The following is a 72089-nucleotide window of genomic DNA, read 5'->3' on the forward strand; positions in this document are numbered from 1 at the left end:
ATCTGACCTCTCTATGGTTTGGTGTTTGGCACTGAGTCAAGGATGGCTATACTATTCCTACTTCCTCAACTAAACTGACTAAGATTAGGTTGTATGAGAATAATGCCAAGGCCAAGAATGTTATTTTGAGTGGGCTTGTTGATTTTGAACTTCTGAAAGTACTGAACTATGGATCTGCCATGGATGTCTAGGAAAAGATTAGCAACATTTAAAAAGGAGATAATAAAGTGAAGCTAATCAAGATTCAAAACTTCAAGAGAAAATTTGAGACCCTAAGGATGACAGAGGATGAAGATATTGCTAGTTATATTCTCTTAATGGATGAAGTGGTTAATGGCATCATAGGTCTTGGATGAGAAGTTAAAGATGATGAGATAGTGAGAAAGGTACTAAGTTCTCTCCCTAAATTCTATAGTCATAAGGTATCTAGTATCGAGGAATCTAAAGACTTAAACTATCCTCTAGATCAATTATGTAGTTCTATCATCGCTTTTGAAATGAGAGAATTTGACAAAGATGCCCAAAGAAAGAAGTTGATTTTAAATTCAATAAGAAGGTGTAGGATGAAGAATCTGGTTAGATTGATGGATTTGATGAGGAATAAAACTTTGTGAAAAGATTGAATAAGGGCATTGATAGACACAAAGGTAAGTTACCCTTCTAACTCTTCTATTGTGGAAGAATTGGTCATTTTGCTTCTAAATGTACTTTTAGAGAATCATAAGATAGCGAAAAGAGAAAAGTTCAAGAGAAGTCTTTATTCCAAGGAGATAAACTACTCCTCAAAAGATGAGAACCATGATGATTAAACTGATGAAACCCTCTTCATGGCCTTGAAAGTTAGTAATAATGATGTTGATGTTGAAAAAAAAGTAAGAAGTCTGGAACCTTGCAGACTAACAATGGTAGTGAAAAATCAATGGCAGTGTTGACTACTTTTCATGCAAAAGAAAAAGAAAATGCTTGGGTGATTGATAGTGGCGGTTCCAATAACATGATTGGTGACAGGAAGAACTTCATCAACCTCAAGATGTGGAATGGTGGATCAATAAAATTTGGGGATGAAGGCCATACACATATTTGGGGAAAAAGAAACAATAACTATTGATGGAAAGAATAAGACAAAGGATGTTTTCTAGTCAAATGGTTGGAGCACAATTTACTCAGTGTTAGTCAAATGTGTAGAAAATGATACAATTTAACATTTTATGGCAAATGATGTGAAATCTAAAAGGCAAAATTTGGAAGATTAGTTACAGAAGGATCTAGGTCTCAAGATAATGTTTATCAACTAAAAGAGGCCAATGGGAAAATGCGTCAATTGTCTCAAACCAGTGATGGTTGTGGCACAAGAGGATGGGGCATGACAAATTTGACAACCTTGTGAAGTTAAGCTCTACACATGTGGTAAGAGACATGTCAAAGATTACCAAGCCTGCTAACATCTTGTGTAAGGAATGCCAAATGAGAAAGAAGACAAAGACAAGTTTCAAGAACAAGGAGTATTCTTATACAATACCTTTGGAGTTGATACATACTGAATTGTGTAGACCTACCAAGACATAGAGTCTCCAAGGTGAAAGGTGTTTTACATTTCCTATTGATGATTACTCTATAATGCCATGGGTTACAATTTTTACACAATTCAAAAGATTTTATCAAGTTTAAGATTTTCAAATCTATGATTGAGAATGAAGTGAACGATAAAATTAAATGTTTAAGATGTGATAGAGGAGGTCAATTTAATTCAAATGAGTTTTATAATTTTGGTGAAGATCATGGAATCATGAGACATCTATCTACTCCTAGAACCCCTCAACAAAATGGGATAGTAGAAAGGATGAATAGAACTGTCTGGAATTAATGGATAGGACAATGTTGAAGGATGTCGATCTACTTGATGTGTATTGGAAAGAGGTAGTCCATACTATAGTCTATATTCTTAAAAGGGACAATTAAGGGTCAACAAGACTAAGAACCCTTATGAGTTATGGAATGGAAGACATACTATTGTCAAGTACTTCATTATATTTTTGGTTGCCGATGTTACATCAAGAGAAATGAAAAAGATGGGTAAGTTTGATTCAAGATCCAATGAAGGGATCTTCCTAGGTTACTAAAATAGAATAAAGGCTTATAGATGCTAAAATCTGTACAGTTCCCAGTCAGCAAATCCGTACGGTACGGACTACACAGTCACCTGCACAGTCATCTGCCATGTCATCAGTCCGTACAGTACGGACGACCAGTCAGTAGGGGGCGCAGTTTTTGCGACGGTCATATGGTCGTCAAATTTAACCCAGTGACTTGTTGACGTCAGTGCCACGTCAACATTTTAAAAAAATTTGGCAGGCCCCTCTCATTTGCATTTTTGATTTTGCAGTTCAACTTCAAATGGCCATAACTTGCTCATTTTTGCTCCTTTTTTCGAGCAATTTTTTTTGAAATGGGCTAGAATTTTGTTCTCTCCATAGTGGTGAATTTTTTTTTTGATTTTGATGCATGGATTTTTCAGAAAATGCAGTTTTTGGTGACTGTACCTGAGTAATCCCAATTTTTGCAACTTCAGAGGCTTCGTTTGGGGTCATACGAACTCCTTTTCAGGTGCCGTTTTTTTTGAAAGTGCATATTTTTTTGTCTACTTTCACATGATGCTATCAGATTGATGCCATTATAAGTAGAAATTGTACTTTCAGATTTTGGCCATTCTTGGCTCTCTTGGTACTTGTATATTTGCTTGAATCTCAGTTAGATTCATTGCACTATTGATTGAAGTCTCTTGTATCTCATTTGAGAAGTTGTAAAATTTGCATCATAAGTCCACTTTGCCTTGTTTTGCAAGTGGCTCATTGTAATCGCACTAAGTATAAAGTGCCAAAATCATCACTTTGGGGGGGGTACTTTGATTGAGTGAATTTGGGGGGGTGTCTCTTGTGTTTTTGTGCTCTTGTGTTCCTTCCTTTTTGCTGCTATGGGTTCTTCTAAGTTTCCTCTCTTAACTCCACATAATTATGCTACTTGGAAAATTGATGCATGGAGTAAACTTATGGAAAAAGGACTCACTCATTACATTGATGGAACTATTGTTGCTCCCGCTGATCCTAAGGTTGATCCAGTTGGTCACTTGGATTGGCTCACTAAAAATATCATGGCAATTGGTACCTTAAGAAAGTATGTATCAAAGGATCTCATTTTTCATATTGAGAAGTGTACTCTAATCAAGGATGCTTGGCAAAAGTTTCAAGACTTGTATGGTCAAGTTGATGAGATTAGGGGATATCAAATTGATAGTGATCTCACCATGTTAGATCCCAAGAACTTTGATACTATACAAGATTATGTCACTAAGGCAAATGAGTTGAGGGCACAACTCAAAGATTGTGGCATTGATAAGAAGGATACTCAATTGATATTCAACTTGATAGGCAAGCTTCCACAAGAATATGCAACATTTGTTTCTAGTTTCCAAACCCATAGGATGACAATGGGTTCAAGCTACAAAATGCCTACATTTGATGCTTTCAATGAAATGTTGATGATGGAACAAACTAAGTTGATAAGCATGGGCATTCTTAAGGCTTCTAAGTCTCAAGCATTAGTGGCAAATCAAGGGAACAAAGGAAATCAAGGAAAGGACAACTCAAACAAGAAGAAATGGCAATCAAAGCCTAAAGAAAAAGCACCATCTTCTCCACAACAAGGAGATTCATCCTCTTCCAAGAGAGATAATTCACCAAAGAGGGAGAGACCTACTTGTGCTTATTGTAAAAAGATTGGTCATGAGGAGCATCGTTGCCATTCTAAGAAGATTGATGAGCTCACACATATCATCAAAAAGCATAACATTGATTTGCCTAAAGTCTACAAGAAGGATGATTCATCAACTTCCACTTCCTCACATTCAAAAGGAAAAGGGCAAGCATTCATGGCTTCTACAAGTGGAAAGTCTCACTCTTTTGGAACAAGAAAAGGAAAAGCTCTATGTGCTACTATCACTCATGATTCAGAGAGATGGCTTCTAGATTCAGGGGCTTCTCATCATATGGCATCTTCGCAATCTATGTTCTCTACATTTGAGCCTTGCACCATGCCACAGATTTTGATGGGCAATCATACATACATGGATGTGATTGGGAAAGGATCTATTGACATTGGGGATAACTCCTTCAATGATGTGTTGTGTGTACCCCACTTGACAAACAATCTCCTTTCTATCTATCAAATCACATATGGCGCAACTAAGAGAGTTGTGGAGTTCACACCTGACTCAGTTTTCATTAGAGACATGGAGACTAGAGCTATCATTGCGACTGGGGTGGTTGATCATGTATCTCGGTTATACTCCTTCTCAGATTTTGTTGATGATGATGATTTCACATTTGATGATTCTACACATGATGATCACACTTATTGTGATGGTTCAGATTTTGAGGAGAACTTTGGACACTTGAACATGGGGATTCTCACATGTGACCCCACTCTTGAGTCTTGTATTTCATCTCCTCATATTGATATCACATCACCTATTGCACCTGATGATGCAGATAGTGCGACAGTTTTGCCTTCATGTGATTTAGTGCAATAGGATATTCATTGTCTTCCAGCTTCAGACTCATGGGATGATTACTTGACAGATATTGCAGGTTTGTTTATGGAATCCTACATTGCAGATTTGGGAGACATCATTGATGACATTCATCTTCTCTTTGATGAAGGTGATCCTTCTTCGATTGTTGCGAGGGCACACTCTGACCCTCTTGTTCATTCTCTACATGATCATTCTTTCGAGGTTGACATGATTGTGGATACTTATGTACAACAGTTGGAGGAGGTCTCTTTATTTTTTGAGGAGACATGTGAGTCTTTGGGACATGTTCTACATCCATCTCCACTAGATCTTGGAGTGCCTTTTTCAGCAGTGTGGCACAGTTTACCACCTTTGGAGGGGGTATCTTTCAGCATCGACATGGGGACACTCGAGCAGTTTTCAGAGATTCCTTTCATCATGAGTTTTCTTCATACATCTTCCCTTCATGATTGGGGAGACTTCATGGATACACCTTTGGTTTTGTTTCTTCCTAAGGGGAGGAATGTTGTTCAACGTTCGTGGAGCAGTTTCTTCATACATCGAGCTTCTATCATTGGTGCAGATTCCACATTGAAGGGGGGCTTCCTAGCTTCTCTTCTTCTCTCATATGGGGGGGGGACTTTTTCCTCACATGGGGTATTGTTCTTCACACTCTTTTATGAGAGTTCTCTTGTATGTTTTTCATCTCTCTTTTGGGGGAGGGTTTTTTCCCATTGGGTTTTTCTCTCTTTCCCCACTTTGTGAGAGTTTTCATTGCATTGGTTTGCATGCATTTGCATTTGTACATGGGTACCTAATATGGTCTCGTAGCTGGGACCCATCTTGCATTGCTTAGTTGCATTGTAGACTTAAGTGCATTCCCCTAAGTTGCACTTAAGGGGGGGGGGGGTGTTGGTGTAAATAATTATTCATCTTGGATATTATTACACTTACTTAAGTTTACTTAGGATAATGCATTTCATAGTAGTTTGGGTATGAGACACTTGGGTGCTTGTGCCACATTGGGATATTTTGTGTAGGAGAAATTCCACCTTTTATGGTGTTGATCTTATTGTTACACTCCACATTCAGTGTCTTCTCATGTGGACTATTATATTATTTCTCCTACCTACCCACACCTATTTCCTACCTACCCTTGTTTCTTATTGAGCCACATGTCATGTTTGTGTGCTCACATATCCCTAGCCTTGCCTATATAAGCAAGCTCATCTATATTGTATGTAACTATGTAATCATTGATATTGATCATTTTCTATTGATGAGAATACAATTTATTCTTGTCCCATATTATGTCTCTATTTTGTACATTTCATTGAGCTCTTGATCTTGGCAAAATCTCACAATAATGTCTCAATTTAAGTTTCAAATGTTGAAGTCTATTGCAAGTATGATTATCAATGTTCTATCTCAAGACCATGTTTTCTAGTTTACGGAGAATGAAGTTTACTGTATTTTCTTATTTGCACCAGTTGAATTGTGTGATAGTATTTCAGATCATTATGGAACTAATTGGTGACTGGATTGGATGTATATGATAGATAAGTGGGTGTTTGGATGACCTAGGATACATGCACTTATAAATTGTGGTTTGCGTTAGTTTGGAGAGTTGTGCTAAGGTGTTTTGAGGCTAGTATATCTCTTGCCTCAGTTTGCATTTACTTCCTTTCCACAAGAGAATTGTTTGGGGCTGAAATTATTGGTGGATGCATGTTTCCTGCCTACACATGTAATCCCAAATATCTTGGAGTATTTTTGCCACTACTATGACTTTTTTGCAAGCTTGGAGATATGTTCTAAGATTGAATTAGGTCCTATTCATCCTTGAATTGGACTGCAATTTTTCTCCTTTCTCTGCTAATTTTATTTGGGCCAACCTCTTGGATAGTGCATGTTTCATCATACTTGGCCTACTTGGTGAAGGTTATTGATGCCTGTAAAGGATATAAATGAAAGATAAAATAATTTGCATTATGGATTGAGTGTGTGGTGTGTGGTGATTGTAGAAATTTTTAAATATGTGGTTAAATTATTTAAGCATACTTAAAGCCATGAGCTAAAGATATCTACATTTAGACAGTCTAGAAGCTTGCTAGAGGTAGAGAGTTTAAGGCAATTGATGGTACACAAGTGTTGTGGTGGAACTCATCAGTTATACATTAATTTCTGAGTTTGTTGTCTCTTTTGTAAAGTGTAATATTTTGGGAGTTATAGCTTCCTTGGATTGTATCCTTAAAACTAAGTTGTAAATTTGTTTTATCTCATGAGGTTAGATTTGGACAATAGCTCCAAGTAGATTTTCTCATTGTGGCTTTTCCCTTGTCGGGTTTCCCATGTATATCTAGTGTTCTCTTGTGCACTTATGTTGGTTGCTTTATCTTTCATTGGTGCTAATTAGTTTAAGGATTTGAATTAAAAGTTGATGCAAAAAAGTTTAAGGGATACTGATTCACCCCAACTCTTAGTATCTAGTGTGTTCAACATGGTCACCTTTAAAGAGAAGATACAAATGTTTCATTGGATAGTATGTTGTTAGATGATTCAAAGGAGTCTAGAAACAAGAATTAAAAAGTTCTTTAATCCAGAAATTTAAGCTTTAAAATAAATAGTTTTCTATATTGTAGTATGCCGAGATATAGAAAGCTAAGGTGAGGAGGATTTTGGGACTGGAGTATAGTTGGACTTGTATGTTTATGCATGTTCACATGTCATTTTTAAGTCTTCCAGAGTTGGTTACCCAAGTTTGTACATCATAAATGTTAGTCACCAACAAGTAATGAAGCACTCAATATTGACCAAATTTGATTGGTCATGGGATATGCACCTAATTGAAGATCATGTGATCATTAATTAGTTTTACTAATTTTATAGTTTGCATGTGAGGAGGAGAGAAAATAGTTTTTAGGGGCGGTTTTGTTGCCTATTTATTTGAATACCACAATGGTATTCTTGCATCTAGCTAATCCATAAATTGGTGACTTTTATTAGTAGTTTCATAAGGGTTTTTGTAGGTTGTTGGAGTAACGAAGTGTTGGAGAAAATCAAAGATAAATATTGTGTTAATGTAAAACTATTTGATAGATTAATACAAGCGTGTATGTTGAATTGACATATTTTTGTAAATCCTAACTAAGCCAACAAGTAACCCTAGATCTACAAATGCATGCAACAAATAATCAATATAAAAGTATCTTGCAATGTAAATAAAACATAAAACAACCAAGATTACACCTTTACATCCATGATAGACTTGTCTCCATTGTTTTTTTATCTTCCATGAACTTGTATTTGATAGTGTTTCTTTGAATGGATATTATTGTGATGATGTATGCTCTAGCTAGATTTTGGTAGAGTGTAGGTATGCTCAAGCTATGTGTGATGTAGTATGAGAGGAGGAAGCCTCTTCTATAGATCTTCCTAGAAATGGAGGGTTTATATTAACAAGTTAAGTTGTGAATGGCCAAGATCTCATAGATGAAAGAGAATCAATAGGATTAAAGGGTAGGTAAAGATGAAGAGAGGAGATTAATAGGTGAAAGGTAGAAGATAAAAGTGAATAGGATTAATAGGTGTAGCGTCCTAAAATTGTGACACTTGCAATTTCGACTGCATTTCGGTCTTCACGATGGTGACGCAACACGCAACCTGAATGGAGACCCCGAAACTTGTCCACGACACTGAAAACTGCATTTTTCAAGCACCCTGGCTTGAACCTCCTTGCACCCCGCTGTCCCGGGAGGTGGGACTAGAGCGCCTAGCGCCCTGGTCCCTCAGGACCAGGGCGCCCAGTGCCCTGGTCCCCAGGACCATGGCGCCCAGCGCCCTGGTCCCTGGGTCCTATTTTGGGCCCGGTCTCCTAAGGGGTCTCGGGTCTTTTTGTTTGCAATTTGGAAATTATCATTTCCTGGTCGGCCTAAGGTCGGGAAAATCAGTCTATCAGCCCTAATTGACAAGTATATAAACTACATTTTTCTCTCTCATTTGGCATGAGAAAGACATATGTGTACAAGGCGTGGAAACTATACTCAAGCATTCAAGCATTCAAGCATTCAAGCATTCCTTCAAGCAATTGATCATTTCTCCATTCAAGGCTAAGTGTTGCATTCAAGACAAGGATTCAACCATTGAAGAGGAGATCACTTACTACATACTACAACAACATACAACATCTATACCTTCGCACATAAGGATACAAACATCCTTAGAACAAGGTATTAGTACTTGTTTTACAGTCATTTACATTTACAGCTCTTGCTCATTTCTTGGTTAATTCCAAAACCGGGGTTTGACCTAAAGGCAAACCCCTAATCCCTAACCCCCAAATCGTCTTCGCTTTTCTGTGTGTAGGTTGCAGGTACGCGGCTGAAATTGAAGATCTAGAATCCTTGTGCAGAGACGAACAGATCCCCCTTCGTTTCGCGGATTTTTCGGAGGACCGTGGCGCCGGGCGCCATCGTCCCGACAACTTTTGCTCAAATTTGCAGGACAGCGCTGTATCGACATTTTACTACTAATTCCAGGTCCGCAGCTTCATACTGTATTCCTATCTCAGTTTATAAGCGAATCTTTGTCACTTTCTATGCATTCCTAGCTCAATTCCTTTATCGATATTCTTTACAAAAGAGGGTAGCCTTGCTGTCATAACCCTTGAAATTCATCTAGCATCCAATCTTGCATTATGTGGGATTGGATCTTATGAGTTTCAACCCCTCTTTTGAATGTAAAGTCTCTCCCCTAAGTGAAAACCATCGAATCCTAGCGAACCTCCCTTCTCTCTCCTCGGAGTTGGAAGAGGGGAGAACAACTAGGGTTCGATCGTGATTTTTCGCTTTACAATAGGTTAAATTTGAAGTGTAGGGATGAGATTAAGAGGTGGTTGACATTGGATAAAGCACAAAGTGAATGGAGAGACAATTGACACTTGTCAAATGCCTACGAATTGAAAGATTATGATCCATGTGGACAAATTGTAGGGATAAGATTAAAGAGGAAAAAGGTAAGTAAATTAATTAAATAAATAAAAATATTTATTTAATTTTTTTTTAAAAAAATAATGCCTGGTAAACTTTTTAACGTGACCGACGACACTGGCAAAAACTATTTATTTAATTAATAGAAGAAGGGCTAGATAAATTAAATGAATAAAATATTTATTTAATTTAGGAAGGAGGGATCTAAATAAATTATAAAAATTTATTTAAATTAGAAAGAAAAGACTTAGTGAATTAACTAAATAAATAAGAATATTTATTTAATTAATAGTAGAGGAGTATAATGGACTAATTAAATAAATTAAAATATTTATTTAATTAATAAAATAATTTAGAATATAATAATTAAATAAATTTTAAATATATATTTAATTAAAGGACAATTTTAGGTGTCTATATTTGCCTCTATTTGAGACAATGTAGTTTATATCACACTATTTCAAAGAATAAAATTAGTAATCATTTGTTTCCGGATTAGATTGTGTGTAAATTTTTGCATCAACATTTCGAACCTCACTCTGTGATCCATCATCAGGATAATAACAGTTTAGAGCAAGTAGAGAGGAAACTGAACAAGTAGCAGACCAGGGTTGCTAAAAAGAGGGATGAAGGAGGCACAAAGAACAAGGTGAGAAGGGTGACAAGACAGAGAAAAAAATAAAATAAGAAGACACAAGGGAGAATAAAAAATTTATAAGACAGATAAAAAGAAAATATCAAACTAACAAAAGAGAAACAACAAGAAATATTATGAAAAAAAGACACAAAATTACAAAAAAGAAAGAAAATAACAAAAAAACAAAAGCAACAAGGATAAATCAATAAGAAAACATTAAGTAATCAATGAGGAAACATTCTGTGCGTGTGTATGTATATGTATGTATGTGTACATACATACATACATTCATATATTATATGTATGTATGTATGTATGTATATGTATATATGCATGTATCTTTTTGTTGTTTGTTATTTTGATTGTTTTTGGTTTTTATTCTTTATTATTATTATTATTATTTTTTTCTATTTTTTTTAATTTATCGATGTGTGTGTGTGTGTGTGTGTGTGTGTGTGTGTGTGTGTGTGTGTGTGTGTGTGTGTGTGTGTGTGTGTGTGTGTGCGTGCGTGTGCATGTGCGTGTGTGTGTGCGTGTGTGTGCGCGCACACACACACACATACATACATACATACATACATACATACATATTGTATTTTTCCTTGGTGTTATTTTAATTTTTAATTTTATGTTTTCTTATCCATTTATCCTTGTTGTTTTTGTTTTTTTAATTTCATTCTTTTTTGTAATTTTGTGTCTTTTCTTTTCATAATATTTTTGGTTATTTCTATTTTGTTAGTTTGATATTTTCTTTTATCTCTGTCTTATTAAGTTTTATTTTCTCCCTTGTATCTTCTTATTTTATTTTTCTCTCTATCTTGTCACCCTTCCCACCTTCTTCTTTGTGCCTCCTCCTTCCCTCTTTTTAGCAAACTTGGTCTGTTTCTTGTTCATTTTCCTCTCTGCTTGCTCTCTAGCTATTATCATCTTGATGATGGATCATAGAGTGTGATCCAAAACATTGATGCAACATTTTTCACACAATCTAATATGAAAGCAACTGATTATTATCTCATGGATTGTGGAAACTTAATGTCTATTATAGAATAAAATTTACTAATACATGCCCCAGTTTTCCCTAATAGGAAAGGTAGTATGATGGTCAAACTTGATTGATGACAATCATGAGGTGTTAGGCTCAGTGGGCTTATGGAATGATATGTTTATACCCGAGATTAGGGCTAATCTAGGTATATTATCTGCATTGGCTAAGTGATGGCACAATCTCCCAACCCAAGAGATGTCAATGACTCTTGAGGACGTGGAGCATGTTGGCAACAAAAAAGAAGGAAAACTGAGAGGGGGGGGGGAATGAATCAATTTTCATCAGATAAAACCAATTAAGAACAATCTTAGATTTGATCAACTGCAACAAAAAGAAAGATAACAACAATAACAAAACACACATAACACCAATATTTTGACATGGAAAACCCAGTTATGGAAAAAACCATGGTGGGAACCTACCCACAATGAAATGATACTCTGCAGTAGTATGTGTAATTATTTCAATAGGGAATGCAATTGCATTCAGGCACATTGCCTAGAGATCACTACTCAAATCACAATGACCCAGAAGGCTCCAACCCTTAGGGAAGCTTCACTACCTTACAAAAATATTTGGACTACAATTCGGAAAGAATGAACTGCAAAATTAGCATCTGCGAATGCTTGATGATAGTTTAGTTAAACTCAAATGTCTGCCCTTCACCAATATCTGTTCAACACACCACATCAAAAGACGTATTCACTGATCGCACATACACCACTCTCTGACAATGCATACTTCACCATCCACACCAAATTACATGAACATTACACCCATTTATACAAATCATCAACCTTGACTACAAGGTCAACCAAACCCATAGCACCTAATTAGAAAATTATATGACACGATACATAAATCAACCATCAAACCAATACAATTCTATAAAAAACATATCATGGACCTAAATTAACTCCTGGAGCACACATCACCACTGAAGATCATGCTAAGATCATCTGCAACATGTTATACCACCAGAATACCGCATAACACAAAGAATATAACCAGACCAAGAAGATCATCAAGAAATCGCACAATAATCAATGCAGACCACCAAAAAAAATAGGACATGATTAGGAAACACCAACAAGCACGTTAGAACCATCTGCAATAGCTGCACCAACACCACTTATGCAAATCTCCATCGATCAACATTCTAACATTCAAGAACACTTAACAACAACAACTCAGATAAGAAAGATAGCTTCCGGAACACCAAATCATGAACCATTTGAAATGAAGATACACACAAACATCCCAAACACTCTCCCAAATCCGCAACACAAGATATGATCATACTGGAACACAACAGATAAAACACCAGAACAATGCAACACTGAACACATGGAACCAGTCTCCATACAAGAATCCACAACTCAACCAAATCATAACAAAGCATCATGAAATCAATAAAGAATGAAATGTCTCTAGTTGATTCAACATCCCAAATAGATAAACCAACCAGATCAACTCATTGCAATCACCTAATCACCAAAACAATTCTCTGCAACACCAAAACATAAGAATATGTTGACATCAATGACAACAACATATCCTAGCACCAACAATATTTAAAAATCTCCCCCTTTGGCATTGATGGCAACATATAAATGTGAAAAACAATCAATGAAAAGGAATAAATCAACACAAACAATCCCCCCCTAAGATCATGCACACAAATCTCCAAAGATAAGGCAATTTTTCACATGCTTCTCTCCCCCTTTGACAAAATTTCCAAAGATATAAACTAATCAAGTGACATAATGACAACTCTGAACAACTCACTAACTATTCCAGCTAAGTAGTAGCATCAACTCATTAACCCAGATAAAAAGATAAGACTATGAAGCCAACCGGATTGATGCATCTCAATGCACCTAGTTCTCATCAGGAGGAGCAAAGACATCTAACTTGTCTCTCAAATACACAAATGTATCTGCAGGTAAAGACTTAGTGAAAATATCCACAATTTGATCTTTTGTAGATACATACTCCAGTTTTACTTCTTCATTACTAGCTTTCTCCCTCAAGAAGTGATACTTAATTGATATATGTTTCGTTTTAGAATGCAATACCAGATTTTTGGAAATATTAATAGCATTTGAATTGTCACAATAAATAAAAGTAGACTCATCATATACAACTCTAATGTCTTTCAGCATTTGTTTCATCCAAACTACATGAGTACAATGTGTAGCAACAGTAATGTATTCAACTTCAACAATAGATAGAGATATAGCATCTTGTTTCTTGCTTACCCATGAAACCAACTTCTTCCCCAAAAATAAATCTCCATCGGTAGTGTTCTTCCAGTCATCTACATCACCTGCCTGATCAACATCAGTATAGGGACATATCATAAAATCATTATTCTTCGGATACTACAACTCATAGTCAACAATTCCGTTCAAGTATCTGAAAATCCTTTTAACAACAATAACACGAGTCTCACACAAAGACACACAACATGCATAATATCCGGTCTAGTCTAAGTTGGGTACAATAGTCCACGAACCATAGATCTATACAAGGTCTGATTTACTTTCTTAGATTCATCATTCTTAGACAACTTGCATCCAGTCACCATAGGAGTTCCAACATGTTTAAAATCAGCTAACCCAAATTTCTTCAACAATTTTTTCACATACTTAGATTGAGAAATGAAAAAACCTTTATCGGTCTGAGTAATCTGCAATCCTAAGAAGAATTTTATCTCACCTATCATAGACATCTCAAATTCCTTTTGCATATCATCAACAAACTTTATTCTCAAATCATCATCTCTTCCAAAAATACTGTCATCCACAAATACTTAAACAATCAAAATGTTATCATTCTCAACCTTAAAGTATAAGTTACTGCCAATAGTACCTTTAAAAAATCCCATCTTCATCAAATACTTATCTAATCTTGCATTCCAGGCTCCAGGGGCTTGCTTCACTCCATATAATGCTTTCTTTAATCTGCATACCATGTATCCTTTATCTAATAAAAAAATCCTTCCTATTTCTCAATGTAGACTTCCTCCTCAAGATCACCATTCAAAAAGGCTAACTTGACATTCATCTAATAAACCTTGAAATTTTTGTAAGCAACATATGCAATAAACAATCTAAAAGCTTCAATTCTAGCTACATGAGAAAACATTTCTTCATAATCAATACTTTCCATCTAAGAGCATCCCTTACATACCAATCTTGCTTTGTTTCTTACCACTTCACCAGATTCATTCAGTTTATTCTGAAACACCCATTTAGTGCCAATCACATTTTTGTCTTTAGATCTTGGAATAAGCTCCCAAGTGTTATTCCTTTCAATCTGATTGAACTCGTCCTCCATTGCTTTTATCCAATTCTCATCCTTACATGCTTCAGCAACATCTTTAGGTTCAATCCTAGAAATCAGACATATCTGTTCAACAACAAGTCTTCTCCTAGTCATCACACCCTTGTTCTTATCATCGACAATCAGATTCTTAGAATGATTCAATTTCACATACCTCAGAGTCTTCAGATTATTTTGATTCTCATTCCCTTGAAGTTCTTCACTGACAACAACAATATCCGGATTAACTGTCTCTATCAGATTAATCTGCTTCAGGATCTTAATTTGTGCAGACTTAGAAACAATATCTTGTTCATCAATTTCATATCTGCATGCTCTAATTTTCTTTCCAAAACATTCATCACCCTTCACATTTGCACTTTCCACTATCTTCTTCAACCTCTTATTGTAACACTAGTAGGTCTTGCTCTTAGTAGAATATCCCTAGAAGATTCCTTCATCACATCTTGCATCAAACTTTCCTATATCCTCATCTTTTTTGATATAACATTTGCTTCCAAAAACTTTGAAATATCTAATTGTAGGAACATGACCAAACCATAGCTCATAAGGAGTCTTACCGAAATCACCTTTTATATGTACCCAGTTGAATGTGTAAAAAACAGTGCTAATAGCTTCCTTCCAAAATGTTTACGCAACATTTCCTTCAATCAGCATCAGTCTAGCAACATCCAAGATTGTTTCGTTCTTCCTTTCAACAACTCCATTTTGCTGAGTGGTTCTAGGAGTAGATAACTATCTTCTAATTACATTCCTCTCACAAAATGTATCAAACTCACCGGACATGAATTATCCTCCTCTGTCAGATCTCAGACACTTCAACTTCAACCCTATCTCAGTATCCACCTTTGCTTTGAATATCTTGAATTTGTCTAATGCTTATGATTTCTCCCTTAGAAAAGTCACCCACATCATTCTAGAGTAGTCATCAATCAACAACATGAAATACCTGTCACCCTGCATGCTTCTAACTCTTGTAGGACCACCTAATCAGTATGCACAAGATCTAATATTTCATTATATGCATACAACTTTCTTTTAAATGATCCTCTTGTTTGATTTCCCAACTGACATTCTTTACACACTTGATTAGAGGGGTTCACAATCTTAGGCAAATATCTAACAACTTGAGTAGAACTTATTCTTATCACGAAATCAAAATTAACATGACACATCTTGCTATGCCACAACCAACTTTCATCTATTTGAGAAATCAAACAAATTTTCTCACCAACATTCAAGTGAAAGATATTACCTTTAGTTTTAGTCCCTATTGCAATCTCAACACCAGAGGCATTCAGAATCTTGCATTTACCATTCTTGAATTGCAAATCATATCCCTTGTCAACCATCTGTCCAACACTCAGAAGATTATTCTGTAAACCTTCAACATATAAGACATCATCAGTGTTATTATTACCATCAAAGGATATAGAACCTCTACCATGAAGCACACAAGCTTTATCATCTCCAAATCTTACTATACCACCATCATACCTTTCCATATTCACAACTTTACTTTTATCACCTGTCATATGATGTGAACAACCACTGTCAATTACCCATTCATTTTTCTCTTCAATCTTAGCAGCCAAAGATTTCTCTTCAACAATGCATATTGCAGGATTCATTGGTATCGAATCATCTTCTTTGATAGCAATAAATGCAAACTCATATGCTGAATTCCCATTGTCTAATTCCTCGTCTGTCACACCTTCATCAGTAGCATAATAGCATCTCTTCTAATTTCTGTACTTCTGGTAGGGCTTATCATTCTTATCATGCTTCTCATATGTATCATGCTTATCAAATCTATCACGTCTTTCATGCTTATCATACCTAAACATTCTTTTAGGACACCTAGAAGCAAAATGTCCTATCTTATTACAAGAGAAACATTTTAAAGGTAACTTTCCATCATACTTACCGGCTCCCTTAGGCAATCTCTGAGCAATAAGTTCTTCAAGCTCATCCAACTCTTTCTCCTATTCTTCCATCTCTCTCATCTCTCTTTCATATCTTGAAATCCTAGATGAACTCTCTCCCGGATCATACAGTTGTTTCCTGGATACAAAGGCTTTAAATGCAGTCTCAGATTTACCATGTGATTCTCCAAATTTTCTCAACTCAAATGCATCAAGCTTACCAGCCAACATATCTCTTGTCACAATAGTCACACTCTGGATTTCATCAATAGCAACAACTTTAGCTTTATAAGAAGAAGGCAAGGATCTCAATACCTTAGAAACAATATCATCTTCCTCAAGAGTTCCACTGACACATCTAATGTTCATAACAAGATCATTCACTTTAGCCATAAATGAAGTTATGTTCTCATCTTCTCCCATTTTCAATGTCTCATATTTTCTCTTCAAACTATGCAATTTAGCAACTTTAACTTGTGCATTTCCTTCATATAAGACTTCTAGATTTTTCCATATCTCATGTGCAGTCTAAAGTCCCATCACATTAGTCATATCTGAATCGGTCAAAGCACTCAACAATGCTTCCTTTTCCCTTATGTTATGTTCAACTTCCTTGATCTCATCAACAATAACTGATCCATTTAGAGGAACATTGTAGACATTCTTTGTAATCTTCCAATAATATTCACCAAGAAACTTGAAATAAATTTCCATTCGGTCCTTCCAAACAGTATAATTATTTCCATCAAACCTAGGACTCTCCTTCTTAAACACATAAGCTTCCATCCCGAATCCCCTCAAGTGGTTAAGATTCTTCCAAAGGATCTAGCTCTGATACCACTTGTTGGAAACAACAAGGAAGGAAAATTAAGAGGGGAGGTGAATTAGTTTGCACCGGATAAAACCAATTAGGAACAATCTCAGATTTGATCAACTACAACAAAAAGAAAAATAACACACACAACACACATAACACCAATATTTTGATGTGGAAAACCCGGTTAAGGGAAAAACCACAGTGGGAACCTACCCACAATGAAATGATACTCTGCAATAGTATGTGTTATTATTTCAATGGGGAATGCACATGCATTCACACACACTGTCTAGAGCTTACTGCTCAAATTACAATGACCCATAAGGATCCAAGCCTCAGGGAAGGTTCACTACCTTACAAAAAGATTCAGACTACAATCTGAAAAGAATGAACTACAAAATTAGCATCTGCCATTGCCTGATGACAATTCTAGTTAAGCTCAAATGTCTGCCCTTCACTAATCTCTGCTCAACACACCACATCAAAAGCTGAATTCACTGATCACAAATACACCACTCTTTGACAATGCAAACTTCACCATTCACACTAAATTACATGAACATGACACCCATTTATACAAATCATCAACCTTGACTAAAAGGTCAACCAAATCTATAGCACCTAATTACAAAATTACATCACATGATACATAAATCAACCACCAACCAACACAATGCCATGGACAATATAGCATGGACCTAAATCAACTCCTCAAACATGCATCACCACCAGAAATCACACTAAGATCAACCGCAACACGTTATACGACCAAAATAATGCATACCACGAAGAATATCATAGGACCAAGAATATCATCAAGAACTTGCACAATAATCAATGCAGACCAGCAAAACAAATAGGACATGATTAGAAAACACCAACAAGCACATTAGAACCATCCGCAATAGCTGCACCAACACCACTTATGCAAATTTCCATCAAACAACACGCTAACATTCAAGAACACTTAACAATAGAAACTTAGATAAGAAAGATAGCTTTCAGAGCACCAAATCACAAACCATTTGAAATGAAGATTTACACGAACATCCCAAATACTCTCCCAAATTTGCGACACAATATATGATCATACCAGAGTACAATGGATCAAACACCATAACACTGCAACATTGATTACTGAACACATAGAACCAGTCTCCATACCAGAATGCACAACTCGACCAAATCATCACAAAGCATCATGAGATCAATAAATAAGAAAATATCTCTAGTTGATTCAACATTCCAAACAGATAAACCAACTAAATCAACTCACTGCAATCACCAGATCACCAAAACAATTCTCTACATCACGAAAACACAGGAATATGTTGACATCAATGACAACAACATATCCTAGTAGAAACAATATCCAAAAAAGAAGATACTCTAGATTTCTATAGCAGGGGAGCTAATACTGTATGATAGGGATGGTGATGCAGATGCTTTGTGTTGGGCCTTTGGAGATGATGACATGAATATTAGAGGGACAACTAGCTAGAGGGAGATGGTAGCATCTTGCGATCCACTTCCTCAGTTTGGTAGGGGTCATTAGGGATAATATTTGCCTAATAGGCAATCATATGGTTTCTCAATCGAATGGGGCCGCACATTGGAGCAGATGATTATGGATAGGACCCACTTTACCTAGGGTACTTGCATGCTAGTGCATTTATATCATGACTTACTACAGTTTGTTTATATGGGAGGCACCAGTTTGTTGGTAGACTCCATGTATTGGCTTACAAGCATATTGCAGTTTTGAGGCCAGTTTTCATGAGGTTCTATGAGGTAGGACAATCATATGTCCATATGTATAACATGATCACTGCCCAAAGTAAGTTGTGTAAGATAGAGTACTGGAGACATATTATTAATGATATCGATATTGTCATCTATAGACTATACCTAGTTTTTGAGGATTGGAAGAATGACAATGCAAAACTCCCATTTTTGTATTAGACCTAATGCCTTATTGGTATCATATATATGTTACAAAGAGGCACCTACTAGATTGGGTATCCAGACAGTTTAGGTGCATAAATGGTCAGCCACATGATTTAGTAGAGTTTTCTCAAACAGTCTGAGAGATGGCAATGCAGTAAGCAATTTTATCCTTTGATGTTGTGCTAGCTGAGACATTCTAGGCTCTTCGTCCTGTACCATGGGACCTTAGGAGATACATAGTAGATGTGGGTATGACACTTGATTTGAGGCTTGGTTTGCAACCCATCCTTCTTAAAGGTTGACTATCCTAGGAGAGAACTATGTTTTCATAGGTGATGATGACAATGAGCCTCAACCTAGGAGGAATTGTAGGGGGAGGAGATATTAGGAAAATGAAGCTACAGGGAGGATGGGGGAGGAGGTGATGCATGACATGGAGTGGGTAGGGGTAGGAAACAATAGCTCCACAAGTGGGATTACCACTGAGGCTTCCTTGAGGACGAGAGGGATGACCATAGGGGAGGCACCAAGAATTTAGATCTAGGATAAACCTAATTCATAAGTGTAGGGACATGGACACGAAAGACATGATGATAGGTGGATGGCTACCCTATAGGCCTAGTTATAGATTTAGGATGTAGATATTAGGGTTTTATAGGGGGTCATCACTAGGAGGGATGTAGAGATAGCCTCCCTCTGGAGGTAGTTACAAGATGTGATGGGCAAGAGGGACATCACCATTAACTCGTATGGAAGAGTAGATGCCACCATACAACAGGAAATGGCATCTTAACATGGATACATGGCCAAAACTATAGACTTTGTCTTTAGGGTTGGATAGGAGAAAAAGTATTGGAGGAATTTGTATGAGGCTATGGTTCCACCTGGACAAAGGGAAAGGATGTATAATCAGAGCTCCTATGATAAACCTCAAAGAGAAAGGACAGAGTGGGGGAGTTATGAGACCTTCACCGCTAACACCAATAGAAGGGTAAACTAGATGGGAAATTTCCCCACTAGGGATTGGAGAGGCATGACCATCAGAATCTCAACAGTCTTTAAGAATAGTTGGATCAGAGGGTGGGAGAAAATCGTAGCTCCATCTAAACCCTTGTGTGATATAGACACCTAGGGTGATTTTGGGGCTCCTAGTAGCCATTATGAGATTATTTTTACGATACATTATTTTTTGATTGTATATGAGATGGCCTAATTCTTGGTAGCATGTATATGCACATATCTATCTTTCTATGTGATGCCTTATGAATGTTTCATTCATATGATCCTATGCGATGATTTTGATATAAATTTATGTTTATGGTTATGATTAAGATCCTATGATGCAATGTATGGATGCACCTTATGATCTACATGATGTAATGATTATGCTCCTATGTGGTGATTATGATGATCATCTTTGGATGATTTGTCAATGTATACACATTCTATCGTGATTTCATTATGATCTATGATGGCATATATGGATGCATGTATGCAAGGTCTTATAATGGTTCTTATGATGTACTATACTATGTGATGGATATGATGGATTATTATGGGCTAACTTTTATGGATTCAGGATGGGATATTATATAACATGCTTAAATGATATGTAGTCCTAACATGTGGTGATGTAGGATGGATTGATAATTTCTATAGATGACCCTAATGTTTTGTATTGTGTCATCATACTCAATCAACTAGTATATGACTACTAAGATGAAGGAGGGAGGGGAGATGACCGATTGGGTATAGAAGAAGTGAAGAGGGTAAATGAGCTCTTGTGTGAATCCAAGTTCTATATTATCATTGAGATTATTATGGCAAGTGGATATGACCATATATATATGAGTTAGACCTAGATAGCCCGCATACCATTTAAAATTAAAGAGACACTTATACACAATGAATGTTTCCTTTCTCACTAGACTCATTGGTCCTCGATGATAATAGACAATCACGTACTAGGAAAATCTATAGTGTTACCAAAGAACAATCCACAATCAATAATTGAGTGATTATTCCCCATCTTGACCACTCTAGTCAACATACATCTTTGAGTAGCATAGGAAGCATGTCACAAAAGATCAAATCGAAAGAAAAACAAAAGAGCTAAACAAAATAGCCAATGAAATCCTCTTTCCATAGTTTGATTGCATCCTAATGTAGGATAAATGATATTTTAGATCTGGTCAAACAATACAATTGTCATGAAAGCTAAGTCTTTGTCTTGATAAAAAGGATGATTTGGTTTATGCCCAATGTTGTATGATTTTACCCAATTGTGTCTTAATCCATAAAATGGATGCTTTTATTGCAAAGAAGTAATGAAAAGTTTATTGTGGACAGGTGATGCAAGTGAGACTTTATTTCAGATTGTGAGCATGTAGGATGGTAGATAGTGAAATTCCTCATAACATGTGGTGCCAAGTATCCAATTCCAAGACTAGGTCAAGGAGATGACCCCAGTTAGGTATAGGACCTGTTTATTATGAATGAAGCAAGGTGACAAAATATTTATTACAAATCATTGGGATGGACCTCAAATGATAAACCAATAAAAAGCCATGATGGGAGATGGGATTTTATTATGAGGTGACAAATTAGTGGATATGACTATGTATAATCCTTAAGGACATGATCAAAGTCACTACACATAGGTCTGGTTGCCCAGTTTTCACCATGGTAATTTCCCAAGGCACTACTAAAGTGGTTTTCAAAAGAAGATGAATTATTTCTCCTTACTTTTAAAGTTTTTTTTTCTTTTTTTTAATATATTTGTATTTTTGATATTTAAAAGATTCTCTTAAGGGCTAAGTATTCAAATTGCAAAGGTTCATTTTGTTGATAGGATCTTCAAGTGGTTCACCTTAAGGAGTAGCCAAATAATAAGCACCAGATCCATAGACTACAATGATAACATAAGGGCCTAACTAGTTAGGTTCAAATTTTGCCTTTTTTTCCTATTCCTACTGATTCTTGGTATTTTCCTTAAGGGCCAAAATGCCCATCTCAAATGTCTGAGGCTTTACCTTATGATTGTAACTATGATACAAGTATTGTTGATATGTTTTAAGGTGATTGAAAGCATGTATTCAATTCTCATCTAGTAACTCAAGATCCCAAAGTTGAGAGATTTGATATTCACCATCATTAATAAGATCACACAAGGAGACCTATGGGGATGACAACTTGACCTCAATGGTTAAGATGGCTTTGGATCTATAGAGAAGTGAATTTATTGTTGCAATAGTAGGAGTGCAGATCCTTGTGCGATGCATCGACAAGATAGGATTAAGTTGGATATGATAATCACAACAAGTGTTGTTGATAGTCTTCTTGAGGATTTTCAAAATGCTTTTGTTAGATGCCTCAACTTGACCATTGCCTTGTGGATAATACTGGGTGGAGAAATGGTGTTGAATGCGGAATTTATGAGAGAGTTCACGAACATCTTGGTTTTTGAAGGGACACCCAATGTATGTGACGATGGAGATAAGAACATTGTACCAACATATGATGTAATTGAGGATAAATGTGATGATTTTCTTGTAAGGGGAATGAACTCAATCTACTTTGTAAAATACTCAGTAGTTGTAATGATGGATTTATGATCATTGGAAGATGCATGGTCAATATTACCCACAAGATCAAGTCCCCATTAACAAAAGGACCAAGGTGTTAGGATTTATTGTAATTCTTGTGTTGGAGCATGTATCAAGTATCCATGTATATGACATTTGTTACATTTGTTGACAAACTGATAGGCACCCTTCTCCATGGTGGGCCAATAATTAGTTTCTTGGCTAGGGTTGGACCACTAGAGTGAGCCCCACATATACCTTCATGTAACTCATGCAATGTCATTTGGACTTTCTCATGCTCTAGACATCTTAGGAAGGTACCATCAAGATCTCTATGGTAAAGGGCATTGAAAATGATTACATAACGAGAGGTTTCTCAGAACAAGGTATGATGCTCATTTTTGGATGGGTTGGGGGAGGTGTGTTATTGTGAAGGTAGGTGTAGATATTACCGTACCAAGAGGAATAAAGACCATAAATGTATACAATATTAGTCGATGGGATCTCATATGTAGGGGCCAAGAGATGATCTACAAAGAACTCACAACAGGTTGTGTTTTATGACATGTAAATAAACGAAGCAATGGTGGTCATTGCATCAACAAATTTGTTGTTATTGCTCAAGATTTTCTAAAAAGTTATCTCAATGAAATATTATTGAAATCATTGACTATTTGTTTATAAGGGATCAAATTTGTATCCTTTGTCTGATAATCATTATTTATTTGCCAAATGTCTTCAAAGATATCAATTACATCATCAGGATCATTTCTAGTCATCTCCTCGTTAGTTTCAATTGTGGAGGTATTTTGACTGACACTACGAGAGGAACACTTAGTACTATGAGTCATCAACTCTCAAGGTTTGGAACCTAAGCCTTGAGATGTGGAGGGGTTGGGATTATCTCTTATAGGCAAATCGGGTTCCTTAATTTTTTTTTCTAATTCATAATCACTAGATGTAAAATAATCCCACTCCCACTCATTAGAGTATGTTGTTGGACATTATTATTTATATTATTTTCCATCATCAATCGTATCGACTGTAGTACTAGATTGACAAACTTGATAACTTATAAGGCACTAAGAGGGGGCGTGAATCAGTGCAAGCAAAAACAATATAAATATGATCACCACTTTAATCAACTTTAAAATCAATAGGCATGCATGAAAGATAACCACATAAGCCAACACTAAATAAGACATGCACACCATAACACAATGATTTTCATGTGGAAACCCAAATGGGAAAAACCATGGTGGGAATTAGTACCCACAAGATTCACTATTTGTAGAATAGAAATCTTTGACCGGTTAAGGTCTTACAAACTTGCCCAGTTAAGAGCAGACCCTATTAGGAGTCACCCGATGAGGAGATTTACAACTTAGCTTTGTTAGAAGCTTTACTCTGTTAGGAGTAACCTCACTGGAGGATTTCAACTCAATTTGTTGAGCTACCCGATTAAGGGATTTATACAATCAGGCTTGTTAGGACCTACCGGGTTAAGGGATTTTGACTGCTGCAAATATTAGGAAACAACAACTAGATGATCTGCATATAGCACCTTTGTGTCTAATAAGATCTGCTTCAGTTCTTCAATATAATTCAACAATACATCAATACAATGCTTCTCAATTCACCACACAATCAAATTCTCAATCTATGCTTATGATCTCATCATTTATCTCATGACTCATCACACTTTTTATAAACATCTCAACTTAGTCGACTAACAACCTTGGAACAAGTTCCTAGGTTCAATAGTCAATCTTGCTCAGCACACTTTACTTATGTCGGCCACCGGCATAACAACCCAAAAATAAAACATAAACACAACCGATTAACTGATTTATGTCATTCTGCTCTACCGATTAACATTTTTTCAAGATTGACTGCCATGTATACCATAACTCACCGATATTGTTGAATCTGCCAATGTGGCATGGGATATATCTACAAGTACCTGTCTCCAACATTCTAGTAGAACCAAATCACCTAACTCTTCATCGATCACTTGTACCGATTGCCTGAATGTAATACTGATCCTCGTTTACCGATTGAAGTCCTATTTGTTATTTCACTATTAAATTGTCTCTTGTACTGGTTATGCTTTACCAGTTGGCCTAAAAGACTTAGATGACTATAAAAACATAGTTTCCATCAATGAAAACATAAAACAAGTCATCAATAAACCTATTACATCATATCAGCATCATCAAGCCAACAATCTCCCCCTTTCACATTGATGGAAACACTTAGGAAATTTTTGACTCAACTCATGACACATACTCCCCCTTAGCAATTGCATGCTATTACAAAATTTACAAACATATATACAACTACCTTTTACAAAATTTTCATACTACTACTCCCCATTACAATTCAAAATTTTAACTCATACTACTACTCCCCCTTTGATAGCAATGACAATGGTAAGAAAATACATAAAAGATAAATTCAATATACATCAAAATTTGCATTATCATATATAGTTTTAAAAGTTCAAAATGTTTTTACAATGACATCTTAGAAAAAGCGTCTGCAAAATGTAACTTTAACTGCTTCAAGTCATTGTGCCAAGTCTCCAAAAGAGTGCCGATTATCTCAAGATGTGTTCTGATATGATAAGCTAGCTCCTCCATAGCATCAATAGTACTTATATAAGGTGTAGCTAATATAGCTTCAATCTCTTTATATATTTTCTTCAAGATTTCAACCTTAGGAATCAAAAGTGTCTGTAATTCCAGTAGAGACTGCAATCTTTTAACTTGTTCTCTTTCATAAGCTTTTAACTTATGTTGTAGCTCAGCTGCCGATCTACCAAAATGTATAGTTGAAACATTTAGGGGGCTAAAGGATTCACTCAAAATTTTCAATTCTCATTCTTCTTCCCACTTCTTCTTCACCATATCATCACAAAACAATGAAAAAATTGCAATAATAGATAGGACTTTACTTCCATTTAGCAGTGCATCTTTAATAAGGTCTTTGTTGATTGTTAGAGCTACCTTATCCTTATCAATATCATTCATTAACTGTTCTATTCTCTTCTTCTTATATTCCTTTTCCAGATCTAAATAAGATGCATCTTCAAAACTTTTCATATGTTCACCAGCCTCAACAACCAATTGACCTAACTTATCAATCAGTGTACACAGTCTATTAGTGTCCGTCTCTGGTAACAGGCTAGACAAAATCTCAACTGCACATTGTATTGATTGAGCTTCCTTTTGTTGTTCCTTCATTCTTTTATTTTTAGCTCTAGATTGCATGGGTGATGTAATCTCCATTAGTTTTGTAGAACTCAGTGCATCCATATTGATGGGTCCTTGTATAATTAGTGCATCATCATCATCATCAATTTTCTTCTTAGAGGTAAGTGATAAAGGTGTCACTTTAGGTTCTGGTTTCACTAATTTCAATTCTTCCTCTTATTTATTCTCTTTGGTCTCCTCCTCTTCCTTCTCCTTGTCCTTTACCGGTGGTGTCTGTGTAACAACTATTTCAGTGATCACCAGTGGCTCTTCAGCTCTTTGTTGCTCTCCATCTTTCTCATGTCCCTGTTCATGTTGTTCAGTCATATGAACATCTTCATCCTGTACATTTTCAGTTTGTTCCTTCTTTTCTCCCTCAGTACCAGTTACATCAATTTCTGTGTTATCACCAGGAATTACAAGTGTCTCATTCTGTACATTAACTGGTTTAACATCTTCTGGTTGATTAGCAAAAATAATCTCATCCGGTGTAAAATCATCAATATCTACATCATCTGAGAGATCTTCTGCCTTAATCTTTGTCGGTTGCTCTTCTTCCTCATCATGTATTAACCCCATATTTTTTTTAGTATTTCCTCAGTCTCAATCTGGACTGATTGGGTCTCACCAATAAGCAATCTAGTAAGTCTTTTCTTTGATCTAAAAGAAGATTTTATTTTCAAAAGAATATAATCTAATTCTTCTTTTTTAGCTTTCGGTTGAAGATTCTTAAGAGTGAACTCAATAAATTCTCTATCTTGTTTAATGGTTTCCTGCCATCTTGCATCAAGTTTATTATACAAAGAAGTGATAATTTTCCCTTGTAACTCAATTAGGGATTTGCTATACGTATTCATCACCAAAACAACTGCATCCTCTAACTCCCTTTGCTCATCCTCACTAAACTTATCATACAGTTTATTCAATCCAACAAGAATACCATATTCCTTAATACTTATTAACATCTTTTCAAAAGGTGTAGGTTTGGTTACCAGTTTCTTTGCTGATTTAACAGTAGATGCTCCTACAACCATTGACTTATTACCACTAACTCTCAGAGCTTTCCTCTCACCTTCTGATTTAGTTTATTCTTCATCAACAACTGCCGATTTCTTTGCTTGCTCCTTTTTCCTTTACCGGTTACTACATGTGTCGTAGGTGCGAGGGGATTAATTTCTTTCCCCTTTCTCTTGAACTGGATTTTAGAAGGTTTCTCCTTCTTTGCCTCTACATGTTTCTCCTTCATAACCTCAACACTTCTTGTCTGCATACTGCTGCTGGTACCAATTGGGGCACTAGATGATTCAACCTGAAGCTTCAAATTTTTCTCTAGCCTCAGCTATTGCCTCCTTGGTAAATCCTTGTTGAACAACAAACTCTTCAACTTCCTTTCTAACCTTCATTGCAATTACCAGTTTGTTAAGTTCAGAATGTACTTGTAAAGATTTATCTTTATAAATGCCAAACCTTTTTGCAGTAGAAAATACCGGTTGTTGAAGCAAGTGTTCAACATAAGCAATCAATAGATCAGCTTCAACTTCGTAGCCCATAGGTATCACCCAATATGTTCTGGGATCAACTGAATCCATTTGACAAGTGTTAGTGTCAACCATAAAGTAGATGGTATCCTCATATCTCTTAACAACCTATGTCGGTATCCTCTCTCTCTTTCTCATGCATATTTTTTTGAAAATATATGAAATAACCCCAATAAATCTTGTTGAAATTATTTCCCAACATCCTTATACTGTTCTTCATTTGTAATATTGCCGGTGTATTCTCAGACCATTGAACATTGCCAATACCTAGAAAGAAGTTCTAAAAGTAAAAGAACATACCAACAATCAGTTGCCCAAACTTGAATTTTTGTCTTTTATCTTTCTTTATGAATTCAAGATTTAGCACCAACTGACTTCTGAATGCCTCAGACAAATCTCTATCCGCATTTTCCTTAATCATATGGTAAGCTGTGTGAATGGCTGCAACATGGATGCTATTCATCCTGCTAGAATGATATACCCAGTATCCAATGACCCTAGAATCAAATTTCACTGCGGGATCATCAATCTCATTGACAGTCATCACTCTTCCATCCCATAGTGACTTGGTCATCTTGGCTACATCATCCTTAAGGACTGATCTTAATACAAGAACTTCACCTATGACACACAATCCGGTTACTGCATGAATTTATTCCTTAGTGATCTTATGTGGTCGGTCAAGCCACATAAATTGGTCATGTACATGGCTCAAAACATATCTCACATGATCATCCTCAAAATCATCAATAAAGTTCAGTGCATGGTGAAAACCTTTATCGGTAACACTCTCAAACTGTTCCTTCAACAATCCATTCTTATCACACAACAATATATACTGATCGAATATAACAAATATTCCAAGATCTTCCAACTTACAGTGAATAAAGGATCTAACATCTTCTACATGCAAAACTCCATACAAAACTCCAGATAGGGCTCCGACGGGATTGATTTCGATCGATTTAAAAGGGCACCTCTTAAACTCTGGTCGAGGTCTAATGGTTACATTTACCAAATGTGGTGTATCCATCTTCAAAGACTTTGACTCTGAAATAGATAGACAAATTTTTGGATAAATACCTTTTATTGCCTCTACAACTAGGGTTTCAACATTGAAAAAGATTTTCACCGATTACTGACCGCAAAGATTCTGTTAATCTTTTGCCAATCCATCAATCACAAGATATTTCTTCTTTCTTCGATCTTCAGGTGATCTCAAGAATGAAAAGTGACAAATGAATTAAAAAACTTCCTTTTATTTACTTTATCACCTACCACGTTAAATGCTTTTCTAGGTTATATAAACACAAATCCTAAAACACCATTCAACCCAAAAGCATACTATCGGTTCTCATATCACATTAAACCTACCCATTTGATCATAAAAACACTTCACAATATCATAATGCATCAAAGTATGCAGATTTAACTTACCGTACATCATATGGGGGGTTCAGAGATAGATCTGACAATAAGCTCCCCCTAATATTTATAGATAACTTAGTTAACCAGTGATGGGTTCTCCACACTAGGTGAAGAATGAGACTCTTCTGATGGATTCTCATTGCTCTTCTTTCTCCAGATTTTGTTTATTTCATTCCTGGTCTCCTCCACATCAACTTTATTTGTACCCTTCCAGTCAACAAATTGATTTACCAGTTAATTCATCTTTGCTATGCAAAACCTAGCAATGTGTCTCGGTTGATGACAGTGATAACATGACATACCAGATGCTTTCTAGGGTCCAACATTGCCTCTACCAGTTTTTCTTCTGCAATTCATAGCAACATGTCCAAAATTATGATAGAGTGTACAAATCACATTTATTCTCTTTTCCATCTCATAGGGACTAGATCGGTTAGCATAGGGTCTAGATCGGTTAGCATAGGGTCTCTACCAATTAGGATTTCTTTGGTTATTAAAAGTTCTTTGCCAATCACCACCAGACCTCTAATTCATGTGAGGTGTCAGATTATATGCTCCATACCTGAATTCAACTGTTCTATGCCCATACATGTTGCAAGTGTAGCAATATCCATTAAAATTTCTAGGCTTATATCCTTGATAGGTATTAGGTCTATAACCATCAAAAGAACTAAATCTATTTCTACAAACATTAGCAGTATGTCCTGGCTTATGATAATTAAAACATACAAGTTTGTAGACTTTCTTAGCGGTGGTTTTCTGAATCTTAGGTGTAGATTTACCTTCTTCAATGTTGTCCTTAGTACCAGAAGACTCACCTTTCTCATATGTAGTATAACCCAAGCCTTGTGTCTCTCATTTCATCCTCTAAGTCTGGATCTCCTCATCAAACATAGTAGAGCTCTTGTTAAATTTAGACAATAACTCATTAGCATCGACCAACTCTTTAGTTAGATCTTCATTCTTCTTCATCAGAGTTTCTCTAAGAGACATTACCATGTCTAGATCAACCTTTACTTCTTCTTCTTCTTATTTTTCCTCTTGAAGATATGAAGTCAGGGTTCCAACCTCTTGGTTCAATTTGAAGATCTCATATTCCTTTTCTCTGATTCTGTCTTCAGCAGTCCTTCTGGCTTCCAACTCTTGACTCATCCTGATAGTTAGGGCTTCAAGTTCTCTCCTCAGATTTGACTTATCATCATTTAAATTTTGCACCTCATTCACCAAAGCATCCATGTTTGCTTCCTTAGATGAATTGCTTTCACTAAGTTCATACAATTGTTCAGCTAGCTCTCTCCTCTTTGCCAATGAAGCTTTGTACTTAACCCTCAATTCACCTAGGGCTTCTTCAGATTCTGCAAGCCGGTTAGACAATTCTCTATAACTCATTCCTTTCCCTATGTTAGCCTTAAAGATCCTTCCCAAGCGATTAATACTTAAAGGAATTAGGCTCCGATACCAATTGATTAACTTATAAGGCACTGAGAGGGGGGGGGTGAATCAGTGCAAGTAAAAAGAAAAGAAATCTGATCACCACTTTAATCAAATTTAAAATCAATAACCATGCAAGAAAGATAACCACATAAGCCAACACCAAATAAGACATCCACACCATAACACAATGATTTTCACGTGGAAACCCAAATGGGAAAAACCACGGCGGGAATTAGTACCCACAAGATTCACTATCTGTAGAATAGAAATCTTTGACCGGTTAAGGTCTTACAAACTTGCCCAGTTAAGAGCAGACCCTGTTAGGAGTCACTTGGTGAGGGGATTTACAACTTAGCTCTATTAGAATATTTACTCTGTTAGGAGTAATCTCACTGGAAGATTTAAACTCAATTTGTTGAGCTACCCGGTTAAGGGATTTATCAAATCAAGCCTGTTAGGACCTAGCCGATTAAGGGATTTTGACTGCTGCAACTATTAGGAAACAACAACTAGATGATCAACATATCGAACCTCTGTGCCTAATAAGATCCATTTCATTTCTGCAATATAATTCAACAATACATCAATACAATGCTTCTCAATTCACCGCACAATCAAATTCTCAATCTATGCTTATGATCTCATCATTTATCTCATGACTCATCACACTTTTTATAAACATCTCAACTTAGTTGGCTAACAACCTTGGAACAAGTTCCTAGGCTCAATGAATCTAGTCAATCTTTCTCAACACGCTTTACTTATGTCGGCCACCAATATAACAACCCAAAAATAAAACATAAACACAACCGGTTAATTGATGTATGCCATTCTTCTCTACCGGTTAACAATTTTTCAAGATTGACTACCCTGTTTACCATAACTCACTCATACTGTTGAATATGCCAATGCAGTGTGGGCTATATCTACACGTACCTATCTCCAACATTCCAATAGAACCACATCACCTAACTCTTCATTGAGCACCCGTACCAGTTGCCTGAATGTAATACTGATCATCATTTACCGGTTGAAGTCCTATTTGTTGTTTCATTGTTAAACTGTCTCCTATACCGGTTATGCTTTATCAGTTGGCCTAAAAGACTTAGATTACTATCAAAAAATAGTTGCCATCAATGACAACATAAAAAAATTCATCAATCAACCTATTACATCATATTATCATCATCTAGCCAACATAACTTATGATGTGACTTGTGCTAAGGGTGTCTTATTAGGACCACACCATCTCAAAGGTGTGAAATCCAATCCTTTGGTTCTTTTTTTAGGCACTAGCTCAAGTTGAAAGGGTTCTAGAATGCTTATTTTTTCAAGACAATGGGACCTTTGCCATCATATCCCATTTGTTGTAATAATTTCAAGCCTTTACCATAGTTCTCCATAGGTATCCTGACATCATGTTTCGTTTGCTCTGATTTTGCCTATTCATCCTTGTATAACCATTTAAAGAGGTCTTCATCTTCCATCTCACCCCATTTCGTAAAGGTAGTGGGATCCCTTTTGATGATAGCTTTGGACACATGTTCAGATGTCTGTGGTCTACCATAAGTGTTAGGAAAGTCCATAAGTTGTCTGATGTACATAAATATTTGTAGGTTGTACTCTATTGTAAATGTGAAGATGTTTTGATGTGTTAGTATGGTTGTCATTAATGTCAATGTATTGATTCTGTATTTCAGTGTTTGGTTTTGCTTCACATTGTTGATATGTTGCAGGTGTGTTCATGATGTATTGATATGTTGTTGGATATTGTCTTGAGATATTTCTCTCATGTTTTGGAGGTCTGGAAGTTGTGCTTAAGAAGTCTATGCAGTAATGATGGTTTTTGGCAAAGGTTGCAGTGCTGCAAATTCCAGTTCTGTTGATGAGGTTTCAGATTTATGTTATTCATATGTCTATCTTTATTATTGTGATTCGACATTGGTTGGTGTGCTTCAGAGTTTCATATATTTTTTCCCTTCTTGGGTTATCCGTGTCATATCTGGTGTTTCATGTGTATGATATTTCATGTTTATATATGCTTATGGTTAAGTAATTAGAGATTAGTTTACCGAATTTGTTTCTTTGGGAAAAGTAAAATAATTTTAATATACAACTAATTCATCCCCCTCTCAGTTGTTCAGATATTCAACAATTGGTATCAGAGCTTTGGTTCTTAGAAAGTGAGACTAACCAGTCGAGGAGATCTGATGGCACATAAATTGACTATTCCTACTTTTCAAGGATTTGACTATAGTTTTTGGAGAGTGAAGATGCGAGGATATTTGAATTCTTTGAGCTACAAGACTTGGAAAGTTGTGGAGACTAATTTTGTGCAACCAATGAATGTGGTGGAACCTAAAATTACAGGCAAAAACTTGGTAATTGATAACTGGATTGCTCAGGTTGGATAATCAAAAAATTATTCTACAGGGAGTATATCTTACCAAGAATATTTTTTGCAATGTGATTATATTTTGCATATAAATGATTTAAAAATAAAATATATTTTTACAAAAGGGCAGGGAGAGGGAGTTTAACACTCAACCTCTCAGCCCAACCTTCTTAACTATCCATACCTACCCTCCCCTTTTACCAATTGCTCTATTGTATTACCTGAAAATGTTTATTAGGGTAAATTACTATGGATAATAATTTGCAAATATTTCCACATTATTAAAGTAATCTTGAAATGTGGAAATACATTTTGAAATATGTGATTTAGATAGAATATTTTTACCCTAAAACATTGGTAAAATACATATTAGGGTAAAATGTTATTTCATATAAATGGATCTTATTTTGAAAAATATGTTAAAAAGGTGTGAAATGTACTAATGAAGAAAATTGAATTTTGATATTGTTATTACCTTTTTTACTCTCTTGTAAATTATTTTTGCCCTTAATCACTAAATTAAATACTTCAGGGTGAATTTTATTTATTAAGAGATTAATTAAAGGATAAATATTTATTACAATGTTGTTTTATGTGCAGAAAGCTAAAATTCTTGGGCAAACATTAAAAGGGAGCATTCTTCATCCAAGATTACATTTTGACATTTTTTTGTGATATAATATTTCTAATTATTACTTGCGAAAGGTATTTTGATATTTATAGCATCTTGATATACTTATGCAAGTATTATTTTCTTTTTGCCTTCTAAGAAATTATAATTGTAATATTTTTTATCAAAAGGGAAAATATATGTGGTATTGGATGACCTAAATAGGGTTTGATATATTACTATGTCATTTTATATTCTCTTAATATTATTTTCACCCTAGGTAAATAATTTGAACATATTCATTAGGGTGAGTCATTTAATGCTTGATTGCTTTTTGCAAAGGTTATTTCATATGATATAATATTTCCCACCCAAATTAAAGATTACCAAAAGGTGAGAAAGTATTGTAACATTATTGGAAGGGAAGTATTTTCTTTTACTTACTATACAAAATCTTTTACCTTATGTTATTTAATAAAAACTATTATTGGAATAAATATTTACAAGTGTTTAATACTTAGATTTAAGTGAATTATTGTAAATAAGTATTTTACATAGGGTAAAATGATTATTGCCTAATCTAAAGTGGAATATATTTAATCTTTAATTAATAAGGGATTTGATTGGTTTATTTTATGTGCAGGAGATATTGAATATTTACGGGAAGTATTATCAAAGCGGAGGATAAAGGATATATTATTAAAGCTTTATTTAGTGTGTATTTTAGGGATTCAAATGTAATTATCTCTGTAAACCAAAGGGTGTGTCCTTTGGAAAAACAACTGTTTGTAACTCCCTTCTGTATTGGAAAGGGTGTGTCCTTTCACATATGTCTTTTCGATTAGGTATTTATAGGGAGTCTTTTTCAATTAAAAAAAGGAGGGAGACAAATTCACAATCTGTTAGGCTGCCAGTAGGGACTATGGGATGTCTGTATTGGAGAAGTCTGTAGGAATGGAGGTATCATTTTGAGCAATCACTGTGTAATGGAGTATCTGTAAGTGTAGCTATTGTATGCATTCACTCTCCATAAATTAATATACAAGATTCGATGTTTCAATTCCAGAATTCGTGTATACTTTTGTGTTGATGAATTTCATTTTGTCCTCTTGATAAATCTGATAAAGGGTTTAATATAGTGTGCCACCACAAGTTGTTATAATTGAATATAAGATTTGCTTCTTCATGTTCTTATAGCACTTAATGGAACCTCTGTATTGATAGTCTTGTGTTACAAGTTGCCTGAAAATTGTCTCAAGAGTTTAATCAAATTATTTGTCCACAAAGTATCATGTATATTCTTGGATAAAGGCACTGGTCTGTTATTTATTTCTGAGATTTTGACTTGTATGCATAAGGTCCTTACAGAGAAACATTCTTCCATATCCTATTTGAACTAATCCTTGTAGATTTCATTCAAGTCCTGAAAGCATTTCATTTTCAATATACAATATCTTTAACATACACTTTTATTCATATTCAGTTTTAAGTTTTCAAAGTATTCAGCTAAAGCACATGATATAGCATAGTTGCAGAACACTAATTTGTTAGTTGTGTAAACTTTCTTAGAGGCTTAAATCCACATTTACATAACTCTTTTGTGCTTGAGAGGGAAGGGTACACCCGCCTAGGTCTTGTGGAGCCTGAAGTACAGAGGGATTTGGTCTTCGACCATCCCTGTTTGTTGGCCGAGGCTGATTGGATTTCCTAAGGAGTTGGCAAGTGTTTGGGTTTTCCAATCTATGGTTTTGGGCACCAACAGAATGGACCTACTACATCGGATGAGATTGAAGCCTATGAAGAGAATGAGCGAGCAAGGTATGCTATATTTAGTGCCTTATCTAAAACTGAATTGGAAAAGGTTGTTGCATTAGATACTACTTATTAAGTATGAGAAAGATTGAAGAATATCTATGATGGAAATGATAGAGTTAAGCTAGCTAAGATGCAGACTACTAAAGACAAATATGAGAATTTGAGAATGGAAGAAGGTGAAGATATAACAAGATAATTTCAAAAGGTTGATAGTGCAGTGAATGAGATCAAATATTTTGGTGGTACCTTGAATGATAAGGATATGATAGAGGATCATGAGGAGTTTACCAGAGTGTTACAGTGACAAGATTTCAGCTATTGAAGAAACCTATGATCCGTCAAAGTTTACCAAAGAACAATTGTATGACAACTTAACAACATTCGAGATGAGGAAGTTTGGTAACGACAAAAAAAATAGAGACAACATTTAAAGCATTAAAGGTAGCCTATGAAGATTTAGATGATGAGAGCTTGGACGAAATGGAAATGTGAACTTTGTGAGAAAGATGAAGAGAGGAACCAATAAGTATAAAGGTATGTTACCCCTTAAATGTTTTAAGTGTGGAGAGATTGGTCATTATGCATCTAGATGTTCAGAAAGAGGACCAAAACAAAAATTTAAGGAAAACAAAGGAAAGTTTAATAAGAAAGCCCACTATGTTAGAGATGATGCTAGTATTTTAGATAATGAGTCAGATTATGAGGATGACAATTTTTTCTTCTTGGTAGAAAAGGATGAAACTAAATATAATAATAATTGTAAGCTTGTTGAGACTATTGCTTCAACATTGCATGTTAGAAGAGATAGAAATGAATGGTTTATTGATAGTGGATGTTCAAATCATATGAACAGTGACAAAAGTAAATTTGTAAAACTTGAAAATTATGATGGTGGATCTATTAGATTTGGTGATGATCAGACTACTCAGGTTGTTGGAATTGGTTCTATTACTTTTGATGGAAAACATAACATTGACATTGTTTAGTGTATAAAAGGATTACATCATAATCTCTTGAGTGTTGGGAAAATATGCAAAAATGGTTACAATGTTATTTTTTAGGAAGGTGGCTATGAGATATGGAAGAGATTTGGAACTATTATTGCTGTGGGAAAAACCATAAATGGAAACATTTATCGATTGGAAGTTGCTACTCGACCATAGAGTTGGCTATGGCACCGGAGGATGTGCCACATCAATTTTGATAATTTGGTGAAGATTATCATGACAAGAGTTGTGAGAGATTTACCAAGACTGACTAAACTAGATAACAGTATTTGCAAAGAATGTCAAGTGGGAAAGAAGACAAAACGAGTATTTAGAGGAAAAGAACAATCTTCTACCAGATTGTTGGATTTGGTACCCACAAATATTTATGGTCCAACTATAACAAGGAGTTTACAAGGTGAAAGGTATTTCATGCTCTTAATTGATGATAATTCTAAAATGACTTGGGTTGCATTTCTAAGAGAAAAATTAGAAGCATTGGACAAGTTTAAGATATTCAAAGCTAGAGTTGAGAATGAAGTTGATAGAAGGATTAAATGTTTAAGATCCGATAGAGGAGGATAATTTATTTCTGATAAGATTGATTTTTATGTGATAAATATGGAATTAGAAGACATCTATCTTCTCTAAGGACACTTCAATAGAATGGAGTAGTTGAAAGAATGAACAAGACTATTCAAGAGGCGACAAGAACTATGATCAAAGAAACAAATCTGTCAGAAGTGTACTAGAGAGAAGCAATACATAGTGCTATGTATACCCTTATCAAATTTTTATTTAGGAAGAAGTATGGGAAGACGTCATATGAGTTATGGCATGGAAGAATTCCCTCAATAAGATATTTCAAAGTTTTTGGAAGTAAGTGCTATATTAAGAGAGATGAGGGATATATTGGAAAGTTTGATAGCAGAGCTGATGAAGGTATATTTATAGGTTACTCTACAAAGAGCAACACTTACTGATGTTATAGCAAGAGGTTGAACAAAATAATTGAAAGTACGAATGTGAAGGTTGATGAAAACATTTCAAAGGAAATTAGTATTCAAGCGGGTTATAAATCTGATGGGTCTACAAGAAGAGAAGAAGAGAAGAACAATGATGAATACAATAAAAAAGAAACTTAGGTTTCTCCAACAACTATATCAAAAACCTTGAGGTATGTGCAGAAAAATGATTATGAGAATCAAATTATAGGAGACAAAAATAGAGGAGCTATTACAAGAAGCAAAGCTGCTGAAGAACAAGTTATTTTATGTTTACTTTCAGAAGTTGAACCTAAGATAGTTGAAGAAGCTTGTAAAGATCAGAATTGGATGAAGGCTATGAATGAAGAGCTAGATCAAATTGAGAAGAATCAGACTTGGGAACTAGTCCCTAGATCAACATATAAGAATGTTATTGGAACAAAATGGGTGTTCCAGAATAAGCTGGATGAAGATGGTCATGTAGTGAGAAACAAAGAAAGGTTTCTATGCAAAGGATATACACATGTTGAAAGAATTGATTTTGAAGAGACATGAACTCATGTTTCTAGAATGGAGGCTATGAGGATGTTTTTATCTTTTGTAGCATTTAAGGATTTCAAAGTTTATCAAATGAATGTGAAATAAACATTTCTGAATGGAGAATTAAAATAAAAAGTTTACATTGAACAATAAGAAGGATTCAAATTATTAGATGATTTGGATGTTGTTTACAGATTGAAGAAGGTGTTGTATGGGTTGAAGAAAGCACCTAGAGCTTGGTATGGAAGGTTAGGCAAGTGTCTATTGAATCAAGGTTTTCAAAAAGGGTTTGCTAACAACAATCTTTACTTTAAATTTGAATCAAGTAAGATCCTAATTGTTGTTGTGTATGTGGATGATATATCTTTACAGGTAATGATGACATGTGCAAGAAATTTGCTAGTGAAATGCAAAAGGAATTTGAATTATCTATGATTGGTGAGTTAAATTTCTTTCTTGGATTGCAAGTGAATCAGAATAGTAAAGGTATTTTCATTTCTCAGTCAAAGTATGTTAGAGAGATATCGAAGAAGTTTGGATTGGATAATTCCAAACTAGTATGTACTCCTATGACTACCAGATGTAAGTTGACTAATGATGATAAATCTCCTAAAGACAATGCAAGCAAGTACAAATCTATGATTGGAGGATTCTATATCTTATTGCTACTCGACCAAATATTATGTATGTTGTTTGCCTTGCAACCAAATTTCAGCAAGAACTAAATTAATCTCATGTTGTTGCTATGAAGAGAATATTGAAATATTTGAAAGGAATAGAAGATTTCAGATTGTGGTATCCCTGAGGATCAAAATTTACTCTCAAAGCTTATATTGATGTAGATTGGGCATGACAGAAAAAGTAATAGTGGTGGAGCATTTTTCCTTGGCTCCCAATTAGTTACATGGTTAAGAAAGAAGCAAGATTCTATATCTTTATCAACCATAAAAGTTGAGTATATTGCACCTGCTTCATGCTGCACTCAGGTACTTTGGATGAAACAAACATTGAAGAATATTGGTGTGATGTTTGATGAACCGATCTCAATCATGTGTGATAAAAAAAGTGCAATGAATATCTCTAAGAACTCGATAGTGCATTCCAGAATAAGACACATTTCTATTCGATATCATTTCTTGAGAAAGAAGGTGTTGGACAATGAAGTAAAACTTGAATATGTACCTATAAAAGAGCAAGTTGCCGATATCTTTACAAAGACTTTGTGCAAAGATACTTTTAATTATCTCTGACAGATGTTGGGGGTCATACCCCTTCCTAGTTTGAACTAAGTGCATTTGTCTAGGGAACTTCATGCATATTTTTTAGTCTGGGATAATGTTTTGGGGCTTCCTCTTAGGGGGAGTTGTGCAAATTTTGAGCTGAGCTATTGCTTACCTTTGCCCTTGATGTCAAAGGGGGAGAGTTTGGAGAAGTTTGGAGAGATATAGTCATTTTTCTAAGGGGGAGAAATTTGAAAGTGAAATCTATGTTTTGTTGGAATCAATGAACACTGAGAGGGGGGAGGGGGTTGAATCATTGTTCTATATTTTTTGACTTTATTAAACTGTTCATTCAACCACTTAATGCATATGAGAAAAACAAAGATGCAAGAACATAAAGCAAATAACCACAACACCATAACACCAAGATTTTTGTATGTGGAAACCCGGTTAAGAGAAAAACCATAGTGGGGATGAACCCACAATATAAATATACTTTGCAGAAGTATATAAATATTACAATGGGGAATGCACATGCATTCAGGCACATTGCCTAGAGCTCATTGCTCAAACAAAGAAGACTCACTGCCTAAAAATCTATTACAATAGATTACTAAAGTATATGAACTAAAAAGTAGCATATACAAATGCTTGATAATAGTTCTACTTAAGCTCAATAATAACACTATTCACACTTATCTCATTTTGCTCTGTTTCCTTATTCTATCACAAATCCAGAGCATAAATCTCTGCCCTGTGCACATGAAATTGCACATAATCGATCACTAACACTTTTTTCATATGCAAAATGATCAATTACATTGGTCTTAAATATACGCAGCATGAAATCTTATCCATTGCTAGTCGGCTCATTAAGACCACATTTTCCAAACATGTACACCCTGTCGACAAAATCCGATCTCAAATACTAATGTGGACCAAAAATAATTATCCACACACTTCCCAAATGCCAGCTAAACATCCTCGATCACAAAGAGTAATCAATAAAACTGCTCCATCAAATTTGCACAATGATCAATTACACAAGTCGACCATACTTCACTGTTCAACCCAAATATTGGTACCCCCGGATCTTCTTACTTGCACAATATCACCAGATACCAAAAAAATGGAAATAAGATGTTGTAAACATCCAAATACCTTCCCTTAGATCCGCAACACAAAATATTAACCTGAAAAGTAATCTACACCAAAATACCGAGCCCTACCACACACTTTGTTCTAGCTTGCCGGACTTAACCAAATCTTCACTCAGACTTCCAATATAAGAAAATCATGTACTACGGATGGGATCACTGACTAGGGTTGCCATCAATGACAACACCAGATGACCTACGTAGTGTCTCTTGCCAACATGTTTGTCATTAATGAATGTTGCCATCAATGACAAAGGACAAGATTGTTGCAAATGTGAAGATGTTTGATGTGTTAGTATGGTTGTCTTTGATGCCAACGTACTAATTTTGTGTTTCAGTGTTTGGTTTTACTTCGCATTGTTGATATGTTGCAGATGTGTTCATGATGTGTTGATATATTGTTGGATATTGCCTTGAGATTTTTATCTCATGTTTTGGAGGTCCTTAAGTTGTGCTCTAGAAGTCTATGCAGTAATGATGTTTTCTAACAAAGCTTCTAGTTCTTCGCATTCCTCTGCATTTGCAGTTATGTTGATGAGATTTCAGATTTTTGTTATTCATATGTCTATCTTTGTTATTCTGATTCGGCATGTGTTGGTGTGCTCCAGAGTTGTGGTTTTGTGAAGGTAGACAAGATGCAAGAGGAACAACTTCGAGCATGGTAGATGGAGCTATTGCAAGTTTCAAACAAGGAGCATGCTTTAATGATGAGTCACTTTGTTTGTCACTGGGAGCTAAGGTTAATTCTTTTGAAAAATATTTAAATAAATCATTATTAAAATGAACAAGCTCATACATATCATCAGAATCAACATCGTTAGCATGAACAACATCATCATTTATTTCATCATCTAGATTAATAAAAATAGGATCTCTTACACAAAAAGATCATGAACCATCACTTTTCTTAAGCATATTTAATCTTGGTGATTTAGGTTGAACTTCCTCCCTAGGGTCAAGTGAAGGTTGGACAAATTGGACCAAGTCAATATTTGGTGTCTTTGAGGAGGAAATGGTTTGAGAAGAAAGTTCACGAGCCTTAGAAATATGTCTCCATCGACATTCTCTCGCATAATGAATTCTTTTAGTTTTAGCCGAAGGTTGTGAAGGTTGAGGGTCAACGGACATAGGTTGCTTTTATTCCTTTGAAGGAGGAGGAACATGAGAAGACACACTAGGCTAAGATATAAAAGATTCTAAGTACTTTCCTTTGTAAGTCATAGGAGGTGGGATTGAAACATATGTGGGAGGAATAAAAGGTGTGGGAAGGATACCAGGTCCATCGTGAGGAGGAGGAATGGGTCTAGGTTCTTTAGGCTTACTCAAATATAATATCATCTCAATTTTTCACTTCTGATAAGATAGAAAAAGGGCATGGCCAAAAGTAATCTAAGGTGAAATTTCCATGCTTGGCCATGGGTTGATACATGTTGTGATTACTTATTATTGTAGTGCCATTATGAGGGAATTTTAGACATTTATGAATAGTAGGAGGGATGGATTTCATGGAAGAGAGCCAAGGATGTTCCAACTTCATATGCAATTGATTTGATGTAGGAATGATAACAAAAGTCATATCTAAGCACTTAGTACCAACCTCAATGGGAATAGTGACAGAGCTAATATTAGGTCAAGAAAAACCATCATACACCTTGACCGTAACATGAAATTTATCATATGTTACTTGATGCAATTGTAAAATGAAAATATATTCTTAAGTTATCACATTCACCATACACTTTGGATCAATGAGCACTCCTCATGAGAGTTTGTCTTTGATCTTCGTAGTAATATACAATGGGCCATCAAGTGCATCAATAGTCTCACTAGGATCAAAGACAATGCGTAGGTCCTTAGGAGGTGTAGGTTTGTCAACAAGATTCACAACATTGTTAGACTCAATACCTAGGTCATCGGGTGAAAAGGAAAGAGATTTATACTCAACAAAATTAGTAGAGTGGGAAGGCAAAGGATTTGTGAATATTTGGAGATTCTGATTAGGAGGAGCTGAAGATTTGTTTCTGATGGGATTTACCTAGCTTGCTCAAACTTCACCTAATTAGTGTTGCTCAATTCCACCAACCTCTCCAGTTCTAGCTATGCTCCAAGACAAATAAGTCCTTCTCAATCTCTTCTAGGAATTTCTCCTTTCCAATCTCTAGGTGTTTGCAATAAGTGTTTGACTAGGAACCCTACCATTGCAAAGTGCCTTCCATATGCTCAATTTTGCTATCTTGACAACAACTTGTCAATTTCACCCCCATTCTATTGTGAGTCATTGTAGAGGTGTGGAGGTGGAATTTACCATGGATTGAATTCATTTTGGTCCATTTGTGGTTTGGCATTCACTTTCTTCCTTACCGATTTCACCAATTTGCCTAGAAATAGGGCTACAAGGAATGAGCCCCTATTAGGCCTCCAAAATCTGGTTTTCAAGGGTTTTGATGGAATAGGTCCAAAAGACCCTGCAACAAGGTTTAGTTTTATTCAAACACTCACCAAACCCTAAGAGATTTTGTTGGTTTTTGTCTTCCAACTCGCCGTACAATGCCCTAACCCAAAAATGAGGGTTTAGTAGGGTTTCTAGGCCTTTAACCCACAATGACTTTTCAAGTTTGAGAAATGGGCATCTACATGACTTGTCAAGGTTTCTCCTTGCCACTAAAACTTTGTATGTACCTCATGAGTCATCCCAAATGGATTGGCCAAGGTTTGGTATTCACCTCTGCACTATGCACTCAATTTTCACCCTGTCTTCTCTAGCTGAGTTGCTCCTAAACTCACCTAGAACAAGGTGATAGCCATATTAATCTCCACTTCCAGAACTCCTCCCTACATATTTACACTATAGAATGGGTTTCCTTCCATGTCCCAATAGGCGGTGATGGAAGCACAAAGGGATTTTATGGGGCAACCATTTTACATGAAATTGCTATTTACAAGCCAAAACTGGTTGATTGGAAACAAAACAAAGAAAGTACCAACACACACTAACTAAAAAGCATGAAATGACTCTAATGACACTGGAACACACCAAAGACTACAATCCAAAACTGGATCAATGGATTCAATCCATTTGTATTCACATTTTAAGCAAAATAAGCCAAAAACAGTGTTAACAGTCCGAAAATGAGTAGTTTCAGATTGTCAATCATACAAAATCAAACTTCCAACCTTGGTAACCATGAAAGAGGAGGTTTAAATAGTGTTCCCCATGTGTGGAGGCATTCTAGGGCATTGTTCTATCCCTAACTCCACCGCTAAGCTCCTTTAGGACAAAAGTTGTCATGACAACTTTTTCAACTTTCCACATTTTGCTTTGCCAAACTAAGCAACCTATTTCAAGTCATTACTCATGAATTTTTAAGCATTCTTAAGACCATTTTAAACCTCTCTAATTCTCACACCAAGTTATGTTACTTTTGACCATCAATAAGGCCATTTCAACTACTCAAACTATCACCTACTCACAAAGTGCAAACCTAGGAAGAAAACCAACTCAACTAGGGGTACACTTGACTCAAAAAAAACATCATACACACACCTTGGACCCTCTTGGAGTCCTTATTAGGAACATGCCTTGGCTAAGGTCAGTACAAGCAAAAAATGTAGAAGGACTATGAGCCTAAGTCCTAGGTGCTCCTGCACCATTCTCCCAAACAAAAGAAAACTAAGTCACCTCTTTGGGGATCATATTATGATCAATGCCTAACTTCTTAAACTTTGTATCAAGCACCCATGTAGCCTCAACATCATTCATACCCTGCCACTTGATTAGGTTCTCCTAATAAATTTGATGCCTTGTCTTCTTGGCGATCCTTGAACATAATACCTTTTCAGCCTTTGGATTTGGTCTTGTTGGTATTGGAAGTTTGTTTACATCATCTGATACCTTTGAGTGACTGCAATTTGAACCTTTAATTGGCCCTTTGTAAGCAACTAAGTTCGCTATGTTGAAAACTGGTGACAGTCCTATTTCACTAGGTAGGTCCACCTTGTATTCATTTTCTCCATACTTGGCTAGGATGGCACATGGACCCAACCTTCTCATTTGCAACTTATTAGGTACTCCTTGTTGTAGCCTTGCTTTGTTTAGGTGCACCATGACAATATCTCCTACTTGGAATTGTAGGTTCTTCCTTCTCTCATCAACTTTTTACTTAATCTTATGTGTGTTCTCCATCAATGCTTGCTTGACTGATTCATGCACCTCTTTCATAGACTGAGCAAAATCTTCAACATATCCACTTCTTGTTTCTGCATTACCTAAGTTCCTTAGCTCCAATATACCCCTTGGGTGAAGACCATAGACCACCTTAAAAGGACTCTTTTCAGTGGTTCTATTTATTGTGTCATTGTAACCATATTCAGCTTGTGATAGCACTTGATCCCATGTCTAACCATACTCCTTGGTAAGGCACCTCAATAAGTTTCCCAAGCTCCTATTTACCACTTCGCTCTGCCCTTCTGTTTATGGATGGTAGGCTGATCCAAAAGATAGGTTGGTGCCAAGATTTTGATAAAAGTGTCTTCCAAAAATGACTCATAAACTTTGAGTCCCTATCTGAAACAATGCTCATGGGTAAACCATGTATCCTTATCACTTCCTTGAAGAACAAATGAGCTATATGACATGCATCATGAGTAGTCTTGCAAGGTACGAAGTGGGCCATCTTACTAAATCTATCCACAATGAAGTAAATGGTATCAAATCCCTGCTTTGTCCTTGGTAAACCTACTACAAAGTCCATAATAATGCACTCCCAAGGTCTATTTGGTATGGGAAGAGGTTGGTATAAACCGGCATTTGAAGAAGTGCCCTTGGCGTTTTGACAAATAATGCAAGTTTCCACATACCTCTTAACATCTTGATTCATCCTAGGCCAATAGTAATACCTCTGAACCAACTCTTGAGTCTTGTTGACTCCAAAATGACCACTAAGACTTCCATATTGCTTCTCTTGTATGAGATTTTCTCTCATTGACCCTCTAGGCACACAAAGTTGTCCTCCTCTAAACAATAACCCATCTTGCAAGGTAAAATCTGAATGCTCACTATGAAAATGATTTTGATACACTCTGCATACCCGGTAGGCATTTGAGAAGTCTTCATCATCCGAGTATAGGTCTCTAAAACTGTCAACACCTATGCTTCTTAACTGAATTCCTTGGACTATCAAACGTCTTCTGCTCAATGCATCAACAACCCAATTTAATTGACCTTTTTTGTGCTTGATTGTGAATGTGTAGGCTTGCATATACTCCACCCACTTCATGTGTTTGTGACTGAGTTTGTCTTGTGAGTTTAGAAAGCTTAAAGCTTGGTTGTCTGTGTAGACTACAAATTCCTTAGGAAGGAGATAGTGTCTCCACTTACTCAAAGTCTGCACTAAAGCATATAATTCTAGGTCATATGAGGAGCATTTCCTCTTTGCATCACTTAACTTCTCACTATGGAAAGCTAGTGGTCTTTCTTCTTGGCTTAGGACAACACCTACTGCAACATTGCTTGCATCACATTCCACTGTGAAGAGTTTCTCAAAACTAGGCAACACTAACATGAGTTGAGTAGCTATCTTTTCCTTCAAGGTTTCAAAATGTCCATTTTCTTGTTCATTCCACTGAAACTTTTCCTTCATTCCACCTCTAATAGTATCCAACATTAGTGCACATATAGCACTGAATTGCCTAATGAACTTCCTATAATACTGAGCTAGTCCATGGAAGTTTCTCACCTCTGTTGCTGACTTAAGAGTAGGCCAATTTACTATGGATTCAACCTTGATAGGATCCATCTTGACGTTTCCTTGAGACAACACGAACCCAAGGTAAACCAACTCCTGCTTAACAAATTCACACTTTTCCAAGTTCATGGTTAGCTTCTCTTCATACAATCTTTGTAGCACATTTTGCAAATGATTAATATGATCTGCCCTATCCTTACTAAAAATGAGAATACCATCTAAATATACCACCACAAATTTACCTATAAATTCCTTCATCACCTCATTCATGAGTCTCATGAAGATGCTTGGAGCATTGGATATGCCAAATGGCATTGCAAACCATTCATAAAAACCCTTTGTTGTCTTGAATGTTGTTTTCCATTCATCACCCTCCTTAATCCTAATTTGGTGGTATCCACTTTTAAGGTCAATCTTGGTAAAATATTTGGCTCCCCCCAAACAATCCATTAGGTCTTCTATTCTAGGAATTTGAAACCTATATCTAATGGTGATCCTATTTATAGCCCTAGTGTCAGTGCACAATCTCCAAGTACCACCTTTATTTGGGGATAAAATGGTAGGTACAGTACAAGGGATAATTCTTTTCCTAATTAGGCCTTGGTCTAAAAGCTCTTGGATTTGTTTGGCAATCTCAACATTTTGTTGGGGAGTCATTTTGTAAGCTGCCTTGTTAGGTAAGGATGCTCCAAGAATAAAGTCTATTTGATGGCTTATGGCTCTTTTAGGAGGTAAGGTGACTGGCTGTCCATCACTCACTATTCCTTTGAACTTCTTCAATAGGTCTTGAGCCTCTATTGGCAAATCAGGATGCTCTTTCTTGTCTTCCTCTTTAGGCTTCATCACTAGTGCAAACCCTATACCTTCACCTTCCTCAAGTGTCTCCAAGAACTGTTTTTCACTCACTAAGAGGACATTAGGACCTGCTTCCCTCTTTTCACCTTCGTCAAGGATGGATTGGATCTTGAATGTGACTCCATCTTTCTTGAATGAGTATGAATTCTTGGCTCCATCATGAATATCTTGTCTATCAAATTTCCATGGTCTTCCCAATAGAGGATTACATGCATGCATGGATAGGACATCACATAACACTTTGTCCTTATACCTCCCAATGGTGAAATCCACCCATGCTTTCTCATTGACTAGGATATGTTGGCCTTTGTTCAACCAAGTGACCCTATATGGGTTGTTGTGAGGTATTCTTTGTAACTTGAGCTTACTCACTGCCTCTTCTGACACAATGTGTCTGTTGACCCTGAATCAATGATCACTTTGTAAACTTTGTCCCTAATCTTGCATTTGATCCTAAATAATGACCTCCTTTGGCTAGGCTCTTCTCTGACAGGTTCTTTTATCAAATTTCTTCTTATCATCAAGTTATCACCTACATCTGATTCTAAGGCAATCTCTGATGTCTTGCTGCTTGAAGTCTCTTCTTGAAGGTAGTTCACTTTCCTTTCACTACTCTGTGATGATGATCCCTTCTCTGGACACCTATATGCTGGATGACCAAGCTGGTTGCAATGGTAACACTTCATTGAGGCAAAATATGAGGAACCTCTACCTTATCCACTAGACCTTCCTCTAAAGCCACTGTTTGACCCCCTTCCTCTATTGAATCCTCCTTTACCAATGCCACTTTCTTGTTTCTCAGTGAGTTTAGACTCACCTTGTGTTCTTTGCTTTGAGTTTATTCCTCCAAAGCCTCCCCTATGGCCTCTATTTTCTTTTCCTCTACCTCTGCCCCTATTACTACTTGAATCATGTTTTCTTTTCAATTTTTCTTCCACTTTGAGGGCAAGTTGATAGCTTTGATGAACTATCTATGGGCTCATTAGACTGATTTCCTCTTGGATATTCCACCATAGTCCATTTAGGTACCTAGCAACTTTGAGACTTTCTTCTTCCACCGCATGAGATCTAAGGCTAAGTTTGTGAAACTCTTCCGTATAGCCACTCATATCAAGCTCTTTTTGTCTTAGGTTTTGCCTTTTCCTATGAATCTGCACTTCATAGTCTTCAGGGAGATAAACTTCTTTGATTTTGAGTAACATCCCTTTGCAAGAAGAGATGGGTGTTTTACCCATTTTCTTTTTCTCATCTTGCATAAATTTCCACCATGTGAGACCAACTCCTCTCATCCTAGATTTGGCCACTTTAACTCTTTGAGCTTCAGTTATGTCTTCACACTCAAAATGGTTCTCCATGCCCTCTATCCATTCTAGAACCACTTTTGCTTTCATCTTACTAGTAAACAATGGAAATCCTTCTAGTGGTTTACCAATTAAGGCTTTCAATTCCTTTAGGAAAGGTTCTTGTTCTAAGACAGGATTAGGTTCAGGGACTCTGTCTATCTCTGACACCTCTTCACCCTTCCCTTCTACTCCTTCAACCTTTACAAACATTTCATCCGCCTTGGTTTCAATCTCACCAAGCTTACTTACCAATTCAATCAATTTCTCCTTTAGGAGTCTATTCTCTTCCTCCTGATCTTCCACTTTATTTTCTAACTCTACATTGGTCACCATGGTGTTGTCTCCTACACATTCCACTGAGGACATCTACTCATCTAGCCCAAATCTTATAGGCTTTGATACCAATTTGATGGGATTTACCTAGCTTGCTCACACTTCACCTAGTTCATGTTTCTCAATTCCACCAACCTCTCCAGGTCTAGCTATGCTCCAAGACCTCTAAGTCCTTCTCAATCTCTTCTAGTACTTTCTCCTTGCCAATCTCTAGGTTTTTGCAACAAGTGTTTGACTAGGAACCCTACCATTACAAAGTGCCTTCCATATGCTCAATTTTGCTATCTTGACAACAACTTGTCAATTTCACCCCCATGCTGTTGTGAGTTGTTGCAGAGGTGTGGAGGTGGCATTTACCATGGAGAGAATTCATTTTGGTCCATTTGTGATTTGGCATTCACTTACTTCCTTGCCGATTTCACCAATTTTCCTAGAAATAAGGCTACAAGGAATGAGCCCTTATTAGGCCTCCAAAATATGATTTTCAAGGGTTTTGAGGGAATCGGTCCAAAAGACCCTGCAACAAGGTTTATTTTTCTTCAAACACTCACCCAACCCTAAGATATTTTGTTGGTTTTGGTCTTCCAACTCGTCGTACAATGCCCTAACCCAAAAATGAGGGTTTGGTAGGGTTTCTAGGCCTTTAACCAGGAGTGATTGTTCAAGTTTGAGAAATGGGCATCTAGATGACTTATCAAGGTTTCTCATTGCTACTATAACTCTATATGGATGTCATGAGTCATCCCAAATGGATTGGCCAAGGTTTGGTATTCACCTCTGCACTATGCACTCAATTTTCACCCTGTCTTCTCTAACCGGGTTGCTCCTGGACTCGCATAGAACAAGGTGATAGCCATATTAATCTCCACTTCCATAACTCCTCCTTGCATATTTACACTATACAATGGGTTGCCTTCCATTTCCCAATAGGCTGTGATGGAAGCACAGATCGATTTTATGGGGCAACCATTTTACATGAAATTGCTATTTACAAGCCAAAACTGGCTTATTGGAAACAAAACAAAGAAAGTACCAACACACACTAACTACAAAGCATGAAATAAATCAAATGAAACTAGAACACACCATATAACTACAATCCAAAACTGGATCAATGGATTCAATCCATTTGTATTCACATTTTAAGCAAAATAAGCCAAAAACAGTGATAACAATCCGGAAATGAGTAGTTTCAGATTGTCAATCATACAAAATCAAACTTCCAACCTTGGTAAATATGTAAGAGGAGGTTTAAATAGTCTTTCCCACATGTGGAGGCATTCTAGGGCATTGTGCTATCCCTAACTCCACTGCTAAGCTCGTTTAGGACAAAAGTTGTCATGACAACTTTTTCAACTTTCCACATTTTGCTTTGCCAACCTAAGAAACCCATTTCAAGTCATTACTCATGAATTTTTAAGCATTCCTAAGACCATTCTAAACCTCTCTAATTCTCACACCAAGTTATACCACTTTTGACCATCATTAAGGCCATTTCAACTACTCAAACTATCACCTACTCACAAAGTGCAAACCTATGAAGAAAACCAACTCAACTAGGCCTACACTTGACTCAAAACAAACATCACACACACACCTTGGACCCTCCTGGAGTCCTTATTAGGAACTTGACTTGGCTAAGGTGAGTACAAGCCAAAATTGTAGAAGGACTATGAGCCTAAGTCCTAGGTGCTCCTGCACCAGTTTCCTTTGTCATTCACATCAGCTACATATATGGTATTATTACCAATAAAATATTGAATTTTACTCCTTAAGGTATAAAAATTCTCAGTATCATGACCACGTTGATGGTGATATTGACAAAAGGCTTTATGATCATGGTAAGATGACAAAGGTTTTGAGGCATAAAGTGGCTTGATGCGAGGAAGTTTCAACACATTATTATTTATCAATCTCAACATTATACTATGCAAAGACTCAAAAAGAGTTGTAAATTATTTCCTAAATTATTTGGATAAAGGGGCCACACCTGATGTAGTGGCTGCCACTTGATTATTGATTTTGTCATTTATCTTGATGTATCCTTTGTTCAGTTTAAACTTTGGAAAATATTTCTAAGCACTCTCATTCTTATCAACCAAAACGATTGAAGGATATGATTCAAATTGACTCACTTGAAGCTAATAATTATGAAGCATTGTACACAATTAGGTAAAGGAAGTAAACTCTGAAAATAAAAGATTATCCCTAATGTCTTTTTGATAATTAGCAATAAAAATTCCTTGAACACGACGATCAGGCATATGATAAGCAATTTGAGAATACAAATGTTTATATCTATCAATTAAATCGGTCACTTTCTCTTTAACACCTTGCTTACAATGAATCTGTTGGCAACAACAATGAAGGAAAATTGAGAGGGGGGGTGAATCAGTTTTCACCGAAATAAAAAAACTTAACCTCAAAAGAAAATCTTGTAAACTGCAGCAACATCAAATATAAGAAAATTGATATCACAACTCACAAAACCAAGATTTTGATGTGGAAAACCTCGTTAAGGGAAAAACCACGGTGGGAACCTACCCACAATAAGATGATACATAAACTCACCGCCTAGAGCTCATTGTTCAAGATACATAAAATTGGAAGTCTACAACCCTCAGGGAAGTCTCACTGACTTACAACAAGATTCAAACTACAATCCAGAAGGAATGAACTGCAATAATACCATTTGCTAATGTCTGATGACAGTTCCGGTTAAGCACATTTGTTTGCTCTACACCAATCTCTACTCAATACACCACACCAAAAGATGAATTCCTTTGTTTGAACATACACCGCTCTCTAATATTGCAGACACAACACAAGCCACAAATTTACATGACTGTATCACCTATTTATGCAATTCGTCAAGCTTGACTACAAGGTCGGCCAAACCCTCAACTCACAATTATAAAAATTACATCACACGATACAAAGATCAACCACCAGACCAATATTCTGATATACATGATATACATGGAGCTAAATCGAATGCTCGAACACACAACACAACCGAAAATCATGCCAAGGTCAACCACAACACGCTACACCACCAAGAATACCACATAACACAAAGAACATCACTGGATGATGAAAATCAACAAAAAATTACACAACGATCAATGCAAACCATCAAAACAAATAGGACACAATTAGCAAACACCAACAAGCATGTTAGAATCATTTGTAACAACTGCACCAATGCCACTTATCAAATCTTCATTGTTCAACATCTGAAACTTAGGAGCACTCAAACAACAACAATTGTCACAAGGAAGGATAACTTGCGGAGCACCAAATCATGAACTATTTGAAATGAAGGTACACAAGAACATCCCAAACAATCTTCCAAAACTCGACCCAAGATTTTATCACACTGGAATATACTGGAGGAAATACCAAACTTTGCAAAGCACCGATTAAAAAAACCAAACTGCAAACTGGATCATATGATATAATCAATTAAGCTACTGTATCACTGAAACCAATACAAGAAGATATGATACTAGAAATACTCCATACACCGAATCATGATCCCAATAAACCAATCTGTAACCACCAGAGAAATAAATCACAAGAATATGTTGACATTAATGACAACAACATATCCTAGCAGTAACAATTTCCAACAATCTCCCCCTTTGGCATTGATGGCAACATATGGATGTGAAAAACAATTAATGCAAAGAAAGAAAACATCTCTAACAAACTCCCCCTAAGATCAAGCAGATAAAACAATTTTTCACATGCTTTTCTCCCCCTTTGACATCAATGACAAAGGTTCTCAAAACAAAAAACCAAACCCACTCTCCTGGATAAACAAATCAGCTCAACTAAACCACAAACAGACTACTCCACTAGAGGAGTAGCATAAAATCATCAATCCAGACAAGAAGATAAGACTGTGAGGTCCACCAAATTAATGCAACTCAATGCATCTAGTTCCCACTAGGAGGGGTGGATTGTTAGTTAGATGAGAGGGGGGGGGGGTGAATCAGATAAACTCACAATTCAATGATCTATCCAGATTCAACCTCGGTAGAACTTACTTGATATGCAACTATGACTGTAAATCATTCAAACTCATAAACTAATAAACTTGAAACAACAAAACACATATAACAATAGATTTAACGTGGAAACCCAAATAGGGAAAAACCACTGTGGGATTTTGGACCCACTAAGAAAATATACTCTTCTAGAGTATGCTCGGTTAAAAGCCAATCCTGTTAAAGACTACATAAACACATTGCTAGATGTGACTCGGTCAAGGGATTTCCCTCAGATCTATCAGAATCTTTCACTTTGTTAGAAGTGACCTTGTCAAAGGATTTCAAACACTCATTCAGAATGTTACCTTGCTAGAGGATTTACAAATAAGACTGTTAGGTCCACTCAGTTAAGAAATTTCCTGTCACTTACAAAAATAAATAACAATAATAAAATATATTTGCAACTTCACATCTGAAATGTTAAAGCAGACTCTATGTGCTCAAAATAATCTTGTCATAAGACTTATCTTCCTCCTTACTGGGTTTCTCAATTTGTTCTTCAATCTGATCTTCAATATTTTATACTTGGTAATCACTTCAGCAGCATCACTGTTCTTCTATTTTCCCGCATTCTGTGTCCATCAAATTTTCCTTATTTATAAGCAATTCCTAATCGCTTAATCTCCTTAATCACATTTCCCATGATTAATCTTAGCCATCAGATCTTCAAACTTGACTAGGTTCATTGAATCCTTCGAACTAAAAAATGTTTTATCTTGCCTTGGAACTTGTATACCTTCCTTGGTACTTGTGCTCGGTTATGACCGTTCAATCTATGTTGTAGATCTAACACTTGAATTTTCATTGCTGTTGATCCTTAACAAACTTCTTGCACGACATTCCAATCTCCTATAAATCTCTAGCTCATTGGCATCCTTCATTTAATAATGTATTTATTCATCCAATGCATTCTATTACTGCTCGGTTGATACTCAGTAAATATAGAACTTTACCTCGTAACTTCTTCCTTCTTTAACTGACACTGATAACCTTGGTGTTTACTGACTAGCTCCTTGCTCGGTAAAATAGAACAATATCAAACCTTTACTCATTCTGATGCATGAAATCTTTTCTCCTTCATATTCAGTCTTTGAATACACATATATAGGATATCAAAACAATCAAAATAACATAATCTCATCACTGTCTAACTCGGTAATAGTTGCCCATTGAATAACTTATACTCCCCTTCATTTTCACATTCTTTCTGTGTCACTTACCGACATCTTTATACTCATCAAAACATACTCTTTAAGATATGGCAACATCATATTGAATCAGAAAATCAATTGCTTGACATCAATGACAAAATAATATTATTAAGACAGTAATCATCCTTTATCAATTATATCAACAATCTCCAACAACCTTCTCAATATCAACAAACTTAATGTAATGCCAACATGGATACCCCTAGCTTGTTTCTCAAATAGACAAATGTATTTGCAGGCAAAGGCTTAGTGAAAATATCAACAATTTGTTCCTTTGTAGACACATACTCTAGCTTCACTTCCTCTTCACTGACTTTTTCTCTCAAGAAATGATACTTGATTGATACATGTTTAGTCTTTGAATGTTGCACCGGGTTATTTGATATATTAATAGCATTGGAATTATCACAATATATGACAGTAGGCTCCGATGCTATGATGAAAGAATAAGTATCCAGTAGAATACTGAGGGGGGGGGGGGGGTGAATCAGTATATTGAAAAACTGATACAAAGTTCCCAAACTCAAACTTAGTCAAACAAAGTAAACATATTTAGTCAAGATCAATATTCATAAGAATACTTGACATCAGCTGATTTAACGGTTATGACAACTTTATTAGTAAACAACTTCAATCTTGTAAACATCAACAATTCTTAATCATAACTCAACATATTCATCTCTCAATGCTTCTACATAACATGCCTTATCAGAAATTGACCACATCAATAAATAAGATCACAACCACAAAAGCATTCACCACTTGACACAAATGTTTATATGTGGAAAACCCAAATAGGTAAAAACCATGGTGAGATGACACTCACAAGGATATCTATCTGAATTCTTCTGAAGTTCGCCCCGTTAGGAGCCAAGCCTGCTAAAGATTTACAATAAGTCCTGTTAAGAACTAATTTCAGTTAGCAATCACCCAGTTAATTAAAAGCACAATACCCTGTTAGGAGTAACCTTGCTGGAGGATTTAAGCATCCAAGCTAATGGACCACCTTGTTAGAGGATTTAATGAGTAACCAAGCTTGTTAGAGCTTACCTGGTTAAGGGATTTCACTTATGCTGTAATTGTTAGAAAACAACACGTTTTCTTGATCTTTCTAAGTAGCACTACATTTTCTTGATCAGATCATTCTAAGCTTGAATCTGCCTTCACTCAAAGTGCATATCCATTCATTGGTTAGGAAACTACACACTCAATAGGTTTTCATCAATCTTGCCAACAACCTTTTACAAACAACTTCATCGACCGTAAATAGAAATCAATTAGGTCGGTAACACAACAAAAACCTAATTCTCATCATCGAGATTACAAACAAATCGGTACAATCTTGACCATTAGAAATCATGACAATCTCTTCACATTCTTCAAGAAAATTCCAACCGCTCCATGATCACTGCTTCATCGGACTTTGTACCTCATCATGCGTTGTGCATTAGATGCAATCTACTTTGCTCCTTCCCTAGACCAAAAAAAAACAAATGGGCCAAAACAATTTAAACATATGCTCATTAAATGATCACACATATCTCCATCATTATCGCTTATCTGATAATAAACCATCAAACTTGATCGGTTAGGGTTTAACAGCTGATAGGGTTTACTGGTTACATTACATACAAAGGTTTAACCCTTTACACTGGTTCACTGGTTCAACACACAAACTTAACATACCGGTTTACAACATCTTCCACAAAGCTCTTCTTACCGGTTACTAAAAAATATAAAAAATAACAATATCAACAATAACATGAATACCATTTCTGGTTCAATTGACATCAATGACAACATATCATTAATACAATCTTTATGCAAAATACCAACAAACTCAAAATGCCAACAGGCTCATCATAGATAACTCTAATATCCTTCAACATTTGTTTCATCCAAACTACTTGAGTGCAGTTACTAGCAATAGCAATGTATTCATCTTTAGCAGTAGATAGGAAAACTGAATCTTGTTTCTTACTTGCCCATGAAACTAATTTCTTACCCAAAAGGAATGCACCATCGAAGGTACTCTTCTAGTAATCAATATCACTAGCCCAATCAATATCATTGTAAGCACATAAAATGAAATCATCATTCCTCAGCTACTACAAACCATAATCCATGATTCCTTTTAGATATCTGAATATCCTCTTTACAATAGTGACATAAATATCTTCCATATCAGTTTGACATATAGCAGCCATGCACACAACATGCATAATGTCAAGTATAGCAGTCCACCAACCATAGATCTGTACAAGGTTTGATTAGCTTTAAGAGATTCATCATTTTTAGAAAATTTATAGCCAGTCACCATAGGAGTTCCAACAGATTTAGAATCTACTAACCGAAACTTCTTTAGTAATTCCTTCACATATTTAGCTTGAGATATAAAAATACATTTTCCAGTTTGTGAAATCTGCAATCCTAAGATAAATTTCATCTCTCCTATAATAGACATCTCATATTCTTTCTGCATATCACCAGCAAACTTTAGACTCAAGTTATCATCTCCTCCAAAGATAATGTCATCAACAAAAAATTCAACAATTAAGATGTTATCATTCTCAATCTTGAAATATAGATTACTATCAACAATACCTTTATTAAATCCCAATTTCAACAAATACCTATCCAATCAAGCATACCAAGCTCTAGGGGCTTGTTTCAGTCCATAAAGAGCTTTCTTCAGTTTACATACCATATCTCCATCATCTGATAATGAAAATACATCAGGTTGCTCAATGTAGACTTCTTCCTCAAGATCACCATTTAGAAAGGCTAACTTGACATCCATTTGATATACCTTGAAATCCTTGTAAGTACCATATGCAAGCAATAGTCTAACAACTTCAAGTCTAGCTACTAGAGCAAAAGTCTCCTCATAATCAATCCCATCCTTTTGTGAATATCCTTTGCATACAAATCTTTCTTTATTTCTGACAACTTCACCGACCTCATTAAATTTGTTCTTGAATACCCATTTAGTACCAATCACATTGTTGTCTTTAGGTCTAGGCACAAGTTCCCATGTGTTATTCTTTTCAATATGATTCAAGTCTTCTTCCATATTCTAATAACTCAATGATGAACGAATATTACCAAACCGGTACTGAGAGGGGGGGGGGGTGAATCAGTACAAACAAAAACACAATCCTAAACCGGTTTGTCAGCAGACACTGTGCTTTGACAGATAGACAGTAACACCGGTCTTAATTAGAGTATAGCCGACAAAACCCAGAATAACTGAGACAAGCATAAACCGGTTGACACTTATCTTTTCATACAATCTAATACTTCATTTCCATTTCACCCTAGTGCATGAACATGTAATCTATCATCAAATATATATAAATAACTAGGTTAACATGATTTACCTTCAGACACAAATCACTTAAACCATCACATGAATAACACCACACATGACACATAGATTTTTCACGTGGAAACCCAACTGGGAAAAACCACGGTGGGGATGAATACTCGCAAGCTATTTTTGAGCTCTTTAGAAATCCGCTCTGTTAGGAGCCTTGTCCAGTTAAAGGCTGATACAATAGGTTCTGTTAGGAATCGATCCTGTTTGGGATCACCCGGTTAAGGGATGGCTAGAATACCCGGTTAAGGGTTAAACCCTGTTAAAGGTTACCTTGTTAGAGGATTTCAAGAACTCAATGGTTTTGAGTCACCCTGTTAAAGGATTTATAGTAAGTCGGTTAAAGCTACCCTGTTAAGGGATTTCCCAACTATTGAAGTGGTTAGAGATCAACAAGTATTACAATAATCTGGTAACAACACTCAATGCCAATGCAGATCCACTTTAGCTCCTCTTCACCTTCTGCACTTACACTCTATAGGTATCACTTCTCTCTTTTGGTCTCGCAAGAATCACGTATCTCTTCACTTGGATACTCACACACAACATTTGCCAACAACCTTAGAAAGAAACACAACATCGACCTTATAGGAAACAGATAGGTCGGTAGCATAAACCCTAAACCCTAAACCTGTTAGGTTGAGCAATTCAAACGGTTCAATCCTAACCATTGAGCACATTGCATTAAATGCAACAATCTTGAACCAATCTCAAGACGTTCTCCATCATTCGTTTTCCACTGATTTCATGGCGGCTGATAACCCATCACGTGTTATCACTGTTTACAGACTTCACACATTCCCGAGGTAGATAGGGGCAATCTCCTTCATGCAAGATCCTTCACGCGCACAAAGCTGTTGTAGCAACATGATCTGATCTTCGTTACAATGCTAACTCATCACACAAAGTCACCGATTGAGTCACACAGGCTTAAGGCACTTCAACCAGAAACCTTGAAGTTGAGACTACCAACCGGTAGTCATACAAAGCTTCCATATACTGATTCCCATAACCACATGCCGGTTCACCTTGAACAAACACACCGCTTCACTTTGGCACATATACCGGTTCACTATGTTATACCGATTCTCACATATACCGGTTCTTGGTAACATACCGATTCTCTCTTCTTCAACATATTGACATCAATGACAACATACAATGTCATCATGTCCCCATACTGGTTCACATAATGCCAACATACCCTTCAACCAATTTTCATCTTTGCAAGCCTCAAGAACATCTTTAGGTTCAATTTTAGAAATCAAACATACCTCTTCAGGAACTAGTCTTCTTCTACTCATCACACCTTTATTTTTATCACCAATGATTTGATTTTTAGAATGATTCAATCTTACATACCTCAGAGTCTTCTGATTCTTCCGATTTACAGTTTCCTACACCTCTCCACCACCAACAACAATATCTGGGTTAAATTTCTCTATTGGATTATTATGCTTCAATTCTTCACTTTGATTTAGTGTTAAAACAACATCCTAATCATTATCATATCCAAATGCTTTGATTTCTTTTCCACAGTTCTCATCAACCTTCACATTTGCACTTTCCACTATCTTCCTTAGTCTCTTATTGTAGCACCGGTAGACTTTTCTCTTTGTTGAATATTCCAAGAAATTCCTTCATCACTTCTCGCATAAAACTTTCCTATATCCTCATCTCTCTTGATATAACACTTGCTTCCAAAAATTCTGAAATATCTCACAGTAGGAAAATGACCAAACCATACCTCATAAGGAGTCTTACTTGTATCACCTTTTATATGTACTTGGTTGAAAGTGTAAACATCAGTGCTAACACCTTCTCTCCAGTAGATCTTCAGAACATTCCCTTCAATCAACATAGTCCTTGCAACATCCAATATAGTTCTATTCTTCCTTTTAACAACTCCATTCTGCTGTGGGGTTCTAGGAGCAGATAATTGTCTTCTAATTCCATGCTTCTAACATAATGAATTAAACTCATCGAAACAAAATTCTCCTCAGAAGTCAGATCTCAGACACTTCAGCTTAAGTCTTGTCTTAGTCTCAACCTTTGCTTTGAATATCTTGAATTTTTCCAATGATTTTGATTTTTCCCTAAAAAAGGCAACCCACATAATCCTGGAATAATCATCAATCAGTAACATGAAATATCTATCACCCTGCACACTTCTTATACTTTTAGGTCCACAAAGGTCAATATGCACAAGATCCAGCAATCCATCAGATGTATATTGCTTACTCTTGAAAGAAATTCTTGTTTGCTTACCCATTTGACATTCCTTACATACTGGATTAGCAGGCTTAACAATTTTAGGAAATTCTCTAACAACTTGAGTAGAATTGATCTGATTATTTAATAAAAATTAACATGACACATTCTCCTATGCCACAACCAACTTTCATCAATCTGAGCAATCAAGCAAATTTTCTCACCGACATTCAAATGAAAGATATTACCTTCAGTCTTAGTTCTTGATGTAATCTCTATACCAGGGGCATTTAGGATCTTGCATTTTCCATTCTTGAATTTCAAATCATAGCCTTTGTCAACCATCTCTCCAACACTCAAAGATTATGCTTCAAACCTTCAACATACAAGACATCATCAGTGTTATTCTTACAATCAAAGGAAATAGAACCTCTACCATGGATCACACATGCTTTGCCATTTCCAAATCTTACTATTCCACCATCATACTTTTCCATGTTCACAAATTTTATTTTATCACCCGTCATATGATATGAACAACCATTGTCAATCACCCATTCATCTTTCTCTTCAACTTTAGCAACTAAAGCTTTCTCCTCAATAGTGCAACTTGTGGAATGAACAACAACCGGTCCATCTTCTTTGATAGCAATAAACACAATTTCATCTCCTTCTGATTCTTCATCTGTAACACCTTCATCAACATCATAATAATAGTTCTTTTGATGCTTATACTTCCGGTTAGACTTGTAAGGATTATCATACTTCTCATGCTTCTCATGCTTCTCATATCTATCATTCTTATTATACTTATCAAATTTATCACACCTATCATATTTAGACATTCTCTTCGGGCATCTAGAAGTAAAATGTCCTATCAGAGGCAATTTTCCATCATACTTACTAGCTCCCTTAGGCAATCTCTAGGCAATCAATGCTTCAAGCTCATCCAATTCCCTTTCTTTCTCTTCTATTTCTCTTCTCTCTCTCTCTCTCTCTCTCTCTCTCTCTCTCTCTTTCTCTCATATCTAGATACTCTACATTCATCGGGATCATACTTCTGCTTTTCGAATACAGATGATCTAAATGTTGTCTCAGACTTTCCATGTGATTCACCAAATTTGCTCAGTTCAAATGCAACAATCTTTCCAACCAACATATCTCTTGTCACAATAGTCACACTCCAATTCTCATCAATAGTGGCTACCTTATGTTTGTAAGGAGGCAATGATCTCAGCACCTTAGCAACAATTTCATCTTCTTCAAGGGTTCCACCGACACATCTGATACCTAGGACAAGTTCATTTAGCTTAGCCTTAAAGGAGTTTATCTTTTCATCTTCTCCCATCTTCAACATCTCATACTTCCCTTTCAAACTCTACAACTTAGTAGCTTTGACTTTTTTATCTCCTTCACACAGGGTCTCAAGCTTCTCCCATATCTCATGCGAGTCTAAAGTCCCATTACATTAGTCACTTCTGAATTAGTTAGGGCGCTCAACAATGCTTCCTTAGCTTTAATGTTATTTTCAACATCCTTGATCTCAGTAGCAGTAACCGCTCCATTCCGAGGAACATAATAAGCTTCCTTTGTAATCTTCTAGTAATCATCTCCAAGACATCTCAAGTGCACCTCCATCCGGTTCTTACATATGGTATAGTTACTTCCATTAACTCTCAGACTCTCCTTAAAAATAACACCTCCAGTTGCTATTCTGGATCTCCTCTAGAGGTAAAGCTTCTTTCTGAGGATCTAGCTCTGATACCAATTGTTGGTAACAACAATGAAGGAAAACTGAGAGGGGGGTGAATCAGTTTTCACCAAAATAAAAAACTTAACCTCAAAAGAAAATCTGGTAAACTCAGCAACAACAAAGATAATCAAATTAATAGCACAACACACAACATCAAGATTTTGATGTGGAAAACCCAGTTAAGGAAAAAGAACAGTGGTAACCTAGCCACAATAAGATGATACTCTGTAGTAGTATGTATAAATATTACAATGGGGAATGCATCTACATTCAGGCTCACTAGCTAGAGCTCACTACTCAAGATACATTAACCCAGAAAGCTACAACCCTCAGGGAAGTCTTACTGACTTATAACAAGATTCAAACTACAATCCATAAGGAATGAACTGCAATAATAACATCTGTGAATGCCCGATGACAATTTGAGTTAAGCACATTTGTCTGCTCTACGCCAATCTCTGCTCAATAAACCACACCAAAAGATGAAATCCTTTGTTCGCACATACACCACTCTCTGATAATGTAGACACAACACCAACCAAAAATTAACATGACTATATCACCTATTTATAAAATTCATCAACCTTGACTACAAGGTTGACCAAACCCTCAACTCACAATTTAAAAAATTACATAACACGATACAAATATCAACCACTGGACCAATATTATGGTATACATGATATAACATGGACCTAAATCCCCAGCTAAGCTCCATCTCTATAAAGTAGGGCATCGGGAGAGGAATCCTATCGTATGATATGGGACACTCCCTCGCCCCTGCTTTATTTTTATGTTCTAAAAAAAGTGATCCGAAATACAACACCTAATAGGAGAGTAATATTACTATTGCAGACTGTGATCGATCGTGGCTTATCATCTAGACTACCTATTCAACTAGCATCAGTCTGTTCTTAGTGGGCAATGAAGATTGCCAGATGCTCTATATCCAGCTAGAATGAGAACCTGGGATGAGCTTCGGTTCGAAAGCAACGCCCCTGGTGCTCCAATATAGTAAAGGGCCTCTTAATTTATTAGTTGATGAAAAGGCCCAATAGAATTTTAGGGAATCAACCTGCTGTTTTAAATGGTGTATAAGCAACGAATAACCAGAACTATAGTTTCCCACCCACCCAAATTATAGCAACAATTTGTTGGGGTTCAATCTGACCCCTGGAGGATAAATGGCATTGTTCCCACCCTATATCCTCCTAAGTTCCATACTATACTATAGTTCCCACCCACTTTATGGCATTATCCTTCTAGAATAATGAAAGGTAGTTGTCTTGGGGGTTTGTTTAGAACCCCCAGGAATTTGAGCTGGCTAATCCCCACCCGGAAAACTCGGCCGGGTGAGGGGGCCCCTACTATTTTAAGGGTAGGGCCTAGGTAGGGTTTTTTTTTAGTAATCTTGCTTCGTAGGGCCTGACCGAGACAGAAAACGCATGCGCAGCTCGTTCCAAGATCCGTTCTTTCTAAGTATGATTGTTTCCGAAGAAGCACTCTTCAGGCGTATATTGACTAGGCGCGCCCTGAGGTGATCATGTTATCTTCCTATGGAATAGATCAAATCAACTACTAGAACACATGGAGAAGGGACTGGAGGAATCCTAATCAGACAATGACTCCCACTATATAGGTAGGGCCTTCGCTCCAACCAGGCCGCTAGAGGCCAACAAAGTCAATGTATAGTTCATTCCCTTTTATCGAGGGAATGAAAACAAATTCACTAACTATGGGCTTGAACTAATGGTTTAGATGCTTGCTTAGACTAGCTTGCTACTAATAGATGCTTTTTAGGTAGGCGTCGATTCATCGGGAGGGTCTAAATTCCCATGTGGGGGGGAAATGGATCACGATCAACTAGTGATACTTGCTTTACTTTTGAATATGCCTTTTCTATAGATGGTGTCTCTAGCAAAGATGCTGGTGAATCTACTCGCTTCAGTACCACTCCTTATTGGGGTTTTGGGTCACTCTTATATAGTACCAGGAATGACTACATAAGCTTAAGGGTGACGGTCTTCTAATTCTATGGTATGATTTATGCTGGGATGATAGTTTCTCCATCTTTATAATATAAGGCATGCCTATTCTAGAAAAAAATGTGCACCTTACTTATATATTGCTCAAGGCTCTTGATTCCCAACACTCTTCTTATTCCTTTTGTTATTGGTACCACTACAATATGTATGGTTAATGGGTTCAGTTTCCTAGTAATAAGTTGCCTCTGTTCTATTTGAGTTATTGTTCTTGTTCATGTTTTCAAGCAAGGTGTTTCTCTTTGATCTTGTTCATTCTCCTTACGATCTGTGACCGTGGGTGACCCTACCGGTCGTACTTGGGCTCGATGACGATAGGGAAATAGATATTCCTACATTCTTGTGTATGCTTCATAGAGAGTGCATCATCATATCTAGTAAAACACATAACATCAGACCATAATCATAAGAAATATAGGAAGAGTAGGGGTAAAATAAATAAATCATAATACATAAGCTACACTCACTCCGAATATGCGATCACACGTGTTATGCTCCGATTCGACCTAATGGGGACCATAGAAAGTGAGACACCAGACCATAAAAGGTAAACACTGCCCCATAAAGAGAAAACCTACCATGTTGCCCTGATTACTGACATAAGAATCAAGCATCACCATTAGCAGAGACAAATCCAAATACAAATCTGTCAGCCGCACACATATCCAAAGGCCAGAACAAAGCCCATTTACCTCGTTTATTGGGTTGATTCCCAATCGTAGTTTACCTAAAATTTGTTGATTGAATTGAACTAGCAGAAACAAAGATAACTAAAGCAACAATAGAGATAGCCAAGGCATAGGTAGCATAGGTTGTAGAAGCAATGGTAGCAGCAGAGACAAAGGCAACAAAGGCAACAAAGGCAGGAGAAATGGGGGAGGGACCTAAGGCAAAGACATCTTCTCCTATTCATACTCACCCTCCCACCAAACCACTTCTTCCCACCCACCCCAATGTGGGCGCCCTCAATTGATTCATTTCAATATCCATCCAAATCAGCTCGACATTCAACCTTCTTTGTTGAGAAATCATTTTCATCAGTTACTCGACCTACTTATATTAAGCCCCTACAATTCTATGGCCAACAGACCCTACTATTAGAGAAGGAATTCACCCTAGTTCATTTATATAGGTAGGCCCCCCCCACCCCAGCTTATAATGGCTCGAGTAGGGGGTGGGACTCTAGTATTATGTATGTAATATAGGTAGTTGGCTGCAAGCCCCTACTATTCTATGGTGGAGTGGCCCATAGAATAGTAGGGGTATCTTTTTTGCCCAGGTAGAAATATTTTTGGTTGGATATAGTACTCGTTCGAGCCCAGCTACCTCAATACCCGACCCTCCCACCAACCTTCAATACAACCCCAGGGGGCATCATTGATCGATCAAGGGAGGGATCAAGTTATGTGGTGAACCTACTAAGGTTAACTTGGGTATACTGCTACTCAATTATACTCCATTGAAGCTACTCGATCTCCATTGGTTAACTCGAGGAGTATACAACCAACCTCCATTGAACTAGAAGAGAGAGCTCAAAGATGAACATCGAACCACAACTTTGACACTTTGGACACTGGACATGCTGCTTCATTCATTAGAATGCCAGCTCTGCTAGGAGGGACACTAGAACATTCCCCCCCACCCTGTAGGACCAATGTCCAAACTTGAAGACTCACCGGCTATAGATTGGAGGGGTGCCTCCGTCGATCAGTGTGATGGCTTTTATCCCATTTCCAACCATTGCAATGATTGGCCAGTGGTAATCATAGGTAGTTTAGGTATACCCAACCGTAGACCAAGATATACCCATGACGTATTGGGATCCTCCTTGACCTGAAGCCTGGTGTTTCAAGAATGGTTATGTCCTACCAAACCAACCAACAATGCTTCTGGTATCACTAACTCTACTATATACCCTCCCCCCCTCGATTCTATAACTATTTTAGCTATTACTCTAGTAATCTTATTAATTGGGGGGCATTCTATAACTATTTTAGCTGTTACTCTAGAAAGCTTATTAATTGGGGGGCCGACCCCCCCTATCCCCCCCAAGCTATAGTTCTTTGGTTCTATAGGGGTTTATCCATATAATAGTAGGGCACAACTCGAATTAAGGGGGAGGCAATAGTTGGGTGGCCTCTAACACTATTGTTGGCCCTACTACTTTATAGTTGCAAAGGTAGTCAGCCCATCCCATCGTCAATACCTCATAGTGAATCCTCTTTTGTTTTCTGAAGATCATAGCCAAGATCAACCACAACACACTACACCACCAATAATACCACATAACACGAAGAACATCATCAGATCATGAAAATCACCAAAAACTTACACAATGATCAATGCAGACCATCAATAAAAATAGGAAACAATTAGGAAACTCTATCAAGCATGTTAGAATCATCTGTAATAGCTGCACCAACACCACTTATCAAATCTTCATGCATCAACATCTGAAACTTAGGAACACTCAAACAACAACAACTATCACAAGGAATGATAACTTGCAGAGCACCAAATCATGAACTATCTGAGATGAAAATACACAAGAACATCCCAAACAAACTCCCAAAAACTCAACTCAAGATCTTATCACACCAGATATACCAAAGGAAATACCAAACTCTGTATAGCACTAATTAGAAAAACCAAACTGCAAATTGGATCATATGATATGATCAATTAAGCTTCCGGATCACTGAAACCAATACAAGAAGATATAATAATACTATAAATACTCCATACACCGAACCATGATCCCAATAAACCAATCTACAACCACCAGAGCAATAAATCATAGGAATATGTTGACATCAATGACAACAACATATCCTAGAATTAACAATGTCCAACAATCTCCCCCTTTGGCATTGATGGCAACATATGGATGTGAAAAATAGTCAATGCAAAGAAAGAAAACATCTCTAACAAACTCCCCCTAAGATCATGTAGATAAAACAGTTTTTCACATGCTTCTCTCCCCCTTTGACATAAATGACAAAGGTTCTCAAAACAAAAAACCAAACTCACTCTCTTAGATAAAGAAATCAGCTCAACTGAACAACAAACAAACTACTCCACCTGAGGAGCAACATAAACTCATCAATCTGGACAGGACGATAAGACTATGAGGTCCACCGAATTGATGCAACACAATGCATCTAGTTCCCATTAGGAGGGATGGATACCCTTAACTTGTCTCTCAAATAGACAAATGTATCTGCAGGCAAAGGCTTAGTGAAAATATCAATAATTTGTTCCTTTGTAGACACATACTCTAGCTTCACTTCCTCTTCACTGACTTTTTCTCTCAAGAAATGATACTTGATTGATACATGTTTAGTCTTTGAATGTTGTACCGGGTTATTTGATATATTAGTAGCACTGGAATTATCACAATATATGATAGTAGGCTCATCATAGAGAACCCTAATATCCTTCAACATTTGTTTCATCCAAACTAATTGAGTGTAGTTACTAGCAGGAACAATGTATTCAACTTCAACGGTAGATAGGGAAACTGAATCTTGTTTCTTACTTTCCCATGAAACCAATTTATTACCCAAAAAGATTGCACCATTGGAGGTACTCTTCTGGTCATCAACATCACCAACCTAATCAACATCAATGTAAGCACATAACATGAAATCATCATTCCTCGGATACCGCACACCATTCTTAAATCCTTCAATCCTTGGGATTGCCTCACTTTCTGGGTATTGTTGACTCATCCATTGTTGAAGATTTTCAAATTCATTTTTAATCTTCTCCATTTGGTCAATGGTAACCCTAGTTAGTGATTCATCCTCATCTTGAGAATTAAAAAGAAAACAAGGATAAATGACATCATTTGTTGGACTGGAGGAAGCACCAACATTCTCATGAAATAAGTTATCCAAATTAGGCTCCATATGCTTAGTAATTAAACATTGGCAAGCCTTAATTCTACAACTTCTTCTCACTATAATATTGTAGGTAGGACTAAAGGTAACAAAACTTATGCACAAAGGAGGGAAATTTGAATGCATAAATTGAAGATTATGATTAAGAAATGCAAATTTTTACAAAAGTGTTGATTAACCAATTAATTAAGCAATTTGATTTGTGAATTTGAAAGATGAATGACTCTAAATAATAGCACAACATATCATAAAGATCAGATCTAAAAATATATTTGAAAAATTATGCAACCCACAAGTGAATTTTAGAATTATAAATTAGGTTTTTGTGAATTTAACTTCTAAATTTATGTAATTCATTTGAAAATGAGATCTATGAGTGCAATTTTGAATTATAAGGCGTAATAAGACATTAGATATGAGACAATGAATCAAAATTTTGCAATCCACAAGTTCAATTTAGAATCATAAATTATGGTTTGTGTGAATTTAACCTCTAAATTTATGTAATTCAATTGAAAATAAAACTTATGAATACAAATTTGAATTTTAAAGTGCACAAAGAATCAAATCCAAGATCACAAAATACAAAATTAAGGTGAAAGAAGTCATGCTCACCAAAATGTGGCAGTGTAAAATTAGGGATAGGGTTAAATTAAGATAATAAAACCACTAACAATCATAATTCACCAGAAAGAGACGTATATAATAGATCTAGTCTTGATAGAACAAGATTCTAATCAGATTCTTGGTTCCTAGATGGGCATTTATCCTCCTTAAATTGAATTGAATTCAATTAATGAAGATTAGGGCAAGATAGTGAATTATTGAAGAAATTTGATAGAAACAATGAGATGTAGATGTCATATGAAGACACCAACCTGGATCTAGCTTAAGAAGATGATTCAAATCTGTTCCCAGAAGTTCGGCCTAATTTTTGGGGACTAGATAGTATCAATTCGACATGGTCCTCCGAGTTTCTCACGGTCAAAAGCTGACCCTATTCATCTTTAATAATCTTGTCGATCCTCTTGAATGTGGCTCTATACCTATTCTTGCACATAGTGAAAAGGGGGAAATTGTTGGGAATAGGGGTTACTTAGGTCGAACCCTATTTTTTAGATTAACCACAAAATTGAATTGAAAATATAAATGAAGTACTGCTATAAAATACTTTCCTTTTGAGGGAAAGGCTAAAAATGAATGAAATACTAATGATATACCTTTAATGAAGTTTTGTTTCTCTCCACAAAGGAATTAGGGTTTCATGTATATTGTCTTCAAAAAACATAGAACATGAAGGCCATCTCCACCGCTTGAATCTTATCTTCATAAAACATAAAACATAGAACACCACGGTCCCGTAAGTTAGGACTCCAGACAAGGGGGTGAAACTGGAACACAAGTGAAAATGTGACATGAAAGAAGGGTGTGAGTAGAATCAATGCTTCAATTAGGCCTTGGAGGATGGAACACCAAAGTGAGGACACAATTGTAGGCAAGTACAATTTAGGATGCTACACTCTCAAACACTTTAATTGCATAATAAGATAGGTCAATTTGTTGCCAAATGTCCATAGGTTGCAACTGAAAGAATTATATTACGACAATAAAAAAGATAAGAAAAATAATTATAGCAAAAATAAGTACACTTAAGGAAATTTGAGAATAAGAAGAATTTTCAAAGACACAAGAAGAGCCTATGTTCTCGTAGGAGTATAGCTCACTTGAAGAAAGTGATGAAAGCTTTTAAAAAAGTGATAGAGGGGAAATTATCTTCATGGCTATAGAAATGAAAGAAGAAGCTCCAAGGTGCGAAGATAACGGAAAGGAAAAGATCAAAAGTGAGGAAGATAATATAGCAGCTCTTGAGGAAGAACTAATCATTTCCATATTAGATGAAATCAAAAGACTCAAGTGGAATTCAAAGTTGAAAGACCAAATTTGAGGAGACGATGAAAAGTGAAAAAAAAAAAGGATTTGAAGACTCAAGTTGAAGAAGCCAAATGCATTGAAGATGTTTTAAAAGACCAGTTAAAGGCCCAAAATAATTAGAGTGTGAGAAGCTTGAATCTAAAATTGTTTCTTTAAGGAGCTAGAAAAGAGTATAGATCAACTCAGAAAAAACACAAAGTTTGATCAAAGTTCTGAGATATTAGAAGACCTTATTAACTTACAAAGATCACCAATCATCAAAAGAGGTCTTAATTTTGAAGGTGAAAGCTCACAAATTACAAAGAAGTTGGAAAGTAAGAATTATGATGTGGCCCTCAAAAGTTTCAACAATGAGGTAAATGAGGAGGTGAACAAAGAAGAGAATAAAAGGGAGGCAAGCAAAAAGGAGGGAAACAAGGAGGATAAAGCCTCATAGTTTCAAAGAACTAACAAGGACAACCTCAAATGGTCCTTTCTTCAAAGGAAGCCATGCACAACCAGGTTCAATTATTCCTTTCATGGCTATTATTTTTCATACAATCAATATGGTCATTGGAAAATTAATTCTATAGTGTGTACAAGAAATGATTTCAAATTTTACAAAAGGAGCTTCAAATCATTCTCTCATCTAATGGATTATAAAGTCATATGCTATATGTATAACAAGTTTGGGCACATAGAAAAGTTTTGCAGTACTTTTGTTGAGCCTCCAAAATAAAATAAGGAGGATGTTCATGACAATAAAAAGGATGAATCAAACAAAGTTTGGAAAAAAGAGCAAGAAATGAAGGAAATATATATGTGTGTACAAGTTTCACTACATGCTCAAGATGGGAAAGACCAATGATATGTTGATAGTTGTTGCTCAACCCACATGACTGGTGACAAAATAAAATTTTTCTCTCTAAAGAAAGTGAATCAATGAACAATAATATTTAGGGACAATGCTATGAAAAACAAAAAAGGTAAAGGCACACTTGGTTTGGATAATGGAATAACTAAAACCAAGGACTTCTTATATGTTGAAGGATTAAAGCATAATCTCCTAAGTGTGAGTCAAATGTGTGACCAAAGGCACACCTTGACATTTCAATATGGAGGATGTACAATTATGAAAAATAAAAAATTGATAGTTGATGTTGTGTGTGGTGAAATTTGGAAGATTAAACTATTGTAAAACCAACAAAGATCCAACCATAAACCCTAGTTCTACAATTAAAAATCTACCATACACCAATGAAGAACCTAAAACATGCAAATCACAACAGAATAGAAAGATTATACCATTCACATGCCTCGTAGGGTTTGATCTCCATTGTCTCCTATCTTCATTGATCTTGTTTATTATGGTTGCTCTCAGATTTTATGTGTGCACAAGAGCTCAACAAAGAACAAATTGTGGTTGTGTAGATGCTTGATTTCTTGAGATTGATTGTTTGCATATGTCCTTAGGGTTATAAAGGGATAAAGGAATCCCCTTATATAGAAAACCTTTAGAAAATTGGTGCAGGAGCACCTAGCACAAGATGGCCACCATGAGGCCAGTTTGGTAAAAAGTCAAGGTTTTTGAGTTTTGTCAATGAATAAGGCCTTGAAAGACGATATTTTCTGTAATAAAGGTCATTAAGACCATTAGGTGATGTGTTGAGTCTTTGAGCAGTCATATTGATAAATATTGTCAAAATTGTCATTAAGGGGACAATGTATACCAATGGGTCTAACATGACGTTTAATGATGTGTAAGAGTATTTTAGTCCTATTTGGACCTATTTATATTAATTTTGAGTCATGATGGTCTTAGGTTGAGTCTAGGGTCAATTTTAAACAAAGTTGCTAATGTTGTCCAAAATGGTTAAAGCAACTTTTGTGCATTTTATGAGTAATTATGAGTTTGTTTTTTGAACCAAGTTTAAATGGTGGTTGTAACCATTGGAAACAGATTAAAATGGTTTTTAAAAACCTCTCTTGGTTGAGGTTAGGGGTTGGATGGTGATTTTGTATGGAGAACTCAGTTTGAAGGCAATTTGATGATCATTTTCTCTACAATTTTTCGTAAAAACGTTACACTTTGCTTCATAACTTTCTTATTTGGATGAATTTACATGTTACCTTTCACTTGGAACTAGTTTGGTTCAATTTCATTGAGTTTTAATCCTTCTACAATAGGATTTACCAAAATTGGTGTGAAAACCTAGGTTTTGGGGCTTTGTCAAAGAAGTTCTCCATTCCATCAATGGCTTCCCTAAAGACTTGGTGGAATGGTGGATATGGTAGTGTTACAGATGGGTTTTAAATAGTTTTTGCAGGGGAAGAACCTAAGTGGAGTGTTGAGCATTTGAGGGCTTAACATCCTCATGTGTTAAGCCGATTGGACAGGGTTTGAGAGGACATTTGGAGTTTCGGTACCAAAAAAGTCAATAAGACCATAAAAACTATGAAATACTTTCATGTTTGATATGCCCTTACCTTCCAAGTTAAGTGTGTAGGTTGGTGGAGTGTCTAAGAGGTGTCTCTAGTGCATTTGGAGGCCTAATAAGGCTCTTGAAGGACTGTAACAGTCAATTTTTGAACACTTTTCTCCAAAACACCATAGTCGGATTTTGCAATAAGTTGTCTAAAACCGAAATGAGTATCCAAAAGTGGTTTTAGTTATGGGTTATGACCTCTATGTGAAAAGTTATGCCCAAAATACCGAGTTTGTTGCTCTAAAAAGCATATAGGCTGTACATTATCAGTCCATTTTTGGTCAAGCTGGTCCAAAACACTCTATGGTCATTTTGAGATATGTTAAATAACTTCCAAAAGGGTATTTGTGAATGTTCTTTTTTTTGTGTCTATGGTCAGGGTGTCAAAAGATATGGCCAAAATTCTCTCTGAGTAAGGCTACTAGGACCTAGTCACCCCTAGAGAGCCAATGGTGTGTGGTGGCCAAAAAAGGTTTGTCCCAAAGGAGTTTTTGGTTAGGTTGAGTCCATTTTATTTTGTGGACATTATGGAATTCCTTCCCTTGACCTTGCAAGTTGTTTTTGTTGTGTTGTCTCAAGTTGCCATGTTGTGAGACGTAGTCAAAAGTTGAGAACTTTGAGTTGAGTAACTTTGTGTTCAAAACTT

This window comes from Cryptomeria japonica, chromosome 3 (genome assembly GCF_030272615.1).
Source record: "Cryptomeria japonica chromosome 3, Sugi_1.0, whole genome shotgun sequence".
Taxonomy (NCBI): domain Eukaryota; kingdom Viridiplantae; phylum Streptophyta; class Pinopsida; order Cupressales; family Cupressaceae; genus Cryptomeria; species Cryptomeria japonica.